This window comes from Hyalella azteca, unplaced genomic scaffold (genome assembly GCF_000764305.2).
Source record: "Hyalella azteca isolate HAZT.00-mixed unplaced genomic scaffold, Hazt_2.0.2 contig9004, whole genome shotgun sequence".
Lineage (NCBI taxonomy): Eukaryota > Metazoa > Arthropoda > Malacostraca > Amphipoda > Hyalellidae > Hyalella > Hyalella azteca.
In genome coordinates, this window is record NW_025939085.1 from 185,180 (window position 1) to 257,268 (window position 72,089).

Genomic DNA, 72,089 nt, shown 5'->3' on the forward strand with positions numbered 1-72,089 from the left:
GCAGCTCCCTGATTGGCCAAGACATTTTGCGCGGGAAAATTTCTTCGTTCAGGAAGAGGCAAGCGTTTCAACAACAGCGCTTCTACGTACTTCCTTCTATAAAATACGCAGTAAATTGCAGAGAATTTTTAACTGAAGTGCTGTAGGCAATCGAACATCTGGTAGACGAGACTTGACAACAATAGCACTTATCTAGAAACTTTCATTCGTGATCTGCAACACTGGCAATGTTGTAGCGTGTTGCAACCCTGTTGCTGCGCGGTCATTGTAGTTTATGTTGTACACGAACGCCTTGGTTGCGTCACGTTTGCTTCACTGCAACTCCTACTACACACACACGCTAGAGTGGTCTTCATTCCAAACATTTTTAATCATCGTGACTTATGTTTAAAAAATCAAAATTATGTCTAATGAATTTTAACGGTAAATTTATAGCAATAGACAACGACTTATAGCAACATAGGAGTCTGTAATTTCATTTACTTGATCATAAAAATTTTAATCAATATCGTCGGTCAACGATCACTCATATTCATCTATTTATTCACTTAAATTCTTTATCGATGAGATTGTGGAATACATTTACATACCTCACGTCATATCGTGTAATATATAGATTACATGTTGCGATGAATCAAGGTAAAAAAGAGTTTGCAGTGATGAAATTATTGACTTTATTTTTCATAATCAAATGATATGACGCAAAAAAGCATATCATCGGTCTTTTTCTGTTATTACATAATCATTTAATGACTTTACTAATCATCATTTACAACTTCACCAATAATCAACAACACTCGTGATTACAGCACAAACAGCTAAAAATTCTCGAAATCATCATGTATTTCAATTCATATAATCAACAACTTTCATAATAATCATTTGCCTCAGCCCTAATGGACAAAACTTCCCTAGCCTAGGAGCCAGCCTAAGCTAACTAGTCAAAAGAATTCCTATTATCGCCGCCTGCGATAAGGAATGAATAGATAAGTTATAGACGACTGCATTGTTGACCTAAATATTCGTGCATTGCTCGAGACGAGTGCCCGCTTATCATCCAAGGCAATTACGGGCGCACGACGATAAGCTTGTTTTGCTCATTCAGCTGACATGCCAGACAGGTGCAGCGATAACCTCTGTCTCACCAGAACTAATTATCAATTAGAACTTCATGTAATAAGTCTAGGACAACATTCTTATTATTATTGTGTACATAGATAAAAGAATTTGTATGAAATAAATGGCTTTAGGTTATTATACCAGTTGTTTAATCTGAAGTAGGTTAGGTTATGATCTTAAGGTGTACTCCAGTTGAGGCTTTGTTTAAAGAGAAGAATTTAAATGTGTGAAATTTAACTTAAATGAGATTATCAATTATCAAATGACACACTTTAGAGGTCAATATTATCGCCGAACCGAAGTAAATTTGCTTACTTAGGCAAATAAAGGCAACAGAACTGCAAGTCAGCATGGTTGACAGGTTGTTGAAGTTCAAGCAAGTTTATTTCTTTTAAAAAATCAATCCAGAGATCAAAAATGTTTATCTTATTATGCTGTATAATATAGCTTATATAGCTTATATAGCTTATATAGCTTATATAGCTTATATAGCTTATATAGCTTATATAGCTTATATAACTTATATAGCTTATATAGCTTTTATAGCCTATATAGCTTATACCCTAGTAACAATTTTCAAAGGGGCCCATGTTGGTACCAAGTGGCATGACAATATTGGCCACATGTGAAAATGCCATATGGCAGCCCCATGGTTTTTGTGAAAATTCTGCCCAGCTAGGCCACGTAGAAATCTTATGATTTCTACATAGGGCCAATATACCTCATACATGGTAAAACCATGCGCCTGTAATATTGTGGCTACATGATCAGTATTGATTTGGCCCAACATGGTTCAATTCATGGGCCTATATTTTCACCATACATCAGGACCATCTTTCTCTAAGGTTGCCGTCATATGGCAGTTGCATGCTGGGTCCAGTAGGTTTCTCGCAAGGGCCCACACGTCAATCACATGAGTAAACCATGTAAACACTACATGTTTTACACAATACGATTCTTTCTAGGTCTTGCCGTACGTCTCCCATCAAAAGCCCACATGTACAGCACATATGAGCAAACCATGCACATTTTGAAGTCATTTATATACTCTATAATTTATAGTGCAGATACATGTACTTTACCAACAACTAACTCAACAGCAGTTAAAACTATTTTAATCAAGATAACCACCAATTGAATTACAAAGACTATAACGGAAAAGTTTCAATGGTAACCCGGAAATACTGTTTAGTAAATTAATTTAGTCTTGCATTTAAATAGGCATATATTTATAAAGGTACATGATGACTTTCATACAGAATTCAAACTGCGAATAATAGCATGAAGAACCGATCAAATCAGTGAGACTTCTATAATGACGTACATAATACATGTATGTCATATCCATCATTGTTAATACATACCAGCATTGGTAGCAGTGCTGACGGTATTTGTGCTGATGAAGGTAAATGACTGATAAGCTTAGTGATTTGGCGTTTATATGTATATTCTCCACATGACGATTTTTTTGAAACGGGCTTATTCTCCATCCTGGTCAATGGCTGGCTCATTTTTCGCTAGTGAAGACTGGCAAATCTTGAGGCAGGAATATTGCTACAAGAAATTTTAACGAAGGCGCACTTGTAGGCAAACCGTCGTCCATTTCAATACCCCACATTCAGCGATGATTGACGACGTAAAAAGGTTGACGAAGAGTAGAATCAACGCAATGAAGTATATCTGAGTAGATAGCATGACAAAATTCATATCTCTCAGACATACAACAAGGCGATGTTCTTTCTAGCTCCCATGCGTTGTCGGAAATCCTCTTGAACTTCTTAGACTCTTGAACTAGTCTGCTGCGAAATAATGTTTACTTAAAATGACTAAATAAAAATGAATTAATAATGACTTTTGATAACAGTCTGAAAAATCAATATTTTTAATGAATGGAATGATTGATGATTGATAATATGAATGGAATAAATGATGATTGAATGATGACAATGATGGAAATGGGTTCATTGATAAGATGGGTTCATTTACCCATTATATTCGTAATGAATTAATCCATTCCTTATATAATGGGCAAACGATAGGTAATGATGGGTAAATGATAGATTAATGATGGGTAAGCGACTGGTAAACGATAGAAAAATGATGAGATAATGATGGGAAAATGAATTGAAATTGGTTTGAAAATATTGGGAATATAATAGAAAAATAATGCGAAAATGATGGGAAAATAATGAGAAAAGGATGGGAAAACAATGGGAAAAGGATAAGAAAATTATGGAAATGACGGAAAAATGATGGGAAAATGAATGGAAAAGGGTGGGAAAATTATGAAAGAATAGTAGGAAAATGCTGAAAATTTATGGAAAAAATGATGAGAAGACGATGGAAAAAATATAAGAAAATGATGGGAAAATTATGGAAAAAGGATGGGAAAATAATGAGAAAATGATGGGGAAAATAATGAGAAGATGATGGGAAAATAAATGGAGAAAGGTGGGGGAAATTTTGAGAAAACGACGTGAATAGGATAACAAAATGATGGAGAAATCATGGCAAAATGATGAAAAAGTGGAAAAAGGATGAAAAATGATGGGTAAATTATGAGAAATTGATGAGAAAGTAATAAGTAACTGATAACAATAAATGGTAATAAATTTAAAATAATTATAATAATAATTGTTAAATAATGAATATAGTAGTAGAAGTAGTACTACTCCATCACCGAACGCCATTTGTCATTGCGGCTGCTGTCCCTAGCTTAGGGTCGGCTGCCTAGCCCTAACTTAGGGGCTAGGCTGGCTAGCACTAGCAGTAGCACTCGACGAAATTCACTAGTAAGTTTATCAGAAGCTAAGCGCAAGTGAACAATTTATGTAGACTAACAATGTCTTTCTAACATAACGATGTCTTTCTAACAGTAAAGTCGTCCTAGTTAGTCAATTATATCATTTATATGCAATAAGCTCCAAAATTTCAAATACGAACCGAAACACTATCACAGTGCTACGGACTGCCAGCGTACCTCACCGGCTCACAACTGAACTGAACGTGAACTGCAGTCAGTACTGCAATCCCAATGCATTCTTAAATAATTGTCGGAATATCTTCAAGCTCTGAAATTTTCAGAGCAGGCGTGCCCTGTTTCGAATGGCAATGTTTGCAAATTTGGCTTTACTTACTGACCGCTTCTCGAGCACATTTCTATCACAGATCACATCGCCGCAATAAAACGTGAGCTATCCTCCAATCACTCTCCTAGAGACACAGTACAATGAGTACATGGTAATTTAATTACACAGAAATATTGAAGGAAGCACAAGCATTTAGAAGAGTAACCTTGCACGAGTATACTCGTAACTGCACAACTGTCGACACTCGACGCTACTGGAAGCTAGCCATGGATCAGGATTCAGGATTACTCGTTCAAACGAATGTCGTCTGCACGAATGACCGCGTGACGGTCGAACCTTCAAACTTTATACTGTCTTGAAAAACGTGAGCACTCCTTTAATCATTCTCCTATAGTGACACAGTACATGGTAATTAAATACATAGAAACATTACAGGAAGCACGAACACCTAGGTGGACGAGCACCTTCCAAGAGTATACTCGTAATCGTAACAACACGACTAATCGGACTACGACACTACTAGCACTGGAAGCTAGTCATACTCATGGCTGGATCGGCAGTCGGCACAACGCGTTCGATCTTGGTTCAAACGAACATCGTCTGCTTGAGTGCCCGCGTGACGTTGTACCTTCAAACTTTATACTGCCTTCAAAAGAATTCTTTTTAATCACAACTCAAATGAATGAAACAATTTTGAACTATAAATTCGAGTGCAAGTAAACTATAGACAAGTCGCGACGTATCTCGTGAAGTAAAATTTTACGGCAATTCAAATGAAAGAAATTCCCTAAATTAATATTCATGTCATTCTATTGATTTATTTGCAGATCATTACACATACAGTCGTAATTTGATATGAGATCATTAACAATTTTCGATTCATGAACTAAAATAAATTCTATGAACTAAGATAGGTATTTGTTATCGGACATGTTCGTTCATCGTTCAAACGAACGTTGTCCGAGTGCCACGGAACGGATACATAGAAACATCCTCAAACTCCACACTGCCTTCGAAAGAATTCTTTTTAATCGCAACTCAAGTGCATGATGCAATTTCCAAACTATAAATTCGAGTTCAAGTGGACTATAGACAATTTGCTACGTATCTCATGACTTGAAATTTCAGGCAATTCAAATTGAAAGAAATTCTCTATATTAATACTCATGTTATTCTGTTGAATTATTTGCCAATAATTACACAAATAGTCGTATTTTGAAATGAGATCATTACCTATTTTTCAAGTTATAAACTAAAATAAGTTTTATGAACTAAAATATTTGTTGTCCAATACGTTTTCTGTGTCTGAGTTCACTAATTGTTGTTTAGTACATCAACATTGAGACAAACACTTGGATTTCAGTATTATCTTGGTTTGCCACATGACTGCCATATGACACAACACCACTGATTTCTTTACTGGTTCTACTTTATTTGTACAATGTTGTAGCCACATATAAGCTATATAAGCTATATAAGCTATATAAGCTATATAAGCTATATAAGCTATATAAGCTATATAAGCTATATAGCTATACCGGATAATGCCATAATTGGCCGCTTTACGTCAGACGTTCCTTTTTAGTATGTCCAACCTTCGAATTAATCCCATAGACTTTACTGAAGGGCCCTCGAAACCGCCCCCCTTTAGGGAGCTGTCACGAAATCATTTTTCGTCGTAGAGAGATGATTCTGGTACCGTTCGATGCGTCAGAAAGTAAGCTTTAAGATGAGCACAAAAACCGGAAAATGCCAAATTGAAAATTTAGGGGTAGCCGGTCCCTAAGTCCACGATAGGGGTAAAACCCTCGAAGTCCAGGGTAGAGATGAAGTCCACAGCAGAGGTGAAGTCCAGGGCGGAGGTAAAGTCCACGGCAAGGGTGGTAAAGTCCAGGACGAGGTCGTGATCCGCAATAGCTGACTCGCTACTCAGACGCAGATACGTTCGGTTGCTCAATAGACCAGAAATAGATAGGTATAGGATTATCAGCTTAATAATTATTTTTAAAACTTACTCGATGTTTTAATTTCATGAACTGTTTCTGCAGGCGGTGGCTCAGTTCTGCTCGTGCGAGGCTCGTCAGGAGGACCGTTCTTGCAGAACCTCGTCAACGAAAGCGTCCCAGAAGCGTGGACGGTGTCGGGCGTGACGTCGTCGTCGTCCCGGACCGTGGACTGCTCCGTCCCTGTCTTCACAAACGTCCATTTGTTCTCTGACTGGCTCAAAGATTCTGTCCTCGAGTTTATGTCCAAGCTCACACTTCCGTGAGCAAAGATTTTTCGCGGCGAGCTGGAGTTGCCGCGAAATTTGAAGAGGAATTTATTCTTATTATATTCTTTATATTCTTATATTTATTCTTTCATATTCATTCATTCATATTCATATTCTTATTTTTATTCTTTATAAAGAGGAAGGAGGAATTTATTCTTTTAATAAACTGAAATATTAGTACTTCTGCTTCATTTTAACACGTTGACTACGATTGCTTCATCTTGTACAATTATTTCATTTTTTGTACTTTTTTTAGGCAGGGTTGCCAGACGGTCATTTTTTCCGGACAAATTCAGTGGTTTTTCTCAATTGCGTTGGCCGGCTAAAATTATTGATAGGGGTACTTCCTAGTTAGATTTTAAATACTACAAAAAAATAACTGGAATTTTTATAGCGGAACCTACAAATAAACTAGTATACATTGAATTATCGGCCTTTTTTGGCCTTTTTTGTTCGCGGATTTGGCCGATTTTAGGCAACCTGAATTATGTACCACTACCTCCTGGAGAAATACATATCGTGGTACGCATAGGTACCACTTCGTAGTCAACGTGTTAAACGTAGAAATTGTTCCCACTAACTACAAATTGCTATACCTCTAGTGCTTTTATTTCTTCTGTATTTCTTAATTTAGATTGGTATTCAATCAGTTCTAGAGCGTAGTGCTGGTATTGGTATGTGTGATAAGATACGTAAATGATTGATGATTGGCCCATGGATGATGACGGAGCCTTATTGGGACCAAAAATAGGGCATTTATCAGCAATAAATTTAAAGCTCTGTCTTTTCCTGATAAGATTAGAAATATTTTAAGGTGTTATGTTATAGTTGCTTTTGAACGGTTGTCTCGCATCAAATTTGCCACTGACGATTTTTTCTGCAATATTGGCAAAATTTTAAAATAATAATAGTAGTTTCTAAAATATTCAGCTTCCTGACCGTGATATATCAGCTGATGTTTTGATTATTCCTCTAATATTTGATATACAACTGTACAACCCCTGAGCTCCAATATTTGTGGCCTATACTCCAGAGCTTTACGATCAGCAGGATTTCCAATTGACTATGTCTGCATTCGTGGAAATAGAATTATAAGGTTAAACTTATTTACCTCACAACATTTAAAATTGTTTCTGGTAAAATAGTCATCCAAGTATGGTTCACTTATACAAGTGCCGAAAATTTCTTCGGGAATCATACGTTATTTGGTATATTTTTAGAGTTGTTATTGAGGCTGGCCTTTCTTCTTACTCCATGTTTATTACCAGTCTAATTTGACACTAAAATCGGGTAGAAATCGTGGACTGGGAAATTTTATTGATTCGCTACAACGTTTGTGGAATTTTGATTGAAGAAAATAAATCGTGAGATTTTGTTTATTCCTCATTTCTCCCTTCCTTCACCAACTATAACTGCCTCCTCTCAGAATGGCAATTTTTGTTAGATTTTGAATGCTGAACCTTCATTAATTATCGATTGCGTAACCAAACACGAATTTTTGTTCTCGTGGAAGACCAACATACTCATGAGATTTATAATATGTCTGTGATCATATGTGATATTTAGAGCAAAGCTCTCGTGCTTACTTTACTAGATTACGATGCAAAATAAGAGCAGATCTTTACTCAGAACCTAATTGCACAACGTAAATACAATGAAATTAGTCACAATATTGATTACTTAAGCTGCAATGCATACTTTAAAACTCTGGTAACTGTGATTCGCGATTTGTTCCTCAGGTTTAATTGATGTTGTTAGTGACTTATATTCATAACTCGCACTATCATTTCTTGTCAATATTGTAGTTAATTTTTTAACCCTTCAAACTCGTGATCGTCAACCTCTGTAACTATATGTAACTTAATTAGTTTGAACTAGATTGTTCATTTCGTATTTCATCATTTTACTATTAAATAATCATAAAATATTCGATCATTACATCTTGTCAATTCTTGAACATGAGTAGCTCTTGTGTGAATTATGAATGGTTAAAAATTCAGTAATCGACGAAATTATTTTTATATATCAAATCGTACCAGCAAATATTGAGAACTTTGTTAAGAAAGCCTGTCTGGAACCATTAGCCAATCGCGTGTTAGAGTAATTTTCTGAACGACGTCGTGGGGTAAACATCAGCTAAGGGGTAATATGCTAAGTTTTCACTAGAATTCAATTCCCATAATGCAATGAAACATTTCAGTGTAACTGTCATAACTAAATTCTAGTTGTGTTCTCCGTATACTTTTGATATTTTTATTCCTTTGTGTTCAAGTCATGTCGATTCTAAGGGCCATCACTGATACAGGTCTTGGTCGGTGGGCGTCTACGTTCATCAACCCCAATAAGCTATCTGAGCTTCACAGTCTTTACTCCCCCCATAACACGTGCCAATTAATTATTTACAGAAGAGGGAAGGCTGCTGTAACATCTGAACAACTATAGTTGAGAAAACCAACCCCCTTCTTCAATGTTAAACTTTACTTGAGTTGAAAAAGCAAGAAGAAGCTAGTCGTAATGGACTTTATTATTACAAAACTTCTCTTTAACTTCACTTCTTGTCTGTTTGTCTGTCTGCTACAAATCTTGTAATCAAAATTTAATACACTTCTACTTATCCTATCGATATGAAATTTTGCACACTTGCGTAAAGTTGGAGACAATGCATGAATCAAATGACAAAATAAATAATTTTAGGAATAAAACAATTTTTTTTCAATATTAAAAAACTGAATAAATGATTTTGTCAGCTACTAATCTTATAAATGATATCTGACACACTTTTACCTGTCCAATTGATATGAAATTTTGCACACTTGTGTGAAGTTGGAGGCAATGCATGAATCAGTTGACAGAATAATTAATTTTGAAAAAATTTTATATATTAAAAAATGTAAAAATTAATTTTTATACTATCCGAAATTAAAATTAGAAATTCATTGTACATCTGTAACATTGGAAACACTGGATTCTTTAGAAGTTTTGTCTTTAAAAAGTAATTTTTAAACGTATATCATGAAAATTATTATTGCTTTTAGATATCTATATTTATTGACATTGAGTTCTGCCCAAAATCCTGCCAGCCTACGGCGATAAAAAAAAATTAGTATGATTGATACAGAGATTGATACGTAACCAGAAGATTCAACTGGCGTGATAACGCCGTTGGATTTTCGGATTCGCCCCAAAACTCTGGACCAATAATTCTCTAAAGCCTCCAAAATGAATTACTTTGAAGATGCAACTCATCTCGTGAAGACACAATCTTATTTTTCGCTTAAGATTCCATGGGTAAACCGGATCAACGACAACGCGTTTAGTTGCCTCTTCATGAGAGTAATTAGATCCAACAATAAACTGAGCTGCAAGAGACCATATACAACTCGACTGGCCAGGAAAACCGTAACTTTATTTAAAGAAGCGAGTGTATTGACCTGCAAATTGAACTTCAAGCGAAGAATCATGTCCAGAGTACGTATGAGAGCAGCAAGCCAGTGGAGTGCCCATTGCCATATTTCCAGCAGAGGAGGAGATTTCAGCAAAGTCGACGTCTGAGAATCAAGAGAGTCGCGAGCACGACCAACCCAGAGACCCGACAGCTGCAGGAACTTGGCATACTCAAACTTTAAAGCGAAGGGTGAACGTTTCATACCTGGGTTCCGTTAGCGGCATTTTCAAGTTGGTGGAAATATCGTTGGCTCTGATAGCTTTGATACTAACTGTGACAAGTAGAGCGCAGGGTATAAAGATGATTCATGAAGGCTGTATCATGACTGCACTAACGGTGACTCCTGTTTTCGTGATTTGCAAATTGTGTTTCATTTCGACCAAAAGTACGTTTGAGGAGGCGATACTCAGTGGAGTTCTTTCGATGTATATGACGGCTGCGGGATGCTACATGCTCGCGGAGTATTCGAGAAGTCAAAACAACTACTATGCTACGCACGTGGTGCTTGGGATTCTTCTGATCTGTGCTGCTATCGTTCATTTTGTTGACGGCGCACTAGCTGTACGCAGGAAAAGATAAACTTTCCCGTGATGTGAACCTTTTGCTCGTAGTATATGGAATCAATTATATTGAAATTCTTGTATTCGTACCCCGTGAATAAATTCGTATAATTTCAATTGATCTCGGTGGTTATTTACGTCGTTTACCTTTACTAAACGGTACAAAATAAAGCAATGCACCTCAGGCTACCCGAACACGACTCAGTTAAGTTCTGTACACCTGTCTCATGACAAGCCTATGCGTCAACTTGGGGATCAGGTGATTTACCAGCAGAAACAGTCGTTGCTGGGGCTTTAGGGGAGCGCGCGTGAGCTGAGAGATACCATCCTCCAATATCCTGCCATAGGATGTCTTTTTGCCGGCCACACCTACCCGCACACACAGGTTTATAGATACGAGTCTTCGGGACCGATAGCGCCCACTGGTGTTTCATCCACCATTAAAGTCAGGGAAGTGGTGTCCACACATGTGGTGTCTGCACCTGGTCAGATGCATGTGAAGCTTTCTGCACCTGGTCAGATGCATGTGAAGCTTGCTGCACCTGGTCAGATGCATGTGAAGCTTGCTGCACCTGGTCAGATGCATGTGAAGCTTGCTGCACCTGGTCAGATGCATGTGAAGCTTGCTGCACCTGGTCAGATGCATGTGCAGCTTGATGTACATTATCAGTGGCATGTAATGCTTGCTGTACATGATCAGATGCATGTAATGCTTGCTGTACATGATCAGATGTATGTAATGCTTGCTGTACATGATCAGCTGCATGTAATGCTTGCTGTACATGATCAGATGTATGTAATGCTTGCTGTACATGATCAGATGTATGTAATGCTTGCTGTACATGATCAGGCGCATCGCCCTGTTATTCTCTCAGAGAATATTTGTGTTATCAAGTTTCATTGCATGAGCAAAATTATAAGGTTTGTTAGTATAGTAGTAGTATAGTATAGTATCTTCGGCATTGAAGAATAGGCCTGGATAGATCTGTCGCCGATTATTGTATTTTTCTTGACTAGACTGGCCTTTTGACCAAATTTTTCAACGGACGGTAGGTTTAAAATCGCTTCTAGATTTCAGTTGTCGGCATTTCAATACTAAACATATGCTTCTGCATAGCTTCGTCTAGTCTGTTCTTGAACGCGATATTGTTGACGCGGAGCGTCAACAATATCTTCAGGGAGGCTGTTCCACATGTCGGTGACTCGAAGCGAGAAGGAATGTTGTCGCATGGATGTGTTACAACGCAGTTTTTTAGTTTTTAGCCATGGCCCCTGGTGTTGGTTCTTGTTTATTTTATAAAGTTTATTGTTATCAAGTAATTATTTCTTTTGTATGCACTGCAGTGCAAGATAGCCGCCATTTTTTGACGAACAGTTTAGTTGATATCAAAATAATCGTTTTATGCAGTCATCTGCCTTTCCCTGTTATATAATATAATTTTTTCGTAAATTTGCAGCTTGAATGGGCATGAAAATAATTCTTGGATAATGTCAATGCCGAGGCATTGTAAACGCCACTTTGGCTGGGAATAAGAAACGTGCAGCGCTTGTAGTTGGTAGAATTTACTTATTAAATCCGTGGACCTGCCCAGAGAGCAGGAAAACAAAATACAATGACGGGAACATTAGACTGGCTCAATGAAAATTTTGACAAATCACTAATCAAGAATATAAAGCGAATTGAAACGTATAGGAATATAGTGAACAATAGGTACATGATTCATAAGGCTTAGCGATTAAACGTGACTTCACGTGTGGTTTTCAAGAGGTGTTAAACGAAACTAAATTAAGGGTTGTTAAACGAAGCGAAAAGAGACTACTGACACGATGATGGTTCATCTGTCTAAGGCAGCTGCAAGGTGAATGAATTCCTACAATACGAAAGGCCTAGACGCCGCTAATCCGCCGAGTCAAGGTTTTCGGCACTGATAAAGTATACCGACACACTAATGGAGCACTTGCCTATTGGCTTTTAATTCTGATCTCTACCACATAGCCACTTGTGTGTTACATGAATTATGCAACAAAGTGTAATATATTTACCGTTCAACCAGTGTCTACAGATACATACCGTCCTTGATGATATTCGTATCTATAAAGAAATACTGTTAAATAAAAACCATTACGTCAACTCTCTCAATAATGTGTTCAGGTGCATGCAGTGTTAATCCAACTCTCTCAATGTGTTCAGGTGCATGCAGTGTTAATTCAACTCTCTCAATGTGTTCAGGTGCATGCAGTGTTAATTCAACTCTCTCAATGTGTATGAATACTAATAATACAGGCTGACTGAGGCGTGAATGAAATATACAGGTTCACACTGACGGTGAGGTGTGAATGAAACGCGTGTGGGTAATTCAAATCCGCTTTTATTGGTCCATTCAATCCCTTAAAAAGATAAACGCAGTACAATTACACTGTCTAATGAATAACATTTGTGTGAATGTTGACATTTGTAAGAATGTTGACATTAACGCCTTAAGAAATAAAATGAAGATCAGAAGCATTTAAATCTTTCCCGATCTTGAAATCATCAAAAGCGACAAAATTTCCTATTGTTCTCGCAGGTATTCCTGTAGCGCCTCCTTCAGTTGGGCGTCACTGGGCACCGCTGGTCCCCCCGGGGGCATGTGAGGCATGATGCGGAGGTAAACATACCCCCCATCCCTCCTGTGGGAGTGCGGCAGTAAATATCCTGCGTGGCATGTGGCATGTGGGCCACATGTCACAGTACCTATATAGTCTATATAGGCTATATAAGCTATATAAGCTATATAAGCTACATAAGCTATATAAGCTATATAAGCTATATAAGCTATATATGCTATATAAGCTATATAAGCTATATAAGCTACATAAGCTATATAAGCTATATAAGCTATATATGAACGTCCAGCAGCCGCGCTATCATTGCCCGACAAATGGCGACCAATGACAGAGCGCCATCATCTTATCATTAATATATTAAAGATAAAATGACTATAATGAATCTATTTATTCAATAAAATCATATAGGATTATATATAATTAATATACTGGAATAATTATAATGCAGGATTAGCATTATCTATCTTATTATTATGTTTATTATTTTATAATGAATATATTTATTCAATAAAATCATATAAGATTATCTATAATTAATATACTGGAATAATTATAATGCAGGATTAGCATTATCTATCTTATTATTATGTTAAATAATATATATAAAATACAATTTATAATGTAATTGGGATTATAGCGTAATATAATATATTATCGTCAATATATTATAATATATATTACATATTATTTTATTATATATTATATGTAATAATATTACATTTAGGTCCCCAATTATATCATGAATAATATTTTTTGTATATTATTCAATATAATGAAATTAAACACAATTCTAATCCTATTTTGTAATTATTCCAATATATTAATTCTATATAATNGTGCTGGGTTGTGTTGTGCTGGGCAGGAGTGCTGGGTTGTGTTGTGCTGGGCAGGAGTGCTGGGTTGTGTTGTGCTGGGTTGTGTTGTGCTGGGCAGGAGTGCTGGGTTGTGTTAGTGCGGTAATTATATTCATCTTCTCCATCACCTATTTGGATAGTTTACTCCCAATAAATATTGCTTATGCTGCTGCCCTGAACACTGAACATGCCATGCATTAATCATCCTTATGCTTGCAGGATTAGACACGCAGATTCAAGAAATTAAAGAATCCGTGGAGCTGCCGCTGACTCACCCCGAGTACTACGAGGAGATGGGCATCAGACCTCCCAAGGGAGTTATATTATATGGCCCTCCCGGCACCGGCAAGACGCTTCTCGCCAAAGCCGTCGCCAACCAAACCAGCGCCACATTCCTGCGAGTTGTTGGCTCGGAGCTCATACAGAAATACCTGGTGCGTCCTGCTCTATGGCAGTAACGTATACTGGCAGTACTAAGGGATTAGTAGGTGCCTAGTGCGTCCTGCTCTACGGCAGTAACGTATACTGGCAGCACTAAGGGATTAGTTTTTCTTGGGGCGATGTTAGCATCTGAATAGCTGTGGGGTCATGAACACTGAGTAGTTAAGGGCCATACAGACTGACGCCAAGTAGTTATGTAGTCGAGAAGACTGAACAGTTGTGGGGTAGTGAACTGGGACCAGAGCATTGTGTGTAATGACTGATGTTTTTAAGGCTCAGAATGTGTCAGGACAGTTATCTGCAATAAACCTTGTTACCCAAGTTGAATCTGAGGCCTTGAGACAAACGTGGATTGGGTTTAGAAAATTCACCAAATCACTGTGATATGTTTGGCTAATGGAACATTTTGGACAGTATTGGGCTGATATTAACAGGTTGTGAGGTAACTCGTGCCTATAAAGTAAGTAACATGAAGCCTAAATAGTCTTGTTTGCAAAACAGGGTGATGGTCCCAAGCTGGTGCGGGAGCTGTTCAGAGTGGCTGAAGAGCACGCGCCCTCCATTGTCTTCATTGACGAGATCGACGCTGTGGGCACAAAGCGCTATGACAGCAACAGCGGCGGCGAGCGCGAGATCCAGCGTACCATGCTGGAGCTGCTCAATCAGCTCGACGGCTTTGACTCCAGGGGGGACGTTAAGGTGAGATCCAGCGTAACATGCTGGAGCTGCTCAATCAGCTCGATGGCTTTGACTCCAGGGGGGACATTAAGGTGAGATCCAGCGTACCATGCTGGAGCTGCTTGACCAGCTTGACGGCTCTGGGTGGAACGTTAACGCAAGGTCTTTTTTTTTACGTAAATTAACAGCTGGTGCTGGTTTAGGGTCTTTATCAGGATGTGAGAAATTTTGTCAACATACTGCTCACGTGAGCAACTGTCAACACTCTGCTCACATGTGTTTGTTCATGGCAAATTACTGTACCGTGACTGCATGTATCGCTCATCAGATCAGGGGTCATACCATAGTTCACGTCGCTGCCGATTTCTCGTCTGTTATTGGGTTGGTTTAGCTTGAGAAGCCGTCGGTAATTGGCTGACTGAGTTACAAACTCTTAACTCTGCTTGAGAATACGGCCACTGGGCAGAGCTGTTTTGTATTTGAAGCTCCGTACAAATGTTGAAATTTTGACTTCTTTTTCGAGTAGAATTAAGTGGTAATTTATGTCGCATTTGATGCAGGTAATCATGGCGACGAACAGGATCGAGACACTGGAAACCGCGCTGATTAGATCGGCTCGCATTGACCGCAGTATCCCGCTGCCTGATGAGAAAACCAAACGTCGAATCTTCAACATTCACACTAACAAGATGACGTTGTGTGGCGGCGTCAACTTTGACGAGCTTAACCTCGCCAAGGACGACCTAAGCGGCGCTAATATCAAGATGATCACCTCACGTCCTCGCAGCGGCGCTGATATCAAGGTGAGCAAGAACACCACGCCATTCCAATTCTCTTCTTATATAGTCTATATTGTTATTGTTTCTCCAATATTATTCGTATGCGCTGTGTAACATTCGTAACATTTCATCGGAGTAAAATAAGTATTTGTCAGTCTGAAGTGAGGCTTGGTTCGTGGACGGGAATGCGATGTAAAATTAAATACGTAATATTATTATAGTAGTATACCGATTAGTTTTGGACTTAATTTTAAAAGTAGTAAATTATTGCTCGTGACTAAGCAAAATCATAGTTTCTTCATATTGATCACCATGCCTATTATGTGCTGGTTTGGTTGTCTTAGAGCAACAGCACAAAGTTGCGCCTGCGTCTTTCTTTATCTCCACTTGTGTAGACGGTCTTTTGAATGTTACTTTATTCTTTTTACTACACTTCTCTTTAACCTTCTTGTTGTTTGTCTGCTACAAATATTATAATCGATATTTAACTCGCTTCTAATTGTCCAATCAATCTGAAATTTTGCATACTTGCAAAGTTGCATAAAGTCAGAGACAAATCTTGAAGCAGTTGACAGAATAAACAATTTTAAAATTTTGAAGAAAACTATTTTTTATTGAACAAAAATTTAAAATAAAAAAATTTTAAATTTTAATTTTTAAAAATGAAATTATGAATTCATTGTACATGTGTAACATCGGAGACAACGGCCTCTTAGGAAGTGTTGTCTTTAAAAAGTAATTTTTTGACACATTCTCTTTACTTTTGCATGAAACCTAACATTCGAAAAAGTATTCCATTTCATTCCTGTGTCTCAGTTTATTCAATTTTGCATTCGAATAATCATATGTGCACCGATTTCAGAAAACGGTACATTTTAGTCTACTTGGAGATGGACTTGGTAGTTTTTATGGAGGGTGTATGTAGTCTACGTGTATCTCGCTATTCATCTGTTTTTTGACAGATTGTGCATTTTGTTCTGGCATAATTCAAGAAATATATTTGAAAAAGCCCAGTTCCTTCTGTGTTTCAACGAAAATTATCTCTGAAATCAGACTAATTAACGTGTTAAAGCACGTTCATTATAACTTGATCAACTTGTGATACTTTTTTGTGTTTGCAGGCGATCTGCACAGAGGCCGGGCTTATGGCGCTGCGTGAACGCCGCATGAAGATAACAAATGAAGACTTTAAGAAGAGCAAGGAGAGCGTCCTCTACCGCAAGAAGGAGGGCACGCCCGAGGGGCTGTATCTTTAAGAAGAGCAAGGAGGGCACGACTCCTTTAGACTCTTAAGTTCAGTAAAACATGAAAAACTTTCAAGGAACTTCTAATCAGAATAAGATCTCTCAAAAATTCTGCACAAATTAGAAGGAACGGAGTCATTGCGTCTTTCTTAACTCAGCTGTCTGGGCCTTTTGCTGCTTCTTATGGCGCATCCGAGCCTTCCAGTAAACGCGGATGATGTTTGTTTAACACCATTAGCCTCCGGTAACCTAAAAGTATGCTTTTTTTGGTTTATTGCACTCCAGCTTACGTTTAAAAAAATTTCAATTATAATCTTTTCTTTGAGCTGCAGTCAAAACTTGCTGCAAGTAGCAGGCCTTCTCTGTTAATATCGCAATTCTCGTGCTGATGACGATCCCGTTCATGAAGGTTGGATTGATATCAAATATTCATTGTGGATGAGGTTAGGAGGTCAGAATTAAATCGTTTATCATTTTGGCCGCAAAAAAATGGTTCTCTTGTGCTAATTCAATAAAGAGGTTGAAGATCTTCGCTTATTTTATTGATCACTTGGTGCCCTTGCACATTAAAATGTTTCCTTATCTGTTCCTCTATTGGTTAAAATGTATTGCAAACGCAGCAACATCAAAAACATATCTCACTGCAGTGAGTGACAGAGAGCGCATTTTCTCAAAATCAACGAAAACTTGAAATAACGGACAGACGGACGGACATGACTAGCACAATAGGGTTTTTTTCGATAAATGAGAAAATTCACTAACGAGCAGAAATAAACTTTGCATTGCTGTTCATGTCTGTACGAAAAAAATTCGACTGAGTGAAAACCAATTCTCATGACGCATAAGCGGTCAACAACATTGAAGGACGGCCGAGTCGCACCTGTCGGACAATTTTTCGCCAGGTCTCCAAGATTCCATGAACCTAAAATATCTCCCAAACTAATGGACGCAGCTCGATAAAACTTTGAACGTGAGTTTATTCGGCCATGACGGCGACGTTTAGGTTGCGTATATTTATCGATTCCGCCTTCATTTCCAACATAAACGGTCATAACATAACCTGACCTGATGTGGCCTGTCGCCGATTCTTGTATTTTTCGTGACTTGTTCACAGAAGATCTAAAATCGTGTCATTTGACCGGATCTTTTCAGGACTGACGATAGTTTGAAATAGCTACTAGACTTCCACCGGGTTCGATATTGTGCTAGGCATTTCAAGTCTGAACATGTATTTTTCCATTTCTTTATCTAGTCTGTTCTTGAACGCGTTCATACTCGGAGCGCCAACGATGTAATCGGGGAGACTATTCCACATGTCGGTAATTCGAAGCGAGAAGAAATGTTGTCGCGTGGATAAATTGCAGCGCAATTTTTTTTAGTTTTTTTATCGTGGCCCCTGGTGTTGGTTCTTGTTTCAAATTCTAGTAATTCTTCGGTGACCTTTAATAAACCACGAGCATACTTGTATACTTCAATGAGGTCCCCACGATGTCATACTGACCAACATTATATAGTTTCTAAACTACTGAGCAGATTTGAGCGAAAATTTGTATATAAATGCCTAATCATTATTAGCTCGTGACAATTTATTTCAGTTTCTCAGTCATTTACGGGTTATACGAATATACAGAAAAGTGACAGGTATTTATGCACATATTGTCAAATTTGTAGAGAACAAGAACTATCTTTCTCAACTTCTTGAGCTCAGCTCGAGGAAACATTGCACATTCGTTCATTGAAACCTTAAAGTGTTGTGGTCGTGGTAATTTTTTCGGTATACGCTTCCTTTCCAGGCTTCGTTCGCTCACTGCGAAATTTGAACCGTATGTACGCATAACTTGGAAACACAGGCGAAATTGAAAGAACAAACATGACCTAAGCATCACCGTTATGGCCTAATAAACGCATGTGCAAAGTTTTATTTAGCTGCGTTAGTTACTTTGGAAGTTAATCATGTTCACTGACCGACCGGCCGCAAGTCTGACCAGAGAATTGTCTGAGAGGTCCAAAATGCGTGGTTGCATTTTCTACGTTATTCAGTTGAACATAGCTTATTGACCTGAACTCAACTACAGACTCTATAAGACAAACTTAATTCGACCGTAATGAGATAAGAGTATTAATGTATTATTAGCCCTGACTTTCGACATCCACGGTGAAAATGTCGGTTTGGTTGACAAATTGTCGAATTATTGCAGCCTTTGTAGTTGATAATTTATAATTCATTCTCATTGAATATTTTTCATCGTAAATACTTATATAGAGTATGATTCATCAATAATTCTTCCTAATTAAATTTTTCGAAACATTTTGCTAACTCATTGCTATGACATTTGAACAGTAGTGTTTTATTGAGAACGGGTCCCATCTACATTGATGAAGGCTTCTCAATAATTTTTTTAATATGCAATATGATTGAATGGGAAAACTATAGCATTTTCATTTAAATCATTAATATGCATCTACAAAAATTTACGAAACATCATGCAACATTGCCAGGGCAACTTGATTTGTGACATTTTTAAACTGAAAACTGTTCTTTGCTTTCTAAAAACGTTTATTTTTCTTTATAAGTCGAACATTATGCGTTTTTTCACTAGCCTAAAACTTTATTGATGACATCATGTTGTTCATTATTACACCTCATGGTTTTACTGGGAACCATGAGCCCAACACCCTCTAGCGGCCCCTATATTAATCAGTATCTCTCAACGTCACTGCTTGTGGAACGGTCCTTTCGGCGCTGACGGTGTAAGACTGAGCATCGTGAACTGAATTCCTGCTTGGGAATTATCTTTCAACCTTCAAAATGGTACGATTTTATATCTATATTGGTTAAATGTGCATTTTTTCTGGTCTCGAATGTTTATAAACTTGTTTGCTAGCATATTAATCACTGATTTTCCCGTTCTCGAATTAGAAAGTGTGCGTTTACGGTTTAGCCGACATCTATCCTTTGTGGTTAAACTTGTTATTTACCAAAGTGTGATCGTGTTTTTGACCAATGGCAAATTGTCTATAATTTGAAATGAATTTACTCGAATATCTTTTTTTGCCATCTGGCTGCGCTTATATTTTTCTATCACGCTACTAATTCGAACAACGCTGCCATGCAACGACCGCGTGTGCGCACAAACAATGGCGGCGCCCTCAACTTTTTCTGCTGATGAGACGAAATTATGTTAACTCGTAAATTGGAGTGTTACGTGTAAATATTTCATTATCTTAGAAATATATGTCATTATATATTTGTTGTATTGACGTTTCTAACTGAACAGGAGTTTACGATTTGAATTATTTTTACCGCCACGGCACCAGCGAAAAATGGAATGCTCTTGCTTACCTAATGAGCTTTAGTGTAACGTGAAACGTTTTGTACCTAGAATTTGTGTTGGTGTTATTAACCCTGCAGTGATTGCGCTAAAAACGAGATTGATTGTCGCCCAGCATATAGCCTGATATTGGTCAATAGGTTGATACCGTCAACAAATTGAGATGAAAACTTTCTGAGTATTGATCATACCTAGTTTATAGGTATGAACAATCCTATCAATTAAGTTCATTTTATGAAATAGAATTGAGTGTCAGTGACTATTACAATTTCTGTGTTGAAACAAAGTAATATTTTAAACAAATGCACTGGAATTCATTAATATTGCCGAAAATAGTAGAAATATTGCCCTAAATTTTAAGCACACTGCTTGGCAATGTTGGCATTCATTTTTATTTGAGAATAAAAATAATTATAACATTTATTAATTTATACATGTTCAAAACAGTCGAATAATTATATTTAGAGCTTGAAATCTGCATTAATAATTCATAAATTGAATTATCATGTTTAAAGTTTGTTAGCGCAACATACTACATACACAATGTGTAGCACAGCAATCAGCACCAGCTAGCCTAGTTAGGAAAAGTACTTTTTTTCTGAAATATTGCTGCCCTAATATCACATAATTTCAGTAGGTATCTAATCATGTGGTTCTCAAAAGTGTAATTTCACAAAATTTTAAACTTCTGCATCACTTAGTACCAGGCTGCCTGTAAAATATCTTGCTCAATGAGTCAATCCAAAATGTTTTGTTGAAGATCACATAGCCTACCTGCAGTCATTTGACTCGTGTCAGACTGCATTTATTCTTCTATAAAAACATAAATGGTATATTATCACATCATTCACATGTTCTATTGCCTCTGAAGTGAAGATAAATTTTCTTGTTGCTGTTTTTAGTGATATTTGGAGTAACATGTGCACAGGACTTTGCTTGCTGATTAGCTCACTGGTCACAAATGGTTCTTCATGGCCAGGATTAGGAATTCACGGCTCAAAGGAATGGAATTGCAGCTTGCAAATTCATAAATTCACAGTTTGACAAATTCAGTCACAGTTTGGAGTGTAGATGTTTCCTTCACTAGAATCAGCATGCATATATAATCCAGACTTTGAGAAGCTTCTACTGGAACTTGTGTAGCTTTGAGCATGTTTATTTAACATTTAATTTAAAGTCACTGGAAGCACTAGCCACTAGGAATTGATGCTGGTGGTTTTTAAAAAATATGTATATTTTACATACATGGATTACGTATGTAATCTTCCATCTGCCTGACCACTGCAGGCTCAACAAGAGATCTAATGTTGCAAGATGAAAATTTTGTTGCTAATATGGTAAGAGATGATCTCACTGCAACTCAATATTAATTTATAGTCTAGCCTATGTATCTCATAATTTGAATGTTTTTTCAATAACTTGAATTATTCTGCTAAAAATTTAGTAATAAGTATAAAATTGGTATTAAACTTGTTTTTAATTTCTTGTTTCTTCTCTACTGATGGATCAAAGGAAATGTTTTTTTTTACAACCCTTTCTTTTTTTCCCTGTGCTGATTTGTTTCAATTTACAATCAAACGTACACTAATTGATATGATTTGAACTAAGAAATTGTTTCTAATATTTGCCTCCTGTGAATGAGATGAGTGATCATGCTCTTGGACAATTAATGAAAGTTTCTATGGCCCTTGCTTTATTTCTTCAATTTTAATGAAGAATAATGGTACATTTTTACTGTCTTTATAGAATTTACCTACAAACCGATAGTTTTTACCCATGATTTATAAAAATTTTCTTTACCAATTCCAGTTGAAGGATTTTTCTAAATCATATTCTTTTACTCCTATATATATAGTACTTGAGTAATTGCCACCCTGGGTAACAAATGGTATGGCTATCCTGATTCCTGATGCTTGTCCCCAACTCATCAGATTATAATATTGAGGCAGTTAAGGCAGCAACATTAGGCATCTGCTTACATTGTTACAATAGATAATTCATGAACCTCTTATTTTTGATTTTCAAATTGATATTTCAGTTGCAGTTTAAATAGAATTTATTATTCTATTTAAGTGATTACTTTGAATCAATGGAAGAATATGCTAACCAAGTGTAAGATATCAAGCTGGCAAAGATACAGTCAACTGAGGTGCCACTTTTAATGAATTAACTCATTTTATCAATGTAAATTGGAATTCTGGAAATGGTGTACAGTAAGATTTAAAAACAGTAGAAAAACATAATGAGAACTGAGTACAGCACAAAATTGTATCTGAGTACAGTAAGATATAAATATCAGAAAATATTGCTGTATATCTTACTATATATATAATATTTAATAAGATCTGAATACAGTAAAAAAACATAGATATAAAAAAGAGCCATTATAATGTAACTCAAGATGTAAAAAACAACCATTAAAAAAAGAAACAATCACTTGTGACCTGTGTATACAATTGGAATGCACAGGCTCTGAGTAACAAACAATAAAAGAATAATGTTAACCACGTGTCCTTACACACAATAATGAAACCAGCTTCATTTGGAAGGGAATTTTCAAAAAACAACAAAAGACAACTGGTCTCTTGGGTGTCTTGTCCTTTACAACATATGTGGCATGTAACAGACTAACAATGGAAGATTGTAGTTAGTCTAGTGAAGTTATCATAGATTTTGGAATTAGTACCAAAGCTTGAGCATGTTACTGCTTTATTTTATGTTAAAATTCTCATTTTAGGAGCCAAAATATTATCTGGGTAGAAAAACAAGAGAATTAAGACTTTGCTTCCCTTATTGTAGCCTTTGGGCTTTTTCCAAGTCTCTTCAAACTTATTGTAGGAACTGATGACTTTGTCTGCTAAAAAATGCTTGAAAATCACTTTTTGTTTAGAAAGATAGAATAAAGGTCAGTGAAATCTTTTTAGTACGTAGATCAATGTGGGTTTTTCCAAATTTGAGAAACTACAGTATGTAAATTATATTCCCTCTAATGTTGAAAATAATCTTGAACTCAGTAAAAATGGGTCAAACATTCAATTCAAAATATGTTGATTAATTCCAAACAATTGTGAAGAGAAATGACAATGTTTCTGCAATGAGATGACAAATAACACGTGTCACATAAAAAATTTGATAGAATAGCAAATATGTCTCAGTGGTTACAGTTCAGAGTACCAGGATTGGAGCAGTGAGTTGCACGTTTGAGACCGCAGCAAGCTGTAAAGGTTCTGCAGGATGTATACCTGTCATGGAAAACGTCAGAATGATCTAATGATGTTTAGTTTGATTGTCACTGGCACAAATACAAATTATCAAGAGCATGTAGGAAGGTGCCCCAAACTTTGCTGAATTAATTGCAATCATAAGTTTTCTAATGCTTCCTAGCCAATACTTACAATTCAATACAAATGACAATAACTTGGCTTTCCTTGCAAGTTAGAAGTAATTTCATTGATTCCTATCCTATTGAAATTCTACAGGAATTTCTGCATGTATCAACAGGAAGCATGAGAACGCTGATGAGAACTGCACTTTCATAATTATTTATGAACTGACATGAATGTCAGTTAGACGAAATTTTCCAGCTATGAATTATTAGTTGCTCAGTTTGGTTTGTGCTTTTTTATAGTCATTTTTTGATTTAATTATCAGGGTTTTGTTTCATTCTTTCCTATTAAAACACGCTGTAGCATGTTATAGATTTGGATGTAGACAGGACAGAAGTGTTGTATAATTTTTAGGCCCAGTGTGTTTGATATCCTATCATCCAGTCCTATTTTTCTCCCCATATTTTGATCTCAATTATTCCCCGTTGAAGTTAGGTATGATTTTCTTCAAGATTCCTAATGTTTCTTACATGCTATTCCCGTTTAGATCATAGGAAAGTACATTGTATTCAAGAGAAAATCAGGCATCTTCAAATATTCTGGCTGACTTGCTTAAAAAATACCCAATACCAGCTTGGCTTAGGTTTCAAAATTTAATTGCTCAATTCACGCTTGTTTGTGCAGGTTAACTTCACAGTAACGGAGATCCGTGATCTCATGGATCATAAACGCAACATCCGCAACATGTCTGTGATCGCCCACGTTGATCATGGCAAGAGCACCCTCACCGACTCCCTGGTCTCCAAGGCTGGCATCATTGCCTCCTCCAGGGCGGGTGAGACGCGCTTCACTGACACCAGAAAAGATGAACAAGAACGATGCATTACCATCAAGTCTACGTGAGTGATTCATCTGTAGTGTTATAATTTGTTTGCATTCATTTGTATAAGCTGGTGCAAGTTCCTGATAAGAAGTTGTATATTGTCCTATGTTCATTGTCATTTTAAAGAATTTAAAACTAATGTTTGGGTGTTCTGCAGTCTAGATTTGGCAGCAAAATTACCACCCCACTCGCCCGTTTGGCACAGTACTTGCATTTCATGCGGAAAATAAGAATGTTGAAACATGTCCACAATATTGCAGGGCCATCACCATGTACTTCAAGCTGGACGAAGCCACGCAGGAGTTGATCACGCACCCTGACCAGCAGGAGAAGGGCGAGAGCGGCTTCCTTATCAACCTGATCGACTCCCCCGGCCATGTGGACTTCTCATCAGAAGTCACGGCCGCCCTTCGCGTTACTGACGGCGCCCTTGTGGTTGTCGACTGTGTTTCAGGTTAGCACGCGGTCGCAAATCTGATACACAACCTCGTTAATGTTGGTGTATGGTATTAGCTGTTGACTGTAGGTGCCAGGTTGTTTAGGGCTGAAAAATACCACTGCACAAGTTTCTATCAGGTCATGGAAGCAATTTTGCTCCGGCTACTTCATAACGCTAGATGCTACAATTGCCCTGGTACTTTGAAACGGGAGTAAATTTTAAGGTTGACACCTTCATCATAGGTGGTTAAGGTCTGGTTTGATTAGCCGCTTACAAGTCTGTGTTACTTCTATGTACTGTTGGCTGGTGCCGCCACGAAGATGGTGCGCGGTTATGTAGACTATCTGGCAATTGCGCGTTTGGTGTTATGATTGACCTAAAAACTGGAATTGGCTAGTTTGTGTCGTAATCATATGCACTATGTGCACTTAGGTTGTGTCTGACCAGCAAGTCAACTGCTTAATACGTGCAAGATGTTGCAAGTGGGATTGTGGAAATTAGAAGGGTTACCGGCATTTATGTAAGGATTTACCAGCGAGTGCGTGATGAATATGCAAGTCACGCTTGCCATATGCCATTTAAATTATTGCTCTGTTCTTTGATTATATAAGAACTATCAGAATATTTTGAAGTAACCCTGAAAAACAATTGCGCTTGCAGGCGTTTGTGTCCAGACGGAGACAGTGCTGCGGCAGGCGATTGCTGAGCGCATCAAGCCTGTGCTCTTCATGAACAAGATGGACCGCGCCTTGCTGGAGCTGCAGCTGGAGCAAGAGGAGCTCTACCAGACATTCCAGGTGGGTGTTGGTTACCAGACATTACAGGTCAGCAGTGGGTGCCAGTTGCCCAGTTATTATATGCAAAAAAGTATATGGGTTGAAGTAACCAAAAGTAAGTTTGGAGCTGTTGGCTTCAGTTAAATTTAGTAAGCATAAATCTATGAATAGTAATGCGTTTACTCAACTTTATCCATGAAAACTTGCCTCGATGCGCTCGGTTACTTGAGAGGCAAATTTGCACGTCATTGATATAATGTATATAATATTTAGTGGAAGGTAGAGATTTATTTCTTGATAGCAGGTCTCGATTAATATATTGTTGTTAGTGGATACATTGTAATCAAATTATGATGTGCTGTTTTCTAAGTTATTTATGAGAGTACATTGTTTTTGATTGCATTTCGATTGCAATGAAGGAATACAAACAGTGCAGTATTCTAATGAACGGGATGGCCACCATTTCAAATAGAACTCGTCGATTAAACGAAATTGATATTTTTTTTTCTTTTCACAGTTGAGTTAAGAACGTGATCATTTCTGTCCATAATTCATTAACATGTTTGTATTGTGTGCAGCGTATTGTAGAGAACGTGAACGTTATCATCGCTACGTACAACGATGACACCGGCCCCATGGGTGAGATGCGTGTGGACCCCAGCAAAGGCTCCGTGGGCTTTGGTTCTGGTCTGCACGGATGGGCTTTCTCCATCAAGCAGTTCGCTGACATCTACTCCAGCCTCTTCAAGGTCCCGACCGCCAAACTCATGACCAAGTCAGTATTTCTGCTATTTTACTTACGTGGTCATATGACTGGTGTGTTCTTTTGTGATTTCACACCACTGATAGAGATGGTGTGGCATCTTGAATGCTTGCCGCAATACCTAGAGCTCCGGGTGTATGCCTCGTGGTATATCATTTATAGTCCCAGACAAGAAAAAAAATCCATGGCAATAGTGGGTAGAAACAACTCATATTACAAAATTGTCTATAACTACGCCTATCTACTTATTCTATAGTTATTTTACACCTATTATAACGCAGTGAAATCAATAAGGGTGACCACCAGATATTTCTTTCACATTTAAGTACAGTTTTCGTTTTCTGCACTTTTGTATAAATTGTTGGACGCTTTTCTAATCACTTTTGTCACATCATTGCTGTAGAAATAAACTTCACAGAGATATTTTATTACTATTTTATGTTAGCCCAACATAAACTGTAACTACAAAATTAATTTCAACTTTGATGTTAACACATTGAGTGCGGTTAGCGGTATCAATATTATGAAATACGCCTTGAATACGACATAGCCGCACTTAACGCCTGGAAATTATTTTATATATTGAAACGGTATGTTTTTGCGACAATAACTTCATTTGATGTTATTTTAGTCATAAAGCATCTCATGGGTTCATAGAACCAGTTTCAAAAAATATTATTCATTACTAAAGCCTACAGTCAAGTGTTTGAAATGAGGGAAGGCAAGCCCATAGACTTTTGTCTTGTTTTGCTATGTAACCAGTTGAAATTTGGGCTCCTTAGTTAAGTAAACTCAAATCTTGAAGGACCTACTTGACCAAAGAAGGCTAATGTAGAAAGAAGACTAAACCCTCAAGGTATATTTCATTTCTAAATGCAAAATTCAGTCAGAATTTTAATTCGCTTTTTTAAGCACATGCATGTAGGTTTTTATCAATTTCAAATAATTTAGCTTCCTGGATCACTATCGTTTTTCGTCTTATTTTATAATTATAAATATTCTGGATCTTGTGTATGCAAATCGTAGCGGAAATTTTCTTGGACAAATCTACTGCCGTGTTGCGTCATGCTTTATTAATTGAGATATTGAAAGAGGTTCACTTAATAAAGGAAATGATTAGCGTGAAGCTACTAACTAAATTTGCCTCGATGCCTGGATGCCTGTTGTGATGATATTCCAGTATGGTGGTTCTGTTCATGTCATCATGACATTACCGTTTCATTCTGTTGGAAGTCGGCTCCTTATTTGTATCTTAATTTCAGACTTTGGGGTGAAAACTTCTTCAACAAGAAGACCAAGAAGTGGGCAAAGAGTAAGGACAATGACAACGAGCGAGCATTCAACATGTACGTCCTGGACCCGATCTTCAAGCTGTTCGACGCCATCATGAACTTCAAGAAAGAAGAGACCGCAAAGCTGCTGGAGACGCTGAAAGTCAAGCTGCCCGTTGAGGATCGTGACAAGGAAGGCAAGGCTCTCCTGAAGGTTGTGATGCGCACGTGGTTGCCTGCTGGCGAGACCCTCTTCTACATGATAACCGTTCATCTGCCTTCACCTGTCACCGCCCAAAAGTACAGGGCTGAGATGCTCTACGAAGGACCAAATGACGACGAGTCTTGCATCGGCATCAAGAACTGCGATACGGACGCACCGCTCATGATGTACGTCAGCAAGATGGTGCCCACCTCTGACAAGGGCCGCTTCTACGCTTTTGGCCGCGTCTTCTCCGGCAAGGTATCGACTGGCCAGAAAGTGCGCATCATGGGCCCCAACTACGTGCCTGGCAGCAAGGCTGACTTGTACGAGAAGGCCATCCAGCGCACCATCCTGATGATGGGCCGCTTCGTGGAGGCCATTGAAGACGTGCCTGCCGGTAACATCTGTGGTCTTGTGGGAGTAGATCAGTTCTTAGTGAAGACCGGTACCATCTGCACCGCCAAGGATGCGCACAACATGAAAGTCATGAAGTTCAGTGTGTCGCCCGTGGTGCGCATTGCCGTTGAGCCTAAGAATCCCGCTGATTTGCCCAAGCTTGTCGAGGGTTTGAAGCGTCTGGCCAAGTCTGACCCTATGGTACAGTGCATCATTGAAGAGTCTGGAGAGCACATCATTGCTGGCGCTGGTGAGCTTCATCTTGAGATTTGCCTCAAGGATTTGGAGGAGGACCATGCCGGTATCCCCATCAAGAAGAGCGACCCCGTTGTGTCTTACAGGGAGACCGTATCAGAGGAGTCATCAGAAGTTTGTTTATCGAAGTCTCCGAACAAGCACAACCGTCTGTACATGAAGGCTTGCCCAATGCCTGATGGTCTTGCCGATGCTATCGAGGCTGGCAAGATAACGCCCCGTGATGACCCTAAGACGCGTAAGACTGTTCTCTGCAACGAGTTCGGCTTCGACGCGACCGATGCCATGAAAATCTGGACTTTTGGCCCAGAATCCACTGGAGCCAACCTGTTGGTGGACACGACCAAGGGCGTGCAGTACCTTAACGAGATCAAGGACTCGTGCGTGGCAGGCTTCCAGTGGGCCACAAAGGAGGGCGTACTGTGCGACGAGAACATGCGCAGCGTGCGTTTTAACATTCAGGACGTGACTTTGCATGCTGACGCCATCCATCGTGGAGGCGGACAAATTATCCCAACGTGCCGTCGTGTGCTCTACGCCTCTGTGTTGACGGCCTCACCTCGCCTTCAGGAGCCCGTTTACCTCTGCGAAATCCAGTGTCCCGAGGCTGCCGTGGGTGGCATTTACGGTGTGCTCAACAGGCGTCGCGGTATTGTTTTTGAGGAGATGCAGGTGCCCGGCACCCCCATGTTTGTTGTCAAGGCGCATTTGCCCGTCAACGAATCGTTCGGCTTCACAGCTGATCTACGCTCAAACACTGGCGGTCAGGCGTTCCCGCAGTGCGTGTTTGATCACTGGCAGGACATGCCTGGCAATCCCATGGATGCCAACCCTTCCAACAAACCCTTCAATATTGTCTGCGAGACCCGCAAGAGGAAGGGACTCAAGGAAGGACTGCCCGAATTGGCCAACTATTTGGACAAATTGTAACTGCTACTTGCAGCACGAGCGTTCTTTTATTATTATCTCGTACATGGACCTCCTGTTTCGTAGGTTTATATTGTAAGAGGTAAAATAAAGGGAAAGAAAAAAGTTGAAAAATTTTCGTATTTAACCTCCTCGTAATGGTTCAGTGCCTCTTAGTGTGGGCGTTCTGCGTATGCTCTCCTAAATATGGCGTTTCTAGCACGGCTAAGCATATTTTATATTAAATATACTACCAAAGGTATGGGTTTGCTTCTCCCCTTAAGATATTAAGCTATGGGGCTAGCAGGTAGGGAACAACCAATATGAGCGGGAAATTTATTACGTATTTTGTTTGGCGTAGAAAATAGTTATAAAGTAATCTCTTCACTTTCTATCGAAGGTATCGATATTGAACCTATTATGATCATTCGTTCACAGATAAACTAACATAAGTGAGTTTTGAACCTCTACTACTACTCTACTGATCGTTGACACTTGGACAAGAAGCAGTTGTTTTGTTGTACGATGGAGAAAAACGGTTGCTGGTCGTTCAGCTACGCGTGACTAATCGCAATTTTAGCAGTAATATCTATCAGAATTCAAGTGTGGAGCCTATTTTTTGGACTCTAGAGACTGATCGGGACGACGCTGTTAAACAAACCTACCGCGAGGTGAAGCTGACGATGACGTGCAGTTTTCATGTGGCCGTTGAATACCTCTCACACTTCGGGAGATTCGCGTAACTTATGAATGTCGATATCATTTCCCTCGCACTCAGTGGGACCAAAGATGCACTCTGACCTTAGAAACTGCGGGATTGTGCTTCTGCGGTTTGTACACTCCTAGCCGTATATAAAGCCGATAGCCATATATAACCTCCTCGTTAGGGTGAATTTGTTTCAAATAATTTTAAATATCTAATATCTGAAAGAAAAAATTCGGTGTAGAAAAGCCTTGCATACTACTGATTGGTGGAGAACAAGCAATGCAACATGTCAATTTTTACATCAAAAAATATTAGCCGCAACTACTATATAAAAAAGCATTGTACATAATTTCAATCCGTGCTGTTATATATATATCTGATATGAAAGCCTACACATTTTATAAGCACTTGGCTTGATTACAAGTAAATGCTTATAGTAGAACAAAAAAACTACCGTTAGGTTACGAGGAAATCATTTCGTTACGGAACCCCGTACGACTACGAGCCCGCAGTACGTGGAGGTAGTCTATTGCCGCGCGTTGTACGTAATAAGGCATTGATTGCAGTAGTCTACCTGGTCATGAAAATAAATAACATAACATATTGATCTCGGCGCTGAAGTGTAGGCCTGATGTGGATTCTGGCCTGTCGCCGATTCTTTTCCTTTTCGTGCCTTGTTCATAGAAGATCGAAAATCGTGTCATTTGACCGGATCCTTTCATGACTGACGAAAAGTTACGATAGTTTGAAGTAGCTACTAGACTTACACCTGGTTCGATATGGTGCTAGGTATTTCAAATGTGAACTTATATTTTGGTATTATTGCAGATTAACTACATCCAAAAAAAAGGGTGTTTTTTTTTTAATTATATGTTTTTTGGGGTGTAGATTACGAATCTGAAATCCATAGTCGCGAAAAAAATCGGTTTTCCGATGCCGACCGCCAAAAATGGATTTCAGATTTGTAATCTACCCCCCAAAAAACATATAATTAAAAAAAAAACACCCTTTTTTTTGGATGTAGTTAATCTGCAATAATACCTATATTTTTCCATAGCTTTATCTAGTCTGTTCTTGAACGCGTTCATACTTGGAGCGCCAACGATGCCATCGGGGAGGCTGTTCCAACTTCCACATGTCGGTGATTCGAAGCGAGGATGAAATGGTCAGGAGAATTATTACTTCATTATTGTACGTTGGTGAACTCTTATTCTGTTTTCAACCTGTACGAGTACGTCTGTACCTGTTCTATAAATTTGTTAATACCTGTTCTATCATTGTAAAGTATGTGCTTTATCTATTTTACTATTTAGCACAGTGGTTCCCAAACTTTTCAGGCTGGCACCCCATTTGGCTCCCTAGTGAATTTCTAGCGCCCCCCACAGACATACGCCTCTTTCTTGAAATTTAATAACCTGCAATATTAAAAGAATAAGGTTAAACACAAATGTGTATTTCACAAATATAACCCCATTTACTGAACCAATATGTTTTTCAGCTGTTTTAACTGTTTCAGCTCTAGAAACCTAGGGTGTCGCGGGCGAATTTACGGCCGGACTCGTGGCCGGTCTCGCGACCAGTCTCCAAATTCAATTATCAAGTAATATCACCCAAACTATTGAAAGCAGCTCAATGAAACTTAGAACATGTATTCACCAGAACCTAACGGTGATGTTTAGCTTGTATTTTTTTTAATTTCACCTTCATTCGTGAGTTATGCGTATATTGCTAAACAGGCCGAAATTCGCAGTGATCAAAGAATTTCTTCCAAACTATTGAACAGATTTGAACGAAATTTTGAATATACATTCCTAACTACCAAACGGTGATTTTTTAGCTTATAAAATATTTTCGATTTAACCTTCGTTTGCGAGTTTTTTTTTTTATTTCACTGTCATTCTCGATTTCTTACTTCCTTATATTCGCCTCGTATCGCCGGGTAATTTGTCACTTAAATTCGCAGCGATCAAGAAATTTCTTCTAAACTACAGAGCAGATTTTAACGAAATTTTGTATATTAATACCTAACCTCTCAACGGTGATGTTTAGCTCGTGAAATTTTTCTATTTTGCTTTCGTTCGTTAGTTATACAGACATAGGAGGAACGACCGGCTTTTCTACCGGGCCACCGGCCGTATAACTAGCAAACGATGGCAAAACGAAAAAATTGTAAACATCACCGTTGCTGAGGTTAGGCATTTAAATACCAAGTTTCGTTCAAATTTGTTCTGTAGTCTGGAAAAATTTCTTGATAACTGTGAATTTAAGCACGTATTGCTGTTTAAATCACGAATGAAGGAGAAATGAAAAAAAAATCGCGAACGAAGGCACAATCAAAAGAATTTTCACAAGCTAAACATTACCGTTCGGAAGTTAGGACTGTAAATTCAAAATTTCGTTCGAATTTGTTCAGTAGTTCTGACATTGACTTCAGACTACCGCCCCCCTACCGCCCCCAAAATCTTTCCACTGCCCCTAGGGGGGGGGGCGATATCGCCCACTTTGGGAACCACTGATTTAGCAGAAAGGTGAGTACGCTGAAATCCTAAATTTGAATGACATGCATAGCATTCTTCGCAGTAAAAGAGAAGAGACGTTTTAGAGTTTAGAAGAAGAGTTAACAGAGTGCGTCATAAGCTCGCCCAGCGTTTTCTGCGGGACAAGGAATTAGTTTCATTTTCCTGTCTCTTGTTCGAGTTTTGTGTCACCTGAGTTGGGCAATGCTTCATGTTCTTGTTCACGTCAAGCTGCATTAATGAGCGAACGGATCACAGAGTTCTAACGTGTTTAATAATTATTGCAGATTTGAGTCTTCGACTGTGAGTAAAAAGCAAGTTTTAGTATGCGAGGTATTAGGAGTATTGCTGCTGAAGCTTGTGTGCTAACCCAATGGAGAGCTAACACTTCTGAGAGTGGAATGATTTTTCGTCATAGGTTGTGAGTGGGGAAGAATTTTTTTTACTCAGTAGTTTAATTAGGATACATTTGGCTTGACGTTTGTTAGCATATTAGGTACGGTACTGAATGAGAGGAGTTTTCGTGCTAGTAGAGGAAATGTATAGAAAATAATGCTGAAGAATTCGCCGTTCGGAAATCTAGTTAAGCTGGGTAGATTTGCCCATGGTTGAATTGATACAGTGTATTTAATTAAGGGGACCGACCTAGCTAAAATTTGAAAATGTTGAGTTTTTCTGTTTCTTATCTCATCTTAAAGGTTGTTTTCTTGCGCATCGAACGTCAAAATGTTCTTATTTTTACATTTTACGTATGTATGTGAAGTTTCATGATGATCGGATAATAACTGTAGAAGTTTCTCCGGAGCTAGGTCGGTCCCCTTAAACCATGGATTTGCCTATCAAAGCGCGAGTGTTGTAAGCATTTTATGTATGAATATATTATCGTTATGATGTTTTACCATGGAAGAATATATGTATTGGTTTATCAAACACCGTACAATAGCTGTCCTGCAGTCTGTTTATAGTATTCACCACCTGAGTCGTTCACTCTGCATTGTCAGTCTGTTAGGTTTGTTAACTGAAGAAGTTTCTTAGGTAATGTGTTTGTGACTTTAGTTACAGACGGAAACTAGTACTGGTAGCCCATGAGCATGAACTCAACCGTTCTGTTGTCTTTATTTCCGGTGTACGCCCCATGGCTATGCCCTCGGGGTATAGTATCGGAATTGTGGGTCATTTAACTCATTTTGACCCAAAGAAATATAGGAGGGATAAATGTTCCGCGGGCAAGTGAATTTTGCTCAATTAGAGAAAAAATCTGCTAGTGTTGTTGCGGAAAAGCAATACTGACGTCAACAGTATAACTTCAATAAATTGCCAATGTCTAGCATCTCTGTTGTCTAGCTAGCGTCTCTCCCAACCCATTTCTAGTTGTCAACGCTATCCTCCAGCCGTATCTGTTAGCCGCTTCAGGGGTTGGTGAGTGCTTAGTGATTGCCAAATATTTTGTTCGTTTAACTCAGGCATAGAATATTTGATCACTTGTCAGCGCTTGTGTCTTTGTTGCAGATATAATTGTACGTCATGAAATGCTATAGTTTAGTAAACGAACTCGACAAACGCTGAACGTAGATTAACACGAAGAAACGGCAGATGATGACAGTTGATGAGTTTCAGCTCACGCCTTAACTCTGCGTGCATCGCTCACACGAAACTTTTGAGCCATAACCGCAGAACGTTTTCCTTCAAGGGCGAAGTAAATGCTAGCGCTGTCGAGTAACTAGGCATGTAACTAAATTCTTCCGTTATGGGCCTTGATGGATCATACAGAAGAAACATCGGAAGTAATTTAGTGTGTTAGAAGCACCCGTAGCCGTCGCATTCATACTCGTTACCACTGAGCGTTGTAAGAGTTACTCTTTACCACTGAGCGTGAATGTTTAAAGGCAATTTATATGTATATGTATATTGGCTTGCAAGTGCCTATTATTCGAAATTCTATGATGATTTACCTATCTGATAATTTTGAAATTTTGACCCTGGTTCACTTCGAGTTTGTGAAGTACTTCGAATGGTCAGTTTAACGGCTGTGTAAAATGCAATTCCGTGAGTAACGATCTTGTTGATTTGAACCTGACTGCTGACTTGCAGCGTGCGAGTTGCAGGTGATTTTCAAAACAACGATCATCCTGAAGATCTGGCCTTTGGGTCAAGCGTTGACTTGACAAACTCGCCATTCTTGACCGCAATATAGATGGAAATATATGCATGTACATGCTCATTTTTAAAAGCAGTTTTCGTTTATCGCTACAAATGCGCGAAGTAAAATGTCAATTTCAAAAGTTAACACTTAGAATTTTCCCTAGTTTTACACTTTTTGTTAGAACTGGCCTTAACAAGAAGCTTTCCCTCAAGCGATGAGTTAGTGTGTTACTACATATTTTTGCCTAGAATTTGAGTGAAGGATGTGTCGTAACCGAAAGCATAGGTGACTCATTCAGAACTTTATTCAACAGTAACACAACATCCTGAAAGAAAATTACACTACCACAAAACAGCAACACGACAACGTGAAGGGAATATATTCCTAAGTGAATGTCTGACACATACAGAAACTAATTACAGAATACTTACGTGGAGAACGGTAGTTCTAGGCTTAAGAGCCGAGCCAATTCTAATAATAGTCATTAGTTCTAGAATCTAGAGCGAAGTCACTTACTAGAATAAACTTCATGTAGTACGGAATACGATGTACATGTGAGCGCTACAACTGAAATTTCACGATGGAATGCATAACAGGAATATAATGGAAAGAAACGTGCCATTAGAATAGAATAGAAGTGTCGGCGTTGAAGAAATAGGCCCATGGCCTGTTGCCGATTCTTGAACTTTTCGTGACTTGATTCACAAGGGATCCGGCCTTTGGAACCCGATCTTACTTATTGCCTGATCCGTAATTTGCTAGGCATTTTAAGACTGAACATATGCTCCTGCATAGCTTCGTCTCATACTCGGAGCTTCAACGATGCTATCAGGGAGGCTGTTCCACATGTCGGTGACTCGAAGCGAGAAGAAATGTTGCCGCATGGATGTGTTCCAACGCTGTTTTTTTAGTTTATAGCCGTGGCCCCTGGTGTTGGTTCTTGTTTCAAATTCTAGTAATCCTTCTGGGACCTTGTATAAGCCATGAGTATACTTGTATATACTTCAATGAGGTCCCCACGCAGACGTCGATAATGGAGACTTGGAAGCTTCATAATCTTTAATCTTTCCTCATAGGACTTGCCTTTCAAGCCCGGAACTATCCTTGTTGCGCGTCTTTGAACACTCTCTACTAAATTTTTGTCCTTTTCAAATTTCGGTGACCACACGACGTTTCCAAACTCCAGGTTCGGGCGCACGACAGCAACAAACAACTGCTTCATCGTTTCTAAATCTAGGACCTCGAAAGAGCGTCTGATCAGTCCAAGTCGTTGATTGGCTTTATTAACTTGACCTTCAATATGCTTAGAAAATTTCAACTCATTGTCGATATTAACTCCTAAATCCTTTTCCGTTGTCGACTTCGACATCATCACTCTGTCGTTGCAACCGTGTCTTCTCATACTGTAATCTTGCTGTTCATTATTCTTGCCAAGGTGGATAACTTTACATTTGTCAGCGTTAAAACGCAGCTGCCACTTATCAGCCCAGTCAACCAGCCTGTCAAGATCACCTTGCAACTGTACTTTTTGCGACGTATTCTTCACCGTATTATAAATTTTTGTGTCGTCAGCATACATCGAGCAAACGCTAGACACAGCTTCTGGTAGATCGTTTATAAACGCAACGAATAGAATAGGCCCGAGAACGCTTCCTTGTGGCACGCCGCTGCGCGCTGAAGCCCAGTCTGATACGGACCCATTAATACTGACACGTTGTCGCCTCCCATTGAACGTTTACACCATTTTTTATTCTTTCTTTTTTTCAGTGAACCTCTAGGCTTGGTAAGATATTATTGTACGCATTGTACATGTTTGAGCACAGATATGCGCGGACTGATAGGGAGGTCTATTCGAGTTAAAAGCGCCTGCTGACACTAAGCTGGATGCCGATTACTTCTACAGCATTTCACCGCCCGCGATCTGTTACTTTCGCAGCAAAATTAGTGCACAGAGAAGACAGCAATAAAACCAACTACGGATGTCTCAGCACGAAGATGACTGTGAGTAGTAACTATCTATTTACTATCGTGGGATAGGGCAAAAGGAGCAACAGGCATGATATTGTTATACTATAATTGCCGCTAACGGTATTGTATTGTACTTGTGTAATGCAGTGTTGCAACCATCGTGTACTTTCGTGTTATCGATAAGCCGAATAATGAGGAGTCTCATGGGTTATGAGAATTTTTCTTGTAGAAATAGCTCGATGAATGGTTAGCAATAGGTAAACTTGTCATCGATTCGTTTGTATTCCTCGACCTTGCAGAATTTCCACTTTCGTTTACCAACGATGTATGTTGATAAAACGTTGTCTATTACACATTATTTTAAGCCTCATCGGGATGCCATATCACAGTGCAGGAGTGGGGCAGGCACAAGGGAAGACTAGCGAGAAGAGAAGTCGCGCGGTGAACAAAGGTGAGATGTAATTTTCCGATACACTCACTGTTGGAGCGACAGGAGCCAGTATAAGGCTCAGATACCACCGCCCTACTACATTAATTGTTCTAGGTGAACCCCCAGTCAGGCATAGTCGTTTCAAACTATCTGTTCAAGGGCCAATATTAACTCTAATTTTGACTCTATTCTTAACGCCGAGTTACATCATGGACCCTCCAATGTCACTATGTTATGCCGTAAATTTTAGTATTACGCTTCTGGATAAATGTTTCAGGGAAGTTGTGATGTATGTTGCGCAAGACCAACTGGATACTATGAGCTTATCTGCATGCCATCTTATATGTTCAGACTTGAAATGCCTAGCGCCATATCTAACCTGGTGGAAGTCTAGTAGCTATTTCAAACTACCGTCAGTTTCGAATATCCGGTCAAAGGACCTGCATTCAAATCTTCTGGAGCAAGTCACTAAAAGTACAAGATTCAGCGACAGGCCATATCAGGCCTATTCTTAAGCGCCGACATCACTATGATATGATATGATATTAGTGATCAATTGGCGTCTACCGCAACTTTTGTTAGCTACAACACAGGTTTTAAAGTATGTGGTTCAAGCACTATCTGCAGGTAGGGGAGTGACCAGAAACGGAGCATTGCAGAAAGTTGCTATGTTCAAATTTTATTATAATTTTTTTGGAACGACAGGAGCAGTTGGCTTGTAGACTTCTGCCATCGGTAAAAGATTTTATTGGAGACGAGAAAAAAGCTCTCTGTAGCTTGGTGCTCCAGGGTCTATTAGCGATTTACGGTCAGTAGCTGGGCACGTCACCATGCAACAAACGGATGACTGATTGACTCTGAATGAATACAGTGAAGATTTACATAGAGTAACGGTTCTCTGGGACCTATTTTGTAAAAGGTTTGATGCGTTTCAAAATATAATGATTCTTATTTTCGCCTCACTGTTTGATATCACATGCATTAGAAACGTTCATGTATCCCGATTTTGTTTCTAAATAATTCTAGATGGTTGACGGTAGAGGAGAAACGGAATATCCTCTGTTTACGTCGACCACGATATTGATTGAATTCGAAAATTTTTTATTTTTAATTAATTTCTAATGTACTTCTTCGGTTACGATCTTAACCCCATTATCTATTGCCTATTGGAATATTTTCATGGTTTGCCTAAAGGGACTGTCCTAACCCTAGCACCTTCCCTGGTCGAACTTTACAACTGCTGCCTCACTAACGGAGTTGTTTGAGAGAATTTCAAATCAGCTTACATTACGCCTCTGTTGAAAAAAAGCAGACCTTTACGCTTCTGATTCCATACCATAACGGCCCATCTCTAATCTGTCGAATTTGTCGAAACTCGTGGAACGCGTTGTGGCCCGACAGCTGAACTACCTACTATTTTCAGCAATCCGGTCTCATGCCTCCCCTCCAGTCTGCATCTCCACTCGACGGAAACCGCTGTGTTGAAGGTGCCTTCAGACATTCTGCGAGAAGTAGACCGCGGCGACATTGTGGTACTAGATTTACTCGACTTGTCGGCCGCGTTTGACACGGTCGACCACGCCACCTTATTGCGTTGACTTGACGTATCATTCGGCCTGCGCGGCACAGTGCTGCTGGGGTTCCAGTCCTGTCTCAGCTATAGCTTGCAATGCATTCGACGCGGAACTCTTTTTCTAAGGAATTAACCATCGTTAGTCACTTGCGGAGTACCACAGGGATCCAGCGTTGCCAGATGGTATATTTCTATACCAGATTTCACAAATCTGGTATTTTGAGAAGGTGTCTGGTATGAACATTTTAGATCTGGTATATTTGCCTAAATCTGGTATTTTTCTGGTATTTTCTGACTTACTGCAAATTTACTGCATTAAGTTCCACCTCTGAAGTTTGAATTTCCTCCAACGTAGGCGTGGATTATATAGATTACCATTAGCTCCACCATTTTTGTTTGGTGGTTTTGAATTCTAGAGTGCCACTTATTGGAGTGCCACTTGAATTCTGGGGTGCCATTCAACGTTTCACTGATCTTGACAATTATCATCCATTCAGGGAACTGGCTGCCTACTGCATCACTTGTCAACTTTGACCTGTCTTCAAAGCATTCGTGGTGCAAGTGTTTTCACAAGTCACATATGTGAAAAACAAGCAACGGAATAAAATTTCAACTACGGTACTGGAGTCCCTTATTCGGACCAAAAGCTATCTCTTCAACCGCAACAAGTGATCACACCCGCAATGTTAGATTAATGCAATATGCAAGCATGTACGAAAATAAGCAAAATGAAGATGACCTGTTTCCGTGGCTTGCTCATGTTGAGCGAAGAGGAAAAAGTGCCACAATGACACTGATAATAAAAGGAAAAAGTGTCAATGTAATCAAACACAGGAAAAGAAAAGTGTCAAAATGTTCCAAACAGAGGGGAAAAAAATATAACGTGTTCAATTTGGCTAATTATCGTCAAGCCAGATAACTGCACAGTACATAAGATAATTTTTTTCTAACCAACGTTTCTGACGAATAGTTTTATTAAATTTGGAGGTATTAGTCTGTTTTTGAACGATAGAATTTCTGGTATATTTCTGGTATTTTGAGCTAGGCAATCTGGTATTCTTGCCAAGAAAAAACCTGGCAACACTGCAGGGATCAGTCTTTGACCCGATCCTCTGTTGTATACTGTCGACGTATTGCACAAAATTGATTTACATAGTTTGAATCCGCATATGTTTACTGACGACATTCAAATTTATGGCTACTGTTCACTGGCTGACGCTGGTGTTAACGGATCGGATATATCTGTGTCCGTAGACGCCGTCTCAGACTGGATGCGCTCCAACAGGCTCCTGCTCAATGCGGCAAAAAAAAAACTCAATTTACTTAGTGACTGCTCAGCGCCAGCATCAGCTTCCGGCCAACCCTGTTCGCGCGGGGAACGATTTCGTTATGCCTGCGTCTTCGGTTCGCAACCTCGACATTCTGCCGGACTCGGAACTTTAAATGAACAGTCACATTGCCAAAGTCACCACCGCTTGCTTTGGCGCTATGCGACGAATACGTTACGTCAGCCGCTGTCTCTCGAAGCCAGTTCTCGGGACCTTCGTGATGGTGCTCGTTCTGACCAGATTGGACTATAGTAATGCCATTTTCTATGGATTTCTGACCACGGCACTAAATAAAATATAATCCGCAATGAACGCTGTTGTGCGTCTCGTGTTCAACAATAAAAAATTCGACAACGTGACGAACTGACGACAATATTACGCGAAATTCACGGGCTGCGCATGCAGCAGCGCACGCAGTTTAAAGGTCGCTGTTCTGACGTTCCGATGCCTTCACGGTCTGGCGCCTTCTTATCTCACGGAATGTCTGCAGCGCGTGTCGGATCTGCCTTCTAGAAGGCGACTGTGTTCCGTCAACAGCAGTGAACCTCGTCGTTCCATCTGAATTCTGATGGAACGACGTCATCCGGTCAGAGCTTTCCCGGTCACCAGGCAGTGTTTTGGGTGTATGCATAGGTCACAAGGATCCTGTCACACCGGCGTCGGTGCTGCTGAGCTGAGAGCTCTAAAAACGGGTAACGGCAGTTGAACGGCTTCCGCCGTCGAGTGAGGTGGGTGTTTGTGGTCGTTTCTTTTCTGCACGAGGATGTAAAGCCCTGATTCTGATAGAATTGATTTTAGTGCCCTCTGCAATTTATAGTTTCTTAACGACAAAGTTGATGTTTTCAACACAAAATAATGCATTTATTTCCCTTTGCTAGTTTTTTCAAAGTTGAGGCTAGGATGCATTTAGATCAAACATATGTCACAATTATAAGATACAAATTCACTAGACACTCATGCATTTTTGTCGATATCTTCTAGAAATGCCACTTATATTCGCATCGTCTGGTGCATCTCAAAGAACAACAAACGGCGAAGCTGTGAACGCATGCTTTTAAAATTAAGTGCATTACTCATTTGTTCTCTTTTCTGCGATACAGTCGATACTACTTAAATGTGTCATAAGTGTTGTACCGACACATAGTAATGGATGCGCTCGTGTTGAATGTTCCCATCACTCGCAAGGCTGCTAAATTTTTAATGTTTGTCTTATCATTATATGCTTTAGAGTATATTTATTTGCGTCCTTTATTGCCTAACCTTTTTTTTCGCAATCTTGCCATCACATAGTTATCATTGAGTTTAACGCGCTATGTTTTGCTACATAAATGTGTGTCAATAGCCAGTAGGTACAGTCATCACAGCGCGCGTGTGTCAGTATGTACAGTCATCACAGCGCGCGTGTCAGTAGGTACAGTCATCACAGCGCGTGTGTGTCAGTATGTACAGTCATCACAGCGCGCGTGTCAGTAGGTACAGTCATCACAGCGCATGTGTGTCAGTAGGTACAGTCATCACAGCGCGCGTGTGTCAGTATGTACAGTCATCACAGCGCGCGTGTGTCAGTAGGTACAGTCATCACAGCGCGTGTGTGTCAGTAGGTTCAGTCATCACAGCGCTTGTGTCAGTAGGTACAGTCATCACAGCGTGTGTGTGTCAGTAGGTTCAGTCATCACAGCGCGTGTGTGTCAGTAGGTTCAGTCATCACAGCATGTGTGTCAGTAGGTACAGTCATCACAGCGTGTGTGTCAGTAGGTACAGTCATCACAGCGTGTGTGTGTCAGTAGGTACAGTCATCACAGCGTGTGTGTGTCAGTAAGTTCAGTCATCACAGCGCGTGTGTGTCAGTAGGTACAGTCATCACAGCGCGTGTGTGTCAGTAGGTACAGTCATCACAGCGTGCGTGTGTCAGTAGGTACAGTCATCACAGCGTGTGTGTCAGTAGGTACAGTCATCATAGCGCGTGTGTGTCGATGGGTTAGGTTTTCACACACACGCTGTTTTGGCTGTATCTACTGTCTGCTGATTACCCAGTTTGCGATGTTCACGTGTTTGCAACTTGTTTGCAAATTTTCACACGAGGATGCGAACATTCACACATATTTGCAAATATTAAAATCAGGTTGCGAACCTTTCACACGTGTTTGCAAATGTTCACACGTGTTTGCAAATGTTAAGACGAGATAGCGAACGTTCACACGTGTTTGCAAATTTTCACACGGGCTGGCGAACTTTGACACATGTTCGCAAACGTTCACACGTGTTTACAAATTTTCACACGGGTGTGCGAACGTTGACACTTGTTTGCAAACGATCACACGTGTTTTTCAATCGTTCACTCGTGTTTGCAAACGATCACACGTGTTTTTCAATCGTTCACTCGTGTTTGCGAACGTTCACACGTGTTCGCAAATGAGCCCACGAGGTTGCAAGCGTTCACACGTGTTTTTCAGCGTTTTGAGCGTTTGAAAGTTTTTACCAACACGCAAGTGAGACTCGCATTGCGTTCACAAGAGCGTATCTACGCCCAGCTGTTGCCCAGCATACGACGCCCAGCATACGACGAGCTTCCCAACAGGGCAGTGAGGGCATCTGCGTTATCAACATTTTCTGATGGTGAAGCGATGAGGAAGAGTAGCAGATGTGGCAAGCTTCGTTTTTAAAGGAAAATTTTATGTAGTTGATGTCATGTAGGCTATTATTGTCGAAGCTGTTAACATTGATAGTTTTGACAACGCGGGTGCCATTATGAGAACTATTCATACCTAATTTTAAACACAATGCAATTTTTACTCCGTCATCTACACTGGATATTTTTTTTACCCATGGAAATATTTATGTATCTGTTCAAAAGCAGTAGTGATCTTGACTTGCTTTGTTCCCTTCAAATTACAATTAATCTAAAGTGAATGCTTCCCAAAATATTGATTGCAAACAAAATGATAAAATTTTGCACATCTTTGAAGCTTATAACCCTCCATCCTTCGTGTTGCAAGTAACAGTTGTGCTTAGCGTTGCAAGGAACTTTTTATCCTTTGGATAACGAGTAATCCTTTATCCTTTGAGTTGAGTAACGAATAACTCTTTAACATCGAGTAACTATAGTAACCCTTTATTCTTTTCTGTAACGAGTAACGTCCCTTCATCTTTTTATGTAACGGATAACCCTTCATCCTTTTATGTAACAAGTGACCCTTTATCCTTTAAGTAACGAGTAACCCTTTATCCTTCGAGTAACCAGTAACTCTTTATCCTTTGAGTAACGAGTAACTTCTCCATTCAACTCGCGTCGATTCCAACAATGGAGATTTCGTTAACAGGACTCGCATCCTTTATCGTTGTTTGCGTTGACATTACTCCCTATGTAATGTGACATCATTCCCTACGTAATGTGACGTTACTGTCACAAGCTCATTATATTAAGCTCTACCTGAGGATCGGTAGTGAGGTAGTGAAGGTAAGTAAGACACATCAGTCCAGATAACGTATCTTGTATACGGGGTGGTAATACAGATTTACGATACAGGGGCCATACTTTCAAAACTCGCTGAGTGAAAGTAAGTACTTACGCTCTATTTTCTTGTCTATGATTGGTAGATTTGGCTTGAAAGGCCGTCAATGATTGGCTGATGATCTTACGATCTCTTAACTTTTTTTGAAAGTATGGCCCCTGACTACTGAGGGATAAGCTACGGCGCCGACCGTAAGGTCGGAGAGCCGAACGACTCGTTACATCTCGAGCGCTTATCAACAATTGCGGAGGCCTTTCTTTAATTAATGTTGCTAGCCCTTTTATAAGCTCCGCTTCCGCCCACTACCAAGGCCTTGATCGCGTGATCTATCACGTGTCATACAGATGTTGACTCGTTTTCAATCTCTATCAGGTTAAGTGAATATTACGTCCCAATCACATACAATTATAATGGTTATAATGAGACGCCAGATTGACATCGGACATTACTCCCTCTATATAATGTTACATTACTCCCTATGTAATGTGACATTACTCCCTATGGTGACATTACTCCCTATGGAGACATTACTCCCTATGGTGACATTACTCCCTATGGTGACATTACTCCCTATGAAATGAGACATTTCTCCCTATGTAATGTGACATAGCTCCCTATGTAATATGACATTACTCCCTAAGTAATGTGACATTACTCCCTATGTAATGTGACATTACTCCCTATGTAATGTGACATTCCTTCCTATGTAATGTGACATTCCTTCCTATGTAATGTGACATTACTCCCTATGTAATGTGATATTACTCCCTATGTAATGTGACATTGCTCCCTATGTAATGTGACATTGCTCCCTATGTAATGTGACATTGCTCCCTATTTAATTTGACATTCTTTCCTATGTAATGTGACATTACTCCCTATGTAATGTGACATTACTCCCCATATCTCGACTTGGTTCCAACAATGCCAAGGCTGCTGAAGGGAAAACGCTTCCCACCCTCCAAGAGGACCAGGCACTACAGACGCTCCTTGTCTCGTGGCCTTGTGCTGCATCTTCTATGTACATGAGTACATCTCTGAACTAATCTCTGTTGTACATGAGTACATCTCTCAACTAATCTCTGTTGTACACGAGTACATCTCTGAACTAATCTCTGTTGTACACGATTACATCTCTGAACTAATCTTTGTTGTACATGAGTACATCTCTGTACTAATCTCTGTTGTACATGAGTACATCTCTGAACTAATCTCTGTTGTACATGAGTACATCTCTGAACTAATCTCTGTTGTACATGAGTACCTACATCTCTTTACTAATCTCTGTTGTACACGAGTATATCTCTGCACTCATCTCTGCTGTACATGAGAACATCTCTGTACTCATCTCTGCTGTACATGAGTACATCTCTGTACTCATCTCTGTTGTACATGAGTATATCTCTGCACTCATCTCTGCTGTACATGAGTACATCTCTGTACTCATCTCTGTTGTACATGAGTACATCTCTGTACTCATCTCTGTTGTACATGAGTATATCTCTGCACTCATCTCTGTTGTACATGAATACATCTCTGTACTCATCTCTGCTGTACATGAGTACAGCTCTGTACTTACTACTTATCCCTGTTGTACATGAGTATATCTCTGCACTCATCTCTGTTGTACATGAGTACATCTCTGTACTCATCTCTGCTGTACATGAGTACAGCTCTGTATTTATCTCTGTTGTACATGAGTATATCTCTGTACTCATCTCTGCTGTACATGAGTACATCTCTGTACATGAGTACATCTCTGTACTCATCTCTGCTGTACATGAGTACATCTCAGTGCTCGTCTCTGCTGTACATGAGTACATCTCTGTACTCATGTCTGCTGTACCTAATTACATCTCAGTGCTCATCTCGTTCATTGAGAAACTAACAAGAGCTCTTCACAGAATATAATAATAATAATAGACCAATAAGAGCTCTACTTATAAGAGCTCTTCGCAGAATATGATAATAAACTAATAAGAGCTCATCGCATAATATAATAATAATAATAGACCAATAAGAACTCTATTTATAAGAACTCTTCGAATAATATAATTAAATTAATAATAATAAGAGTAATAATAATTGACTAATAAGAGCTCATTGCAGACTAAGTGCTGTAGACATGGCAGTGTGGGAGCTACTGTGCACGCTGTGGCAGTTCCTGCTGCTGAACCTGAAGGTGTTGTACGTCCTTCTGGCTGACGTGGTCTCCACGCTGCTACCGCCCCCTCAGAAGAACCTCAGCGACTCTGTCGTGCTCGTGAGTTGCCGGGGTGTCGTGTTATGTAGGCATAAACATCGTGCAGTGACTACCGCCGTGCAGTGACTACCGCCGTGCAGTGACTACCGCCGTGCAGTGACTACCGTGCAGTGACTACTACCGTGCAGTGACTACTACCGTGCAGTGACTACCGTGCAGTGACTACCGTGCAGTGATCATGTGCAGTGATCACCGTGCAGTGATCACCGTGCAGTGATCACCGTGCAGTGCTACCGTGCAGTGACTACCGTGCAGTGATCACCGTGCAGTGACCACCGTGCAGTGACCACCGTGCAGCGACTACCGTGCAGTGACTACCGTGCAGTGACTACTACCGTGCAGTGACTACTACCGTGCAGTGACTACCGTGCAGTGACTACCGTGCAGTGATCATCGTGCAGTGATCACCGTGCAGTGATCACCGTGCAGTGACCACCGTGCAGTGATCACCGTGCAGTGATCACCGTGCAGTGATCACCGTGCAGTGACTCGTGCAGTGACTACCGTGCAGTGACTACCGTGCAGTGACCACCAAGCAGTGATCACCGTGCAGTGACTACCGTGCAGCGACTACCGTGCAGTGACTACCGTGCAGCGACTACCGTGCAGTGACTACCGTGCAGCGACTACCGTGCAGCGACTACCGTGCAGTGCTACCGTGCAGTGCTACCGTGCAGTGACCACCGTGCAGTGACCACCGTCCAGTGACTACCATGCAGTGACTCTGCTGACGAAGATTAGCCCAGTCAGACCCTCTCGATGCGTAGACCTGGCCTATACTTTCAAAAAAAGTTAAGAGATCGTAAGTTCATCAGCCAATCATTAACGGCCTTTCAAGCAAAATCCACCAATCACAGACAAGAAAATAGAGCGTAAGTACTTACGTTCACTTAGCGAGTTTTGAAAATACGATCCCTGGTCTAGGCCCACAACTGTTGTTTCTCCTGCACAATCAGGCGATAGTTAAACAGCGTTAATTCAATTAATTCATTATTAGTACAGGAAAGGTCTAGTATATTATGATGCCCTGTTGATACCATAACTACCTAACCTTATGTTGACTATCATCAGGATAATTAACCCCCCTTAACAGATCACGGGGGCCGGGGGAGCGCTGGGGCGGGCCCTGGCCCTGCAGTTCGCGGCATGTGGGGCCCGACTGGCGCTCTGGGACATCAGCGAGGTCAGGGGCCATGCTCCATGCTCCCAGCTCCCGCTCCCAGCTCCATGCTCCCTGCTCCCTGCTACTGCTCCCAGCTCCATGCTCCCTGCTCCATGCTCCCAGCTCCCGCTCCCAGCTCCCTGCTCCCTGCTCCCTGCCACTACTCCCAGCTCCATGCTCCCTGCTACTGCTCCCTGCTCCCAGCTCCATGCTCCCTGCTACTGCTCCGTGCTCCCTGCTACTGCTCCCTGCTCCCTGCTACTGCTCCCTGCACCATGCTCCCTGCTCCATGCTCCCAGCTCCATGCTCCCTGCTCCATGCTCCATGCTCCATGCTCCCAGCTCCATGCTCCATGCTCCCTGCTCTCAGCTCCATGCTCCATGCTCCCTGCTCCATGCTTCTGCTCCCTGCTCCTTGCTCCCTGCTCCATGCTCCCTGCTCCATGCTCCCAGCTCCCTGCTCCATGCTCCATGCTCCCAGCTCCATGCTCCCTGCTCCATGCTTCTGCTCCCTGCTCCATGCTCCCTGCTTCATGCTCCCTGCTCCATGCTCCATGCTCCCTGCTCCATGCTACCTGCACCCTGCTCCATGCCCTGCTCCATGCTCCATGCTCATTGCTCCCTGCTCCATGCTCCCTGCTCCCCGCTCCATGCTCCCTGCTCCCTGCTCCCTGCTCCATGCTCCATGCTCCCTGCTCCATGCTCCCTGCTCCATGCTCCCTGCTCCATGCTTCCTGCTCCATGCTCCCTGCTCCATGCTCCCTGCTCCCTGCTCCATGCTCCCTATGCTATTTGACTCTATTTGTGTTGCAGCACCGCAGTGTTGCAGCACCGCAGTGTTGCAGCACCGCAGTGTTGCAGCACCGCAGTGTTGCAGCACCGCAGTGTTGCAGCACCGCAGTGTGCCGTGTTGCAGCACCACAGTGTGCCGTGTTGCAGCATCGCAGTGTGCCGTGTTGCAGCACCGCAGTGTGCCGTGTTGCAGCACCGCAGTGTTGCAGCACCACAATTAATGTTACAGGCGAGCGTACAGGCGAGCGCTGAGGCGGTGCAGGCGGCAGGCGGGGAGGCGTTCGTCTTCGTCTGTGACGTCACGAGCCCTGATGACGTCACCGCTACCGCGGCCAAGGTGACGTCATAGTGACGTGACACTAAATCTTCATCATCGTCTGTACTGGTAGTGTTCATTATGTAACATGGACTTTGCTATATAAATGACAACATTCCTGCACTATATCATCACATCATAATGCCTCACACCGTTCACTATATCACCACATCATAATGCATCATTAATCATAAGGCTGCCTCAGTCAGAACTATCTTGTCGCCACGCTCGACTTAATTCAGAAGTCGTGAAACTATCAAAATAAATTACATCTAATTTTAATTAATACGGCATAGATCTTACTGCAAGACATAATACGGCTAGATTTTGCTGAGAGACTTAATACGGCTGATCTTGCTGTAAGACTTAATACGGCTAGATCTTACTGCAAGTTTTAATACGGCTAGATTTTGTTGAGAGACTTGATACGGCTAGATCTTGCTGTAAGACTTGATACGGCTAGATCTTGCTGTAAGACTTAATACGGCTAGATCTTACTGCAAGTCTCGATACGGCTAGATTTTGCTGAGAGAATTAATACGGCTAGATATTGCTGAGGGACTTAATACGGCTAGATTTTGTTGAAAGACTTAATACGACTAGATTTTGCTGAGAGACCTGATACGGCTAGATCTTGCTGTAAGACTTAATACGGCTAGAACTTACTGCAAGTCATAATACAGCTAGATTTTACTGTGAGAATTAATACGGCTAGATTTTGCTGAAAGACTTGATAGGGCTAGATCTTGCTGTAAGACTTAATACGGCTAGATTTTGTTGAAAGATTTAATACGGCTAGATTTTCTAAGAAAATTAATACGGCTAGATTTTGCTGAAAGACTTTATACTGCCAGATTTTGTTGAAAGATTTAATACGGCTAGATTTTCTAAGATAATACGGCTAGATTTTGCTGAGAGAATTAATACGGCTAGATTTTTATAGACTTGATACGGCTAGATCTTGCTGTAAGACTTAATACGGCTAGATCTTACTGCAAGTCTTAATACGGCTAGATTTTGCCGAGAGCCTTAATACGGCTAGATCTTACTGCAAGTCTAAATACGGCTAGATTTTGCTGAGAGCCTTAATACGGCTAGATCTTGCTGTAAGACTTAATACTGCTGGATCTTACTGCAAGTCTTAATACGACTAGATTTTGCTGCGAGCCTTAATACGGCTAGATCTTGCTGCAATAATACGGTAAATTAATCGACTTCTTCACACATGGCCTCGGCCTCATGAGGCTTGTGCCTCCTGCTCATTAATTAAAATAAATAATGCGTGGCATTCAAGAAACATGCGCGTCCCGTGTGTTATATCATCCGGCCCTGCGTGTTACTTCATAACACGTCCCGTGTGTTATATCATCCGTCCCTGCGTGTTACTTCATAACACGTCCCCTGTGTTATATCATCCGTCCCTGCGTGTTACTTCATAACACGTCCCGTGTGTTATATCATCCGGCCCTGCGTGTTACTCCATAACACGTCCCGTGTGTTATATCATCCGTCCCTGCGTGTTACTCCATAACACGTCCCGTGTGTTATATCATCCGGCCCTGCGTGTTACTCCATAACACGTCCCGTGTAGTGATATCATCCGTCCCTGCGTGTTACTCCATAACACGTCCCGTGTGTTATATCATCCGTCCCTGCGTGTTACTCCATAACACGTCCCGTGTAGTGATATACCCCGCGTTGGTGCAGGTGCGTGATGAGGTTGGTGAGCCTGGTGTGGTGGTGCTGAGCGCTGGTGTGTACCACCACAAACCATTTCTGCAGCACACCGAGCACGACATCCGCACCACGGTGGATGTCAACCTCATGGGCAACATCTGGGTGAGACGTGCTGCCTACATGTTCTTGTTTCCTTTATCGCCATCATTAATCAACACTTCAATTATATATTATTTCTCCGTGTATGAACCATGGTATTGTATGATTATTGTAGCCGATCCACGTTATTAATTTCGGGGAATCCCGAATGCATCATTGGTTCATCATCATAGTGATGATTGTGTCATGGCGCAGGTCCCAAATACATCATTATTCGTCATCATAATGATGATTGTATCATGGCGCAGGTCCCAAATTCATCATTATTCGTCATCATAATGATGATTGTATCATGGCGCAGATCCCAAATTCATCATTATTCATCATCATTGTGATGAATGTATCATGGCGCAGGTCCATTCCATTCCATTCCATTTCCGGGCCGTCGATCCCCGTCAGGGACTGCCCCCCCCCCAGGGTCCCACACCAGGCACGCCCACTGGTGCCTCGCCATATTGGCGACCGACAGCACCCTGTTGCACCCCGGGCACTGAGCAACCCTCCCCCTCCTGGCTCTCACCGGCTCCTCCCCCCCTCCCTCCACAACCCCNCCAAGACGGCTCGACACCGTCCGGCAGGTACCGATGCGGGCCCCCGAGGGGCCCTCGCCTCGAAAGTATTTAAAGAGGGGTCCGGGGCGGCTACTCCCTTCTTCCTCTGCTGTGAGCGGGGGGGTGTTGGGCATCTCCCCTTGCGGCTTGACCCCACATTGCCCCCCGCCCCCTGGTGGATCCTTTGCCGCTCCAGGGGCCAACAGCTGCCGGCCCCGGGCGAGTCCCCCTTGCGCCACAGGAGGCGAACCACCGAGCAAGGCATGGCGCAGGTCCCGAATACATCATTACTCATCATCATCATCACCATCATCATGACCATGATCATCATGATGATATTAATGGTGCAGGTAACACGCGCGTTCCTGGGCGGTATGATGGCCAGCAACAGCGGCCACGTGGTGGTGCTGTCCTCCGTGCTGGGCGTGATGGGCCGCCCCCTCCTGGCCCCGTACTGCGCCTCCAAGTTCGCCGTCACGGGTGAACTCTTGTCTGCTGTTGTCTGTTGTTGTCTGCTGTTGTCTGCTGTTGTCTGTTGCTGTTGTCTGTTGCTGTTGCCTGCTGTTGTCTGCTGTTGTCTGCTGTTGTCTGTTGCTGTTGCCTGCTGTTGTCTGCTGTTGTCTGCTGTTGTCTGTTGTTGTCTGTTGTTGTCTGTTGTTGTCTGTTGTTGGCTGCTGTTGTCTGCTGTTTGTTGCTGTTGTCTGTTGTTGTCTGTTGTTGTCTGTTGTTGGCTGCTGTTGTCTGCTGTTTGTTGCTGTTGTCTGCAGTTGTCTGTTGCTGTCTGTTGTTGTCTGTTGTTGTCTGTTGTTGTCTGCTGTCTGTTGCTGTTGTCTGTTGCTGTTGTCTGTTGCTGTTGTCTGTTGTCTGTTGCTGTTGTCTGTTGTTGATGTCTGTTCCTATTGTCTTTCTAAGCATTCCTCGTATAAATTACGTTTAATTGTTCATCGTCGAAGATCAACAATGTTTGACTTGTACCGATTTCTCTAAGGATATTTCAATTACTTTAATTTATATACAAAAGTAGAACAAAATGAAGTATTTACGAGTCCGGAACGTTTACATAGGGTTTATTGTATAGAATTTATTGTGCGGGATTTATGGTGCGGGATTTATTGTGCAGGATTTCTTTTGCAGGAATTACTGTGCAGGATTTATTTGGCAGGTTCTATTATGCAGGATTTATTGTGCGGGATTTATTGTGCAGGATTTACTGTGTAGGATTTACTGTGCAGGATTTACTGTGCAGGATTTACTGTGTAGAACTTACTTTGCAGGTTCTATTGTGTAGGATTTATTGTGCAAGATTTACTGTGCAGAATTTATTATACAGTATTTATTGTGCAGGATTTATTGTGCAGGACTTAATGTGCAACATTTACTGTGCAGGATTTATTATGCTGGATTTATTGTGAAGGGTTTATGGTGCAGGATTTATTGTGCAGGATTTATGGTTCAGGACTTATTGTACAGGATTTATTATGCAGGATTTATTGTGCAAGATTTATTATGCAGGATTTATTATGCAAGATTTATTGTGAATGATTTATTATGCAGGATTTATTGTGCATGATTTATTGTGCAGGATTTATGGTGCAGAATCTATTATGCAGGATTTATTGTGCAGGATTCATTGTGCAGTATTTGCTATGCAGGATTTATTGTGCAGAATTTATTGTGCAGTATTTACTATGCAGGATTTATTGTACAAAATTTATTGTACAGGGTTTATTATGCAGGATTTGTTGTGCAGGCAGGCTTTATTGTGCAGGCAGGATTTATTGGGCAGAATTTATTGTGCAGGCAGGATATATTGTGCAGGATTTAATGTGCGGGATTTAATGTGCAGGATTTACTGTGCAGGATTTACTGTGCAGGATTTATTGCAAAGGTTTTACTGTACAGGATTTACTGTGCAGGATTTATTGTGCAGGATTTACTGTGCAGTATTTATTGTGCAGGATTTACTGTGCAGTATTTATTGTGCAGGATTTACTGTGCAGAATTTATTGTGCAGGATTTACTGTGCAGGATTCACTGTGCAGGATTCACTGTGCAGGATATACTGTGCAGGATTTATTGNGCAGTGACGTGTCCAGCTGAGGTGAGCAGTGACGTGTCCAGCTGAGGTGAGCAGTGACGTGTCCAGCTGAGGTGAGCAGTGATTTTAGGATTCTGGCAGGAAATGTGGATTAGAAATATGCATGAAACGGGGAAGGGTCTCTTCCTCACTAAAGTGATAGACAGAGTTGGTCTTTGGCCTGGGCGGCAAACGGGAATCGAAATGTTGAAACTGCCCTTGCCAGGTTGTGCCTGGGGCATGCGGGAGTCAATTCGCACCTTGCACGCTTTAACTTGTTGGACAGGTTAAATGCGGGGTTGTTCATGCGGGGCTGATGCTGAAACAATAGAACATCTGCTTATTCACTGTCCGCTCTATGGGGTTGCCCGGAACAATCTGGCTTGCTCACTTGCTGCACTCAATGTAAATCTCTCGCTCAAAAATTTGCTGGGAGGAGGCCCCTTCTCCCCAGAGACTCAGAGTGCAATTGTAGAGGCTGTTTCCACCTACCCTCTCTCTACCAACAAACTGAAGTCAATATAGCTTCCTTGAGCAAGTTATTTCATGTTTGCTTGTTTAGTATTGTAATATTGGTAGTATTAGTATTATTAAGTATACATTGTTAGTGTACTAACATTCTGTGGAACTAATAATAATCTGTTAATACTTACTACTCCCCTCGCACCTTTACGAGTGAAATCTAGAATGCAACCGGAGGCGCTCTACGCAGCCCAACCTTTGAAATGACTGCTCCCTGTAAAGAGTGCCTTTGTTTGCCTTCTGTATAGCTGATACTGCTCCCTTTCTCCATCAGAGCCCAGCCCATACGAGACTCTTTATGTATCTTTGTTTTCCAGATGTAAACTTAGTTTATTGGCAAATTCTGGCCCAAGAAGCTCCAGGCTGCGCGGCCCAGGCTGGACCTTCAGCTGGACTAAGCTAGTGCTGTGACTCTCGTATGAGGCAAAGTGTAGGGCATGCCTTGAGTAAAAACTAACCTGGGGACACCTATTGTTGTTGGGTCATCCACTGGTGTGTATGGATATAGTTCAGCTAACCACGACTGTGCTGTGCTCTGCGGCTCTGCCGTGTTCCACGGCTTTGCCGTGGCATGTTCTCTTCAACAGGTGCTAAGAATAAGAAGAGCTTAAGTCAGGCAGGGAGCTAGAGTTAGGCTATAGGTAGTGCACTGATTGAAAGTAATTGTGAAGCGCCACTTGAAAAATCACTTAGGCAAATATAACTCAAAACCCTGTCGTGGGACCACATTGGACTGTTCTTCAGAGGCTCCCACAAATCTGAAACGAAACGAAATCCCTTAAAAATCCAATGTTTTTTCTTCCTCTGCCTTACTCGAAAAATGCGTAAATCATCCCTGTGTTGTTTACCGTTAGTATATATACTACAACCCTTGGCAAAAATTATGGAATCACCGGCCTCGGAGGATGTTCATTCAGTTGTTTAACTTTGTAGAAAAAAAGCAGATCAAAGACATGACACAAAACTAAAATCATTTCAAATGGCATCTTTTTGGCTTTAAAAAACACTATAAGAAATCAAGAAAAAAAATGTGAAGTCAGTAACGGTTATTTTTTTAGACCAAGCAGAGGGAAAAAATATGGAACACTCAATTCTGAGGAAAAAATTATGGAATCATGACAAACAAAAGAACGCTCCAACACATCACTAGTATTTTGTTGCACCACCTCTGGCTTTTATAACAGCTTGCAGTCTCTGAGGCATGGACTTAATGAGTGACAAACAGTACTCTTCATCAATATGCCTCCAACTTTCTCTGATTGCAGTTGCCAGATCAGCTTTGCAAGTTGGAGCCTGGTCATGGACCATTTTTTTCAACTTCCACCAAAGATTTTCAATTGGATTAAGATCCGGACTATTTGCAGGCCATGACATTGACCTTATGTGTCTTTTTTTCAAGGAATGTTTTCACAGTTTTAGCTCTATGGCAAGATGCATTATCATCTTGAAAAATGATTTCATCATCCCCAAACATCTTTTCAATTGATGGGATAAAAAAAGTGTCCATAATATCAACGTAAACTTGTGCATTTATTGAAGATGTAATGACAGCCATCTCCCCAGTGCCTTTACCTGACATGCAGCCCCATATCATCAATTACTGTGGAAATTTGCATGTTCTCTTAAGGCAGTCATCTTTATAAATCTCATTGGAACAGCACCAAACAAAATTTCCAGCATCATCACCTTGCCCAACGCAGATTCGAGATTCATCACTGAATATGACTTTCATCCAGTCATCCACAGTCCACGATTGTTTTTCCTTAGCCCATTGTAACCTTGTTTTTTTTCTGTTTTGGTGTTAATGATGGCTTTCGTTTAGCTTTTCTGTATGTAAATCCCATTTCCTTTAGGCGGTTTCTTACAGTTCGGTCACAGACGTTAACTCCAGTTTCCTCCCATTCGTTCCTCATTTGTTTTGTTGTGCATTTTCGGTTTTTGAGACATATTGCATTAAGTTTTCTGTCTTGACGCTCTGATGTCTTCCTTGGTCTACCAGTATGTTTGCCTTTAACAACCTTTCCATATTGTTTGTATTGGGTCCAGATTTTAGACACAGCTGACTGTGAACAACCAACATCTTTTGCAACATTGCGTGATGATTTACCCTCTTTTAAGAGTTGATAACCCTCTCCTTTGTTTCAATTGACATCTCTCGTTTTGGAGCCATGATTCATGTCAGTCCACTTGGTGCAGCAGCTCTCCAAGGTGTGATCACTCCTTTGTAGATGCAGACTAACGAGCAGATCTAATTTGATGCAGGTGTTAGTTTTGGGGATGAAAATTTACAGGGTGATTCCATAATTTTTTCTTCAGAATTGAGTGATTCCATATTTTTTTCCCTCTGATTGGTCTAAAAAAATAACCTTTACTGACTGCACAATTTTTTTCTTGATTTCTTATAGTGTTTCTTAAAGCCAGAAAGTTGCCAATTGAAATTACTTTAGTTTTGTGTCATGTCTATGATCTGCTTTTTTTCTACTAAGTTAAACAACTGAATGAACATCCTCCGAGGCCGGTGATTCCATAATTTTTGCCAGGGGTTGTAGCTATATAGTCTTCGTTTTGTTTCCCTGTTTAACTTTTACCCTATAATTAGTAATGGAATTACTCCAGTTTGGGGACCAAAACTGGGCTCGGAAGGTGGCGCTTGATTTTGGAGTCGAATTAGCAAAAATAATTAAGAGTTTGTAGCTCAGTCAGCCAATCACTGAAGGCTTTGGAAGCTAAACCCACAAATCACAGACAGATGCTACGTGTACTTAGGCCACTACGTGTACTTAGGCCACCACGCGTACTTAGGCCGCTACGTGCACTTAGGCCACTGCGTGTACTTAGGCCGCTACGTTTACTTAGGCCGCTACGTGTACTTAGGCCCTTATGTGTACTTAGGCCGCTACGTTTACTTAGGCCGCTACGTGTACTTAGGCCACTACGTGTACTTTGGCCACTACGCGTACTTAGGCCGCTACGTGCACTTAGGCCACTGCGTGTACTTAGGCCGCTATGTGTACTGAAGTATCACAGTAACGCCCCTGGTGTACAGAGTGCCCGGTGTGTTCGACATCCTGACGCCTGCAGACGCGGCCTCTGCCATCGTCACCGCCGTCCGGAGGAACCAAGAGGAGCTCTTCCTGCCGCGCAAACTCAAGCCCCTCATGAGGATCAACAGGTCAGGACTGTTGAATTGTGTCAACAGGTCGGGGCTGTTGATGTGTGTCAACAGGTCAGGACTGTTGATTTGTGTCAACAGATCAGGGCTGTTGAATTGTGTCAACAGGTCAGGGCTGTTGATTTGTGTCAACAGGTCAGGTAGGTCAGGACTGTTGATTCGTGTCAACAGGTCCGGACTGTTGAATTTTTTAAACAGGTCAGGACTGTTGAATTGTGTCAACAGGTCAGGACTGTTGAATTGTGTCAACAGGTCAGGACTGTTGAATTGTGTCAACAGGTCAGGAGGGTTGAATTGTGTCAAGAGGTTGTTGCGGTTCTCCTGTCCCTTTATCATCACTGTTGCTGTTCTCCTGTCCCTTTTTCATGACTGTTGCTGTTCTCCTGTCCCTTTATCATCACTGTTGCTGTTCTTCTGTCCCTTTATCATCCTTGTTGCGGTTCCCCTGTCCCTTTTTCATCACTGTTGCTGTTCTCCTGTCCCTTTGTCATCACTGTTGCTGTTCTTCTGTCCCTTTGTCATCACTGTTGCTGTTCTCCTGTCCCTTTGTCATCACTGTTGCTGTTCTTCTGTCCCTTTGTCATCACTGTTGCTGTTCTTACACACCCGTGACAGTCACGGGACTGGTGACTGCAACACACCCGTGACAGTCACGGGACTGGTGACTGCAACACACACCCTTGACAGTCACGGGAGTATTAGTGTGAACTGGGCAGTTGTGGGGTTAGGTTGTTGTCAGACCACATATGTACTTCGGGGTGAAACTAGGGTTTGACTCGTGCCTAACACTAGGTGATAACTAGGTGATCGTGTCTCGTTCGGCCGCTGTAGCACTATTGCTCAAAATGATTTCAGAATATTGAGGAAGTATGATTAAAAAAGGGTGACATTTGCATTTAAAACATTTTTCTAAATTAGTTTCTCTAGCTGTCTAACAATTGGGAAAATAGTAGGGTCAACAAGTCTCAAAATTATAATTTTGTCCAATGACTGGTGTCAGACGGCGAGTTTCTCTCATTTCGCTCATCGCTGAGCATTTGCAGGATGTAAAGCTGAGGGAACGAGTAGACGAAGAGCTTCCAAGATGGCTGTAGGAAAAGACTAAATTAAAGTAGTAAATGAGGAACAAGTAAGGTTCTTGTCCTGTCCAGTTTACTGTTTTTCTAGTTGTGAAGCTCCAAAATACGTTGAGATCCAGTTGATCGGTTGTGTAAGTGTGCATGAATTATTGCGCTGAATCGGAATTGCTTCTATTATTTATAGTCTGTTGAAGTCCGGTCATGACGTGTAGGATTTTCTAGTCTATAAAAGTTCTTCCCTAGTTAATTATATATTGTGGTGGTCCATTACATGCGTTTGTGGTCCTCCAGAAAGTAGATGAACTGTGAGCCGTCGTGACTGATTGTAATAGTCGTGCCGACGTACGAACGGTTACGAACCTACACTCGTCAAAGTTGCAAGTGTATTGGTATGACATTTGTTTGCTTCAGGGTCGGTATACTTGGAACTGTGTTGCTCCTTGTGATGAGGCTTGTTACGGTGAGGCTTTTGTAGGAGTTTATCTGTTGTAGCAGGTGGTTGTTGGTACATCTGACGTTGTTTCTGATCATTTGCTTCTCTTTAGTTTTGTATGTTTGTATTTTCGGCCTTGCGGGAGGTCGGGGTTACTTGCATCTGTTATTGGTATCCCAGTTTTTTACTGCCGATTCATGCGAGGTAGTTATTCAAAATATTACCGAGGAGTGAATTAGGGTAACACGCTTGCTGGAGTTGTGAATCAAGCTTGCTTGAGTTTAATGATACTGTCGTGAAATAACTGCCAAGTGGACGATATTTTATAAATGTCGTGAATGAATGACTTGATGGTAAAGTCTATATATTGTTTGGGGCATTCACTTCGTGCGGTGGTGTAGATGCTGATTTTGGTCAACTTCTAATATAGGTACTGACGTGAAACTATTAGTTTCTTCATCGTTAAGGTCCAGGAAACTCGTTTGTTGCATGTTCCGATTTCATAAATGAATTTCCGTACGGAGTTGTTTTCGAGTAGCTTCTTGAGTTGTAGGAGGGATGAAACGGAATCGGTGACTATGAAGCAGTCATTGGCGTGTCGGCAAATGATATATATTTTTATGTGGGGATTTGCTTCAAGGATCTAATTTTGTAAAGCGGTTATTTGTAAGTTGGCAAGAGTGACACCTGTTCCTATACTGACCCCATACATTTGGAGGTACAGGGTTCCATCTGTGTGGGTGGGAGAGCTGTCAGTCGCGCAATCAATTATCAACTTATTGAATGTTGTTGGTTGCAGCGGAGGGAGAGGGAGATCTCGGGTCTGCGTATGTTAGATCAAAGGCCGTGAAAAATCTTGGAATTAGAGTAACATTTGCGAAGAGCAATTCAACGAAGCGAGGATACCGTGTGGAATAGTTACCCTGAAGATTTGTAAAAACTCGTCTGCACTCAGAGAAATTGATGGGACCTTGTCCAAATAGTGAAGCACTTTTGTCAATACCTGGGTCATCTTGACTCAGTTTAGCCCTGAAAAAGAACGTATCAGTGCTACAGGCAGGAAGTGTGTCACTATTTGAACAGTATGACCCACTTGTTTACCTGCGTGTGTGTTGGTCAACCATCATCACTTGAATAAAACAAAATGCTGCAGTTGAATGATGAAAGCGTTATTCTCGCAATATTTGGAAATATGTGAAAATTTTAAGATATTTTTATTATAGTTAGCAATGAGTTTTTCGCTCCTCAAAGCTTCGTAAAGAGTCTCCAATGATCACCAATATTGAAGTAAGATGTATGGAAAATCTTTAGAAATGCTAGGATTGAAACGCCATTCCCGTCCAGATAAAATGGTCATGTAGGAGTAGGATGTACCGCGTAGAGATGAGGCATGTAGGAGTAGGATGTACCGCGTAGAGATGAGGCATGTAGGAGTAGGATGTACCGCGTAGAGATGAGGCATGTAGTAGTAGGATGTACCGCGTAGAGATGAGGCATGTAGTAGTAGGATGTACCGCGTAGAGATGAGGCATGGAGGAGTAGGATGTACCGCGTAGAGATGAGGCATGGAGGAGTAGGATGTACGAAGATTTCTGTCCTATATATGGGAGTTGTGTTACTCTGCCGTAGAGAATGCACTGACATACGAGCTCCTGATGTCAGCCTCAAGCCGCAGTCTCGTGTCTCTAGAAATTGGTTCTCATCCGCAAAAACTGCAGATGCGAAAAAGTATGTCTAAAAAAATGTATCCCGACTTTAAATTTTTCATTATTTTTAGCAATTATAATATATATTTTAATATAATGTTACATGCTGTGAGCCTTATGGCTTATATACACGACTGTTCCTTTATCCCTTACGTCTATAACAATGATGAATGTAAATTTTTCAAGAAAATTAGACGTAAAATGTAGCATTTTTGATGTAAAAAAGCAGCGTTATCTTGCTAATTTGTTTATGAGTCATAAACTGGAAGATTAATAGGGTACAAGTAAGCAGTATTTTGTAAACGAGTGGTGGTGGTGATTGGTGATTATTGGAGCTTCGAAGACTTGTCCATGTAGCTCCACAACTGTATGGGAGTATATTGCAGACGCAGCCACAACAACTGTGGACACGTGAAGAGGATTGTCAGCACAGAGCGATGCAAGCATCGCAACAATAGCTAATCAACAATTTCAAAACGAGGGTGTATGTTCCAGTATCATTTGTAAACGAGTCCAAAAACTGACTAGCCAATATTCCGGAATCTGTATGAAATTCCGCAAACGCGGACGTCACAGAGTTGTGTCTTTTGTGTTGATGGTTCGTTAATTTACCTTACACTGGTAATAAAATTGGCGAACTTGATCATGTTTAAATAACTTGAGAAATTAATAAGTACGTTTTGTGATGAATAAATAATTGTTTGTTCGCGCAATGTGGTTCACTAGCACGAGCTCTGGAGTCTGTAGTGAAGTATAGCATAGAAACCTCGTCGTTGAAGAATAAACCGGGACGGTCTGTTATATTTTAAAAATAGACCGGGACTGTCTAATGTTAGCGAAGATACGGGCGCGTTATCAGCGTGATCGCGGCCAACGTTACAATCGTTTTGAAAGCATGACATTGATCAGAGAATTGCTATCTATTTAAATATTTTTTAATATTCTATGGAATACGTCTGGATGCTTATCAATTAGATTATTTACGTTACTGTACATTTTACAACACTTCTCTTTAACTTCACTTCTTGTTTGTCTGTCTGCTACAAATCTAATAATCGAAATTTAACACACTTCTACTTATCCTATCGATCTGAAATTTTGCAGACTTGCGTAAAGTCCGAGACAATGCATGAATCAATTGACAGAATAAATAATTTTGAAAATTTAATTTCTTTTATGTATTGAAATAATTAAAAAATTAATTTTTTAAATATTAAAAATTAAAATTAGAAATTCATTGTACATATTTTACATTGGAGACACTGGATTTTTTAGAAGGGTTGTCTTTAAAAATTAATTTTTAAACTTATATTTTAAAGGCTCATATTTTATCAGTTTATTATTTAACTAGCCTTTGAGTTACTAATGCTTTGCTGTCAACAAATTGCACGAAGATCCACAAGCGAAATAAGACGTTCCTGCGCTAATTTGATTGAACCTTGCCGTGTCAATAATTTGTTCAAGTTGTTGAATACGTCAATGTTGAAATTATTGGTTAAAAAATATTATTAAATTCCAAGATGAGATGGAAAAGCTATAAATATTTTCAACTTCTTGATACAAGAAACTTGTAGACGGATGTCGCATGTGGGCACATTTCTACGACGTGGTTCAGTTTTGTACGTACGATGCGGTGGAACCTTCGCTCGATTGTTGCTTGTGGTAAATCGCTGCAATGCTGCACGTCGCAGCTGCAGCAGCTGTACAAGAAGTAGCACAGCAGCTTTAAGTGGGAGGATTGCAGACATTTTCACGGCCAATGCAGCGTCTCTCTGCCGCCTTATACAGCTGCTGTCTATACAGCTGCGGCATAAAGCTGCATCTGTAGTGCCGGCTGCTGGAAATTTTGTCCTACGTGGGACAACGAATATGTTGTAAAAACTACTGCATAGCAGCAACTTATTCGTGTGATGAGTAATAACTAATATGTTGTTTTCTATACGGCTGCCGTTGCTGCTTGTGTAGCTGCTGACTATACGGCTGCTTCTGTTGCTTGTTTAGCTGCTGACAATACGGCTGTCGCTGCTGCTTGTTTAGCTGCTGACAATACGGCTGTCGCTGCTGCTTGTTTAGCTGCTGACAATACGGCTGCCGCTGCTGCTTGTTTAGCTGCTGATAATACGGCTGCGACTTATAATACGGCTTTTGCTTGACGACTGGTGATGATATAGCTGCAGTATCAGAAAGGCATAGCTGCTACGCAAAACTTCTTACACGTCAGGGTCTGATACATTCATGTATACTGAAGCAGCTCCAGCAGATATACTGAAGCAGCTCCAGCAGATATACTGAAGCAGCTCCAGCAGATATACTGAAGCAGCTCCAGCAGATATACTGAAGCAGCTCCAGCAGATATACTGAAGCAGCTCCAGCAGATATACTGAAGCAGCTCCAGCAGATATACTGAAGCAGCTCCAGCAGATATACTGAAGCAGCTCCAGCAGATATACTGAAGCAGCTCCAGCAGATATACTGAAGCAGCTCCAGCAGATATACTGAAGCAGCTCCAGCAGATATACTGAAGCAGCTCCAGCAGATATACTGAAGCAGCTCCAGCAGATATACTGAAGCAGCTCCAGCAGATATACTGAAGCAGCTCCAGCAGATATACTGAAGCAGCTCCAGCAGATATACTGAAGCAGCTCCAGCAGATATACTGAAGCAGCTCCAGCAGATATACTGAAGCAGCTCCAGCAGATATACTGAAGCAGCTCCAGCAGATATACTGAAGCAGCTCCAGCAGATATACTGAAGCAGCTCCAGCAGATATACTGAAGCAGCTGCAGCAGATATATAACAACTCCAAGGAACATATATCTGCTCTTTAATCCAGTAGAAGACGCACGCCCCAAGGCAGGTCCACTGCTTTTTATTTTTGAATATTGTTATTGAATATAAATCATATATACCCGAGCTGTGTATATAGTGATTGAATATCTACCATTTATACCCAAGCTGTGTAAATACTTCGGACCAGTACGACTGTACTGTATTGTACGCAAGCCAGAACATGGAATGGTACGGTCGCGTTCCCGTGACCATATCGATCACGAAGTTCTTTGCCACGTACTGACGGCCGTTTTTTAGTGACTGCTGCATTTCATACGTATTGCTTATATCTGGGCCCATACTTTCAAAAATAGTTAAGAGATCGTAAGTTCATCAGCCAATCATTGACGGCCTTTCAAGCGAAATCCACCAATCATAGACAAGAAAATAGAGCGTAAGTACTTACGTTCATTTAGCGAATTTTGAACGCATGGCCTGGCATGCAGGTCTTTGTGGCTGTTCTGACGTACTCTTCTTCATTACTGAAGATGTCTCACGGTCGACAGTGTCGTGGCATTTTTAAGGGCAGTACTTAATTTTCATTGTTTGCACGGCGCTAATCATATGTATGGTCATGACTTTCTATTAATTCTATTGCTTTCGTGCTGCTTCTCGTGCTGTCTCACGACAAAGTCACGGCCGACGAGGACGTAGTATCATAGATGGCCGTACTTATTTATATATTTATTAGTTTATACACGTGCGAGAATTCGATGATTTAAATTATCAGAGAGTGGAACAATTCTTCAAATGGCGCTGGTAGATCGAAAGGCAGGTTTCAGGAAGCAGTTTTAGTTTAATAACGACGTTTCGAATGCAACAAACATTTAGTTTCAAGTTACAAGAAGCTTTGATATTCGTCTCAAGATCGGCGATGAATTCAACAGGCTTCGTGACACCCTTGACAGCAACGTCAAACTCCGAACTAAACGCAACAATAAAGGCCCCTGCAAAAATGCGGGAGTTATTCGAGAGGTCGGTAGTCTATAAATTTTGCTTCAACCAATGTTTTTTTTCATGATTTGGAAAACATGGAACAAATTAGACTAAAAATCAGGACACCGAGGCGCTGTCTCATTCACCTTTAAACTGGATGGCAAGTGAACCACATGAGACAAGCTCACAACCAGACCGTCACTCGCATTGTGCTGGAGGAACTCGTGCACCAGCATCGTCATCATGCAGTGGCCCGACATTTTTGGGGCTCTCAGAACACCCAATTAGCCTACATGATCGTATAGTTTCTGGATATTGATGAATACTTCTTAAAACACTTTATTAATACACTTTCAAATAAACACATTTAAATAATCAATAAATGATAATATAAGCACATTAACACTTCACTTCATCTTGGATGCTTGCTTGCGAGACTAAGTCTTGACTTGAGTCTATCTCTTGGATTTCAAGAGATTTCAATATTCAATGCTTTTTGTAACAGGAAAATGAATGTTTGTTGCATTCAAAACGTCGTTATTAAACTAAAACTACTTCCTAAAACTTATATTTTATCTACCAACAGCATTTGAAGAATTGTTCCACTCTCTGATAATTTAAATCTATGAATTAATTATATGGTCATTAATAGCTCGTTACAAAAAATAAAATTCTGCCATCAAGTACTAACTTACTAGTTTATAGAAGATTTAATCATGTTGCATGTTTAACTGATATGCTAAGGAAGAGATGAAACGATGTATTGATTTGGATTACAATCCCGAGTCAACGCTGAATTCACTGCCGCACATGTCGCGCTCGTCGTTCCTCGTATGATGAGCAATGCAAACTTCAGACGATACCAGCAACTGTCGCTGCGGTTGTTTTCTACCATTAATTATTAGGAGGATGAATACAGCGGAACTTAACTATTCTTTAATAGAACGGGAACTATTAGCGATTAACTGGAGTGTCAATTTTCATTATTTAGTTGTTTGGCAAGCGCTTCAAGTAAGAAGAGACCACGCACCTCTACATTGGATGAGACAGAATAAAAACTAACATTCACGTCTGTCAAGATGGTCACTCAGCTTACAAGGATTTGATTTTTTGATACAAATTATCATAAGAAGAGAGCGTTTTTTTAGCTGATTTATCAACAAGAAATTTTCAGAAATATTGTTATATCCATACAAATTTATTTGTGTAGTATTTGCCTCTGTCTTAAATCGCGAGGTGATAACAGTAGAGATGTACTGTGCATGTTATAGTCGCAAGCTCGAGCGTATTTTATCTTAGTGTGAGGTTATGTAGGGAATTGGTTGTGAATAGACAAAATTGAAGATATATTGAAAGAGACGATGAAATATTGATAGGAAACGCGGTCTGTATCGGTTACCACGCGCTCATGTATTTTACATCTGTTGCTGACGCTTTAACTACAGACTTCGTCTGAAGTTTAATTATTATACTTGCTCGTGTTGCTCCTAGGTAAGTATCAGTCTCTTACTTTGCCTGTGTTGCTTAAGTATCATTCGCTTAATTCGTCGTGTTGCTCAAGTATCAGTCTCTTACTTGCTCGTGTTGCTCAAGTACCAGTCTCTTACTTGCTCGTGTTGCTCAAGTATCAGTCTCTTACTTGCTCGTGTTGTTCAAGCATCAGTCTCTTACTTGCTCGTGTTGCTCCAAGGTAAGTATCAGTCTCTTACTCGCTCGTGTTGCTCAAGTACCAGTTGCTTACTTGCTCTTGTTACTCAAGTACCAGTCTCTTACTTGCTCTTGTTACTCAAGTACCAGTCTCTTACTTGCTCTTGTTACTCAAGTACCAGTCGCTTACTTGCTCGTGTTGCTCAAGTACCAGTCTCTTACTTGCTCTTGTTGCTCAAGTACCAGTCTCTTACTTGCTCTAGTTGCTCAAGTATCAGTCTCTTACTTGCTCATGTTACTCAAGTATCACTGGTTTCATTTAAGTCTTGAAGTGTTCCTACTTCAGAAGTATCATAACATCTGCGCCAGGGGCCGCCGACACAGACGCCTCCCTTAACGATCAGGCGCGCAGTGCAGGCTTGGCAGAGGCTGGCCTCCCGTCTTCTGTACTTCATCATTGCAACGGTCCACTGGTGCAGTGGTGGGTATTGAGGTGCATGATGCAGTGCAGTGCACACACAGTCATGCATCAAGAAGTATGCAGTGCACACCCAGTCATGCATCAAGAAGTGTGCAGTGCACACACAGTCATGCATCAAGAAGTGTACATTAGGGTCGCCTGCCGAAGACCACCACTGCCCTGGATGTAATGGACCATCATGATTCCTGCCTTCCGGAATGTAGCCTTCAACACTTCAAGCCGTCCGTATCTAGGCCGTGGGTTGTTGTTGTTGTTGTAATTGCCCATCCTGGCAGTGGCGACTAGGGAGGGGGGGTAATAGGTCAGTTTTTCCGGGCACTTGGTACCACTGGAAGTTCTACGACCATCACTGGCTCGCTGACCCGCCAGAACCATTTGATTGCATTACACAACACCCTGGACAAGCCAGGTACTCATTTATCAACCAGAGTTGGATGAATGGCTGAGTTGACCATGAGCTGAGCCGTGGGTCGAACCAGCCCTCGGTCGAACGGCTATTCGATCCGCGGCCTGGTGGTGCACGGCAGGTGGTGGTCAAGGCCGGAAGAGGACAAAGCCGAGTGGTGCACGGCTGATTGGTGTAGGTCCGGAAAAATCCAAGGCGTTCGATTCAGGGCTTATTGGTGCACAAAATTGATGGTGCACGGCTGCGCTCCCGTACATTGCACGCCCATAATGCATTTCTCGTTAAGCTATCAATTAAAGGCTTGCATCTAGTGGTTTGGATTGCCTGGCTCCGAACTAGTGTGCTGAAGAACATGGCGTTTGGTCAAGGATCACGAGTCACACGAACATCACGAGTCACTATCAAGAATAATAGCTTCACAGGGAAGATAACTCTCACAAACATATGTATGTATATATATGTGTAGATGTTAGCATCAATGAAAATAAGTTTCAATCTTAATTCAAAAGAACCTGGCAAATAACTGGCAAGAGATCCCGACTCGACTTGGGAAATCGAACTACAATATTGGAAACGGTTGTTGGTGTAGGGGACTCTGGGAGAGGGGGGGAGGGGTAGCGTGGAGGGGCTGGGGACGGCTGGGGGNTGAGTGTGTGAGCTACTCACATTTTTGAGTGTGTGAGCTACTCACATTTTTGAGTGTGTGAGCTACTCACATTTTTGAGTGTGTGAGCTACTCACATTTTTGAGTGTGTGAGCTACTCACATTTTTGAGTGTGTGAGCTACTCACATTTTTGAGTGTGTGAGCTACTCACATTTTTGAGTGTGTGAGCTACTCACATTTTTGAGTGTGTGAGCTACTCACATTTTTGAGTGTGTGAGCTACTCACATTTTTGAGTGTGTGAGCTACTCACATTTTTGAGTGTGTGAGCTACTCACATTTTTGAGTGTGTGAGCTACTCACATTTTTGAGTGTGTGAGCTACTCACATTTTTGAGTGTGTGAGCTACTCACATTTTTGAGTGTGTGAGCTACTCACATTTTTGAGTGTGTGAGCTACTCACATTTTTGAGTGTGTGAGCTACTCACATTTTTGAGTGTGTGAGCTACTCACATTTTTGAGTGTGTGAGCTACTCACATTTTTGAGTGTGTGAGCTACTCACATTTTTGAGTGTGTGAGCTACTCACATTTTTGAGTGTGTGAGCTACTCACATTTTTGAGTGTGTGAGCTACTCACATTTTTGAGTGTGTGAGCTACTCACATTTTTGAGTGTGTGAGCTACTCACATTTTTGAGTGTGTGAGCTACTCACATTTTTGAGTGTATGTGCTACTCACATTTTCCAGTTTTTTGCCACTCTTATTTTCGAGTGTAATTTGTTCCCGCCTTGTGTATGTAAGCTAGCATGCGCTAGTGCACTGCTAGTTCAATACTAGTAGGAACGACTTTTGGGGCTCAAATATGTTAATAATAGAATATTTAATTTCGCGAAATTGTTATATAATGAAGTGGTTCATACAAATGGTAATAATAGAACGTCTCTTTTCGCGGAATTTTATATTATGAAGTGGTTCATACAAATTTATTTTTCCTAGGTGAGCGTCTTGGCCAAAAAAACTTTCTAATTTACTGACGGATCATTTTAAAAGTTGGTAAAATTATGGATAACGTGAAATTCATAGAAAACGTCATAAAAGCAGGCACTGAAAAACTCTATCTCCTCATTCAATTCGTGCTACAAGATCGAAAGACATTCGTAAAGACCAAATCTATCGATCCACTGACGACTTTCTACAAATTCTAATTTATTTGAGTGGGGATTGGGAATTTTCTTCTTTTTTATTTTCGCCCTCTCACCCCAACTGTTTTTTCAATATATAATACAAACTAAAGCGTAATCGAGAATATGACCTGGGAATCGAAAAAGATTTTTTTATGAATCGAATTATCTATCTCAATGCTGTAGCTTGAAAATCAAAAGAGGAGATAGGTTTTTGAGATGAAAATTTAACCTTTTCAGGAGAGCCAAAAAACGGAAATTTGTGATCAATGAAGGTATAGGTTTTACTTGCGCTTCCACGGTTCTCGTGAACGAACAAATGAACACACGAACATGGCTTTGGGCTTTTAAGATGACGCATTTTCTGGACCTTTAAAATGAGCCTAAAAAACGGAAAAGTCAAAATTTTCGTTTTCTGGACCTTTAAAATGAGCCTAAAAAACGGAAAAGTCAAAACTTTCGTTATCTGGACCTTTAAAATGAGCCTAAAAAACGGAAAAGTCAAAATTTTTGTTTTCTGGACCTTTAAAATGAGCCTAAAAAACGAAAAGTCGAAATTTTCGATTTCTGGACCTTTAAAATGAGCCTTAAAAACGGAAAAGTCAAAATTTTCGTTTTCTGGACCTTTAAAATGAGCCTAAAAAAACGGAAAAGTCAAAATTTTCGTTTTCTGGACCTATAAATGAGCCTAAAAACGGAAAAGTCAAAATTTTCGTTTTCAGGGCCTTTAAAATGAGCCTAAAAAACGGAAAAGTCAAAATTTTCGTTTTCTGGACCTTTAAAATGAGCCTAAAAAAACGGAAAAGTCAAAATTTTCGTTTTCTAGACCTATAAATGAGCCTAAAAACGGAAAAGTCAAAATTTTCGTATTCAGGGCCTTTAAAATGAGCCTAAAAAACGGAAAAGTCAAAATTTTCGTTTTCTGGACCTTTTAAAATTAGCCTAAGAACGGAAAAGTCAAAATTTTCGTTTTCTGGACCTTTAAAATGAGCCTAAAAACAGAAAAGTAAAAATTTCCGTTTTCTGGACCTTTAAAATGAGCCTAAAAACAGAAAAGTCAAAATTTCCGTTTTCTGGACCTTTAAAATGAGCCTAAAAAACGGAAAAGTCAAAATTTTCGTTTTCTGGACCTTTAAAATGAGCCTAATAAACGGAAAAGTCGAAATTTTCGGTTTTTGACCAAGTCGCTGCCCTTAATATTAGCATGGAAGTTCAAGGGCTCATCCGAAGGCCGTGAGTACAGGGTCGCCCTGGGGGAAGGCGATGCTCTTGATCCAGGCCAAGTGTTCACCCACGCGCACGAAGGCCATCGCGTCACCCTTGCAGAAGTTACTGTTGTCACCCCCCACCCCCACCACCAGGTACGTCCCCCCGTTGATCTCCTCCTCCAACAGCACGGGGGGGTTAGCCAGGAATTCCTGCCAAATATTATATATTATAATATACAATATATAATATATAAGCCATATTAACTCAGAGGATCTAATGAGCTAAATATATCTCTTTGACTACACTTCAATAATAATGTGTGAGAAAAACTATCTACTCTTTTTAATAAGTTGAAAGAACCCGGAATGTTGGGGGAGCAGGCAATATGTTGGAGGTACAAGTGTACTCACGCATGCCAGTATGTTGGAGGTACAAGTGTACTCACGCATGCCAGTATGTTGGAGGTACAAGTGTACTCACGCATGCCAGTATGTTGGAGGCACAAGTGTACTTCTCAGGCGGGACGTTGAAGTTCACAAAACGCGAGTCGGAACAAACTTGGTTGATCTGCCGCCCCACAACCTCCAGGCCGGTCCCGAACTGCAGCTCTGAGTGCCACAAGCGACTACTGATCAGAATTTGCATTTCTTTTCAGTACAAACTTATTTGCCTAACTAAATATTTGCCTTCCTAAATATCAATCTTGTTAGTATAATATAAAATTTCTCTCAGAGACATGTGCCAACTAGTGAACAAATTCTAATTAAATAATCAAGTGTCTAGTAAAATGCCGGAACATGCCTACTCGCTTTGCCTAATTAACCTTGGCCCACCTAGTCAGAAATTTGCGTTTTATAATTCTGATTCAGGCATTTGTAGTTAATATGTAAATTGATGGAAGCTATTAATTTATAGTCATTGTCTAAATGGATATTTGATTGATATATATATATATAGAATGTAAACCTAATTTCTTACCAGAATATCAGTTGGGAACATCGCAAAAATTGGATTTTAAAATTCCAAAAACTAATATATGCATTACACAACGAGATTCGGTTATCAAGCGATAGTTTTAATTCGAAACATGATTTATTGCGTGTCTTAGTAATTTATTCTCTTATACATTCGACGTTACGTTTCTTGGAGAAGAAAAAACATTTATTCACTCTTTTGCCCATTATTCCTTAAGTCCTAGTGCGATTAAGATGTAAATTTTTGTTAACTTTATACACTGTAAAGTATGCCACAAAACATCATTGCTAAAGCCTGCAAACGTTGTAACCGCAATAGTAGTTATGACTGCATTGGTAGTGCTCTCATTCATCATTTGCAAGCACAAACTGTCATAAAGCCTCGGGCATTTAAAGCTAACGAAATCAAAAAATTCTATTCAAAATTCTCATCACTAAATTGTCGTTGAATTTTCATAGTGGATTTTATCTACATCCCAAATATTACGATATTGCTATGAGTAGAATAGTAAATTAATATAAACTTGCAACAATTATCTGAATGCAAGAGAAAGATGTTATTGATGATGAGAGCTTTTAGGGTCGGGGGTCAGGGGGGATGATGGGGGTGAGGATGAAGGGTCGGGGTCAGGGGGGATGCTCAAGGTGAGGATGAAGGGTCGGGGTCAGGGGGGATGATGGGGGTGAGGATGAAGGGTCGGGGGTCTGGGGGATGTAGGCTGTAGTCAGTGTAGTGGTAGCGTCTTACGTCCAGCATCATCGATGCTGTAGCCGGCGCTTAGGGCCGTCAGGCTCGACGAGTTGTCGTGCGAAAGTGGATGTTGCACGCACACTGGCTGAACGTTCGCTGAACAAAATACAATAAATTATATTAATAAAGAAAATTAAAAAATTATTTGAATTTTATTAGTTCGTTACTTAATATTACCATTATTGCGGAGAGATTTCAAATCAACAACATCAGTCACAGTTCGGCCTCATAACTGTATAATGAGAAAACATAAAATACAAACATTTAAGGTTTCACTGATGTTTTTACTTAAATTTTATTTTATGTTACGTTTATTTCAGAATTGACATACTAGATTCAATTTACACAAGTGACTGCCCGATGTACACAAGCGACTGCCCGATGTACACGAGCTATTACCCGATGTACACAAGAGGTTACTCGATGTACACGAGCGATTACCCGATGTACACAAGAGGTTACTCGATTTACACGAGCGATTACCCGATGTACACAAGAGGTTACTCGATGTACACGAGCGATTACCCGATGTACACAAGAGGCTACTCGATGTACACAAGCGATTACTCGATGTACGTAAGAGTGTAGAGGACATTCATCTGGCACGGCAACAGCGGCCAATCTTCAGCGCCACGTCAGCAGTTACGTAGCCAATAAGTACACGTAGTTAGCCTTAGTCATTAGCTCGTTGAAATTCGTGGCAGGTGGAACACGCACTTCTTGTTTCCACTCTCGGGTAAGCTGTAGTTACGCTTAGTTCTAACTTCGATCTGAAATCACTTAGGCCAGATTAGTGCTCGTGATTTTCGACCAATCGATTAGGTTCTCTTATCTGTTCCAAACATGGTAACCTTGGCTCCTCGATCATCCCATGCTTGCCATTTCGATGCGAATAACCATAAATCGGTTATTAGAATAGAATAGAAGTGTCAGGTGATCTTTTCTGTGTCTACCCCGGACAGAAGTGTCGGCGTTGAAGAAATAGGCCCATGGCCTTTTGCCGATTCTTGAACTTTTTGTGACTTGATTCACAAGGGATCCAGCCTTTTGAACTCGATCTTTCCATAACTGACGATTGATTGAGATAGCTGCTGGACTTATTGCCTGGTCCGTAATTTGCTAGGCATTTTAAGACTGAACATATGCTCCTGCATAGCTTCGTCTAGTCTGTTTTTGAAGGCGTTCATACTCTGAGCGTCAACGATGCTATCAGGGAGGCTGTTCCACATGTCGGTGACTCGAAGCGAGAAGAAATGTTGTCGCATGGATGTGTTACAACGATGTTTTTTTAATTTATAGCCGTGGCCCCTGATGTTGGTTCTTGTTTCAAATTCTAGTAATCCTTCTG

The 72,089-nt window shown here is 40.7% G+C and overlaps 4 protein-coding genes across 4 annotated transcripts in view; 3 read left to right on the top strand and 1 right to left on the bottom strand.

Annotated features, from left to right (window-relative positions):
* Positions 1-14,155: 14,155 nt before the first annotated feature.
* On the top strand, positions 14,156-17,617 carry LOC108671704 (26S proteasome regulatory subunit 4). Its single transcript, XM_018159275.1, has 4 exons — positions 14,156-14,380; positions 14,889-15,086; positions 15,626-15,868; positions 16,966-17,617. Exons 1-4 carry the CDS (start codon positions 14,156-14,158, stop codon positions 17,098-17,100), a joined length of 801 nt encoding a protein of 266 aa, XP_018014764.1. The 3' UTR covers positions 17,101-17,617.
* Positions 17,618-19,787: 2,170 nt separating this feature from the next.
* On the top strand, positions 19,788-29,902 carry LOC108671701 (translation elongation factor 2). The gene is made up of 6 exons (XM_018159271.2): positions 19,788-19,900; positions 24,431-24,645; positions 24,890-25,083; positions 25,729-25,865; positions 26,423-26,619; positions 27,870-29,902. The coding sequence occupies exons 1-6, from the start codon at positions 19,898-19,900 to the stop codon at positions 29,662-29,664; spliced, it is 2,541 nt and encodes an 846-aa protein (XP_018014760.1). The 5' UTR covers positions 19,788-19,897; the 3' UTR covers positions 29,665-29,902.
* Positions 29,903-41,020: 11,118 nt separating this feature from the next.
* LOC108671695 (epidermal retinol dehydrogenase 2) lies at positions 41,021-57,600 on the top strand. The gene is made up of 9 exons (XM_047881862.1): positions 41,021-41,032; positions 45,926-46,079; positions 47,173-47,262; positions 48,262-48,369; positions 50,056-50,187; positions 51,086-51,235; positions 52,832-52,836; positions 56,381-56,506; positions 57,507-57,600. The coding sequence occupies exons 2-9, from the start codon at positions 45,942-45,944 to the stop codon at positions 57,598-57,600; spliced, it is 843 nt and encodes a 280-aa protein (XP_047737818.1). The 5' UTR covers positions 41,021-41,032; positions 45,926-45,941.
* An 11,306-nt stretch (positions 57,601-68,906) lies between these two features.
* LOC108671699 (serine protease 33-like) overlaps positions 68,907-72,089 on the bottom strand; it is a 5,720-nt gene continuing 2,537 nt past the window's right edge. Inside the window, exons 3-5 of the mRNA XM_018159268.2 lie at positions 70,739-70,837; positions 69,497-69,624; positions 68,907-69,225 (exon numbers count right to left, since the gene is read on the bottom strand). Coding sequence (XP_018014757.1) covers positions 69,028-69,225; positions 69,497-69,624; positions 70,739-70,837 — 425 coding nt within the window. The 3' untranslated portion in view covers positions 68,907-69,027. The remainder of the gene's footprint in view (positions 69,226-69,496; positions 69,625-70,738; positions 70,838-72,089) is intronic.

Excerpts from the sequence above, each read along its gene's own strand:
- LOC108671701 (XM_018159271.2), top strand. Across the intron at positions 25,866-26,422 it reads AGCTCTACCAGACATTCCAG|CGTATTGTAGAGAACGTGAA; the intron begins GTGGGTGTTGGT and ends TATTGTGTGCAG. Across the intron at positions 26,620-27,869 it reads ACCGCCAAACTCATGACCAA|ACTTTGGGGTGAAAACTTCT; the intron begins GTCAGTATTTCT and ends TCTTAATTTCAG.
- LOC108671704 (XM_018159275.1), top strand. The coding sequence starts at position 14,156 with ATGCTTGCAGGATTAGACACGCAGATTCAAGAAATTAAAGAATCCGTG. Across the intron at positions 14,381-14,888 it reads AGCTCATACAGAAATACCTG|GGTGATGGTCCCAAGCTGGT; the intron begins GTGCGTCCTGCT and ends TTTGCAAAACAG. Across the intron at positions 15,869-16,965 it reads GCAGCGGCGCTGATATCAAG|GCGATCTGCACAGAGGCCGG; the intron begins GTGAGCAAGAAC and ends TTGTGTTTGCAG.
- LOC108671695 (XM_047881862.1), top strand. The coding sequence starts at position 45,942 with ATGGCAGTGTGGGAGCTACTGTGCACGCTGTGGCAGTTCCTGCTGCTG. Across the intron at positions 46,080-47,172 it reads TCAGCGACTCTGTCGTGCTC|ATCACGGGGGCCGGGGGAGC; the intron begins GTGAGTTGCCGG and ends CCCCCTTAACAG. Across the intron at positions 56,507-57,506 it reads CCCCTCATGAGGATCAACAG|ACGGCGAGTTTCTCTCATTT; the intron begins GTCAGGACTGTT and ends GACTGGTGTCAG.